The sequence below is a fragment of the Panthera tigris genome, chromosome D4, assembly GCF_018350195.1.
Source record: "Panthera tigris isolate Pti1 chromosome D4, P.tigris_Pti1_mat1.1, whole genome shotgun sequence".
NCBI lineage: Eukaryota > Metazoa > Chordata > Mammalia > Carnivora > Felidae > Panthera > Panthera tigris.
In genome coordinates this window covers 5,405,547-5,477,635 of record NC_056672.1, presented here as the reverse complement: position 1 = coordinate 5,477,635, position 72,089 = coordinate 5,405,547, and the positions used below count along the sequence as shown (strand labels likewise).

Here is a 72,089-nt window from a genome sequence, read left to right as displayed (position 1 = left end):
TTTTTAAGCGTTACATCTCTCCTGGGCTTTTTTCTTCCTCTGACCCGGGTGCCATCTTGGTTAAGTATCCATGTCAGTCAACTGCCCCCCGGTATCGTCCGTCTGGGCGTCTGTGTGTCTCCTAGAATGTTACCCGCATTTATTATTTTCTTCTCCTTTTCCCTTCCACACAGTTCTTCCACACGGTGTTTCCCAACACCGCGTCTTTAAGCTCTCCCCTATTGCTGCATTTCTAATTACGTCTTTCACTGCTACATAGAATGTCGTAGCATCCATCCATCCATCACGTTTCATTTACCCAACCTTCTCATGATACCGAGACGTGACTTCAGTTCCCCACTGCCACACACACCACCCCTGCGACACCATTCCTGCATGGGTCCCCTTACAGACCTGCTCAGAAAACCGTTTTCTAGAAGAGACTCCCAGGAATGGCATTGCCGGAATTCACTCTTACTCAGCTTTCCTCACCCCTACAAATGTAAGGACCGCTTAAATGCAAAAAATTTACGATGCGTGAAAAACGTTAGACCCCGGACATCTGCCAAAATATACGACACATTGTCAAGCTTGCCTGTAAAAGGTTTGACTCACGGTCAGCCTGTAACTAGGTCCGATCTGCCCTGGATCCTCATCAGTTTATGCGTCAACTCACTCTGGCATCACCCTCTGCTCGAGGCCCAGTCTTACCATCCCTAAAACAAGGATTATATTCCTAATGTCGGGAGTGGCTCTCAAGACAAGTGAGATAATTAACGTAAAGCTCAGTTCTTAGCCCTGACAGCAGGCTGACTAACACCCCCATTGCCGGGCGGGGTCCTTCCCAGGACCCGGGAATTTTAGTGTCAGGTCCGGGGCAGTCCTGGCCAGACCAGAACCATTGATCACCAAGGAGGCAGATGCAGATGTCCCGCTGAGAACCCGCCCCTCCCCCCTACAGAAATGACTCCCCCAGAGAGCGTGGTGGCTTCTTGAGGGTCCACCTCAGCTTTGAGCTGGAGTCACTCTTCTTTGAGAATTTTCTTTTAAGTTTTTATTTATTTATTTTGAGAGGGAGACAGAGAGTGCGCGCGCGTGAGCGAACATGAACACGGGAGGGGCAGAGACAGAGGGAGACAGAGAATCCGAAGCGGGCTCCAGGCTCTGAGCTGTCAGCACAGAGCCTGCCGCGGAGCTCGGACCCACGGACCACGAGATCGTGACCTGAGCCAAAGTCGGGTGCTTAACCGACTGAGCCACCCAGACGCCCCTCCCTGTGTCTTGTCTTGTGCGATGTGGCTGCAACTCATTCCCCTGTGATGTCCACAGGTGGCATCATTCTGGGCTTCTCATTGCTCGTACTGCCTTATGATGTGGAAACGTTTAAGACGTGATACCCAGATCAGGACAGAGTGCTTGCCGTGGGCCCACGAATGCAGCCTAGAATTGTAGTCTAGGCTACATTCTACAGTCTAGGCTAAAAACATGAGCCAGGATAAACAAGCAATGGGATTGTCCGTACAACACTCTCGTACAATAAAAATTATAACCCTGCGAATCTCAAAATAATTTTACCGAGTGAAACAGACCAGGAAAAAAGGGGTATATATTATATATTTCCATTTCTGCAAAATTCGAGACAATTCAAACCGATCTTGGAGTTACAGAAAACATCTGTGATTGCCTGGGGATGGGGGGAGTGGCAGGAGACAACAATGACAAAAAGAAACAGGGAAGCTCTGGGGGTTGATGGATATGTTTACTATTTTGACTCTGGTGGTGGTTTCACAGGTGCATACCCGTGTCAAAACGCATCAGACAGTACGCTTAAAAGAGGTCCTATACTGGATGTCAGTTATACTTCAATAAAGCTGTTTTGCAAAAGCATTAGGGTGCAAAGTGATACATGAGTAATAGTCATTTTAAAATAAGGAAGACAGACAACAGGTGCAATAGGTGTGTCTCGGGGGAACCGATGACGACGTGTGGGCGAGGAGGGTTTGCAGTGAATCGTGTCCAGGAGGAAGGATGAGGCCAGGCGGACAGGGCATTTCAGCCGAGGACATGGCCCTTTGGAAGGAGAAGGAGGAGACCGGAGCAGGTTGGGAAAGGTGGTAGCTTTGAATGATATGGTTTTTCAGATGTCAGGTTAGGAAGTCTCTTATTTGTGACAAAGAGGAGAGCAGAGAAAGAACACCGGGGCCACATCTTGCTGGGAGATCAGGCACTTCGGCTGGAGTCAGTAAATTGGAAGTCACAGTTGTTGCTGGAAAATAAAATTCTTTATTTTTTAATTTTTTATTTAAAAAATTTTTTTAATGTTTATTTTTGAGAAAGAGAGACACACATTGTGAGCAGGAGAGGGACAGACACGGAAAGAGGCAGACACGGAATTGGAAGCAGGCTCCAGGCTCCGAGCTGTCAGCACAGAGCCTGACGCGGGGCTTGAACTCACGAACCGTGAGATCGTGACCTGAGCTGAAGTCGGACGCTTAACCGACTGAGCCACCCAGGCGCCCCAAGTTCTTTATTTTTTTAAGTTTATTTATTTATTTTGAGGAGGGGAGGGGCAGAGAGAGAGGGAGAGAGAATCCCAAGCAGGCTCTGCACTGTCATCACAGAATCCGATGCAGAGCTCGATCCTGCACTATGAGATCAGGACCTGAGCCAAAATCAAGAGTCAGATGCTCAACTGACTGAGCCACCCAAGGCACCCCTGGGAAATAAAAGTCTAAACAACGTTTTGGAATTTTATCCTATTACGGAGCTTAGAGAACACATAATCTGTACTCTTCTGAACTATCTCTATTAAGTTAAACAAGAGGTGCCTGAAACCATGGGAGTTTTAGAGCTGAGTATACATTTATTTAATCAGTCCCTTTCCTGTGTGGGGGCCCATGATGACCATGGTCGAAGTGGTCAGTACCTGGTGATGCGCGTGGGGCAGTGACTGAGCCATTGGCATTTTTTAAAAAGTTGTACAACTTAATATTTGACTAAGTGTGATCATCCTTTATTTACAAGCCAAAGTAAGAAAACACAAAAATTTTGTCTTTGCCAGGAGAGGTGCCCCTTGCGGGGATTTTCCTGCCACATTGTTTCTGATACCATTGTTTCCAAATGGTTGAATAATTCTGATTTAAATAGAGAAAATATTGGATAGGGTCAAAGATGCAAAGAAGGTTTTGGAAGAAAAGCAACAGAAAATCTGGAAACAAAGACCATCGTGGAAGCTTCTTGGCGAGTTTGAATCAATAGATGTTCCGCTTACCAAGAACTGACGACTTTTCAATCACACAGAAATGCTGGTCCAAAATGTTGACGAATGAAACATGCTTTTCTTTTTGGTCAGTTAAGAGCAGTTAGTGGGAAAGTGACTCATACCTGTATCTTTCTTTCCTTCCCAGGCAATGCTACTGTGATTTCCCTTATTCTGTTCCACGCAAAAATCCCAAATAATTTCCCACAAAACTCTTTAACCGATTGTTTTTGTAGTCTTGAGAACGTATTTTACTGACGTCGATTGCAAAACTAAGAACGAAGAAAGAGCAGAGACTAATAAATGGAAACGTAAGTCAGTCTCAGGAGTTCAGGTGACCTCACAGACCTCGGAGAGACTGAGATCCCGGGCTGAATTACAACTACCCAATTAATCTCTCTGAACCTATTACCCACTGACTGTTCAATACCTCCACATTCACTTTGCTGATTACAAAAGAGAAAAGAAATATGACTGTTTCTGATAAAAGAGATTTTTGTCTGCATCTCAATAAAGCAATTTTGTTTGTGGATTTGCATTGTATATAGAGCTAAAGAGAGTACTGAATGTTGCTCTTTATTACTTCACGTGCTGGTGGCACTTTATTTTGTCCACTTGGCCCCTCTTTCATACCACTTTAACAGCCGTGTCTCACTGTGGTCCAGTCGGGGCTTACGTGGTTTTCTCCCATTCCACAAGAGCATAGAATTCACATGAGTGTAAAATCGTTTTTAGGTGTTTTGACCAAAAAGGCTGAAAAATTGTGTGCTTTTTTTTTTCTAAATAGCTTAAAGGAAACAAAAATGTTGAGACTCTGGCAACTACCTGAAACCACCCTGATATGATGGATGATCTTGGATTGTCTTCATGGGAAGGTGTCCAGACCAATCACTGACACGTAGCAGCTTGGCAAATGTGGGCTCTCCCCAGGGACTACCATCCCCCTCCCCTCTGACTTTTTTCTAGAATGGCTGCTCTGGATTGTGTTTTCTGTGCCAACAATAATGAAGACATTTGAATTTGATACTGGAGAGATCCTCCATGATTTGCAGATTTTGATTCTATTAAATACTTATCTGAGGGTATTTGTTAATTAGCTCCCAGAGGTGTATTTAAAAAAATTTTTTTCCTAAATTTTACACATTCATATTTACTTGGAAAAAACATATTTCTTTTTTTTAAATTTTTTTTAACGTTTTTATTTATTTTCGGGACAGAGAGAGACAGAGCATGAACGGGGGAGGGTCAGAGAGAGAGGGAGACACAGAATCGGAAGCAGCCTCCAGGCTCTGAGCCGCCAGCCCCGAGCCCGACGCGGGGCTCGAACTCACGGACCGCGAGATCGTGACCTGAGCCGAAGTCGGACGCTTAACCGACTGAGCCACCCAGGCGCCCCAGGAAAAAGCATATTTCTTTACTATGTTTTTAAAATATCTTTGACTTTATTTCTTGTTTTGGTTTGTTCATTAAAAAACAAAACAAAACTGGTATTATTTTCTCTCTTTCCATTGGCCTCAGGGGAAAGGCAGTGGGGAACAGCTATCCCGAAAAGTTGTTACCTTGCTAATGGTTGACTGAGGTCACTGACACTTCTTCAAGTAAGACCATTTGGTTTCTGGTGAAAACAAAAAAGAAATCTAATGGTAACACTGTAAGCTGAAGGAAGAGGTCTCCTGATGCTCTTTTTAAAAAAATCCACCCAAAAGGAGATCTTCCTCCTAAATCTGCCCAACATCTCCTGGCCCTGTGGTCACTGCATAGACATCTGCTGGGGACTTACTTGCTCTGCAGATCTGTTTCTTCTGCAACCATTATCACAACCCCCAAGTCAGGTCCTATCATCCTTCTCTTTAGAGATGAGGACCCCTTACCTCAAAATGTCAGGTCAATGCTCAGGATCACTTGGAAATGGGTAGGCAGAGCCCACGTTCTTGCTCATGGACTCCTGGGACCTTGGAGCCCATAACAGAAAGATCTGGAATCTAACTCACTCACATAAAGAAAGACATGGCTTGACTGAACAAAAAGAAGGGTGTCAGATGGGATTAAAGAGGGTTTCCTGGAGCGGGAAACCCAGGCGTAGCATGGGACATGGCTGGTGGAGACTCATAACCATTAGTTGGAGGCAGAACATGTGCTGTCTTCCCAGGGGGAGTCTCCTCGGACTGTTCCAGATGCCCTGTTTGAAAAACTAAGGTAAGATTTCCAGTGAGTTAGCCCATTTTGAGAGGCAATTTGGAAAGTCGTTCCTGAACATTCCTGAGAGGGAAAATACACCCATACACAGAAAGATCTTTAATAGAAGGCCAAAAACAAAAACAAAAACAAAACAAAACAAAAACAAACAAAACGCCTAAATGTAAAAACCTTGTTCTGTTCTTTATTATTTACACTTCGGGGAATAATAAAGAGAAGCCATGATATTTAAAAATGGTTTGGAGTCTTCCGTGTCACATGTTCTGCCTACATATTACCTATGCTTTGGGATAAACGCTTTAAAAACCTTCGGCTCTATTTCTCACTCCGTATTTTCCGGGTTGAGTGGGTCGATGCGTGAGTTGTCCCTTTCTCATTTTGCCACGTCGTCGGTTGTGGAAAAGAAGATCACCGTCCCCACTCTTGCTGCCGCGGATGTAGCTGAGGATGCTTGAAGACTAATGAAAAGACACACACCCACATGGCCAGTGGGACACATCGGATCCAACGCAAATTACCGCGAGTGCCCATTGACGTCATAATCAAGTGGAGACCTGGGTTACGTTGAGATTCCCGCATGCTTCCTCACGTGTGAGGGTCAGCAGCCCATTATGGAGTGGACACAAAACTCTGGCACAGGGCCAGATCCAGCCCATGGACTTAACGGAATTGACTGTATTGCGTTGAATGGTATGGATCGGTCATCAACGTTTTTAGGGGCTCTTCTGGCTGTTTTAGGCCAGCTTCTCTCATTTGTTAACTGCTGTGCCCTGCTGCTTAAGACCTAAAGGACTCCCTCCTATGCGCGTGGCTGCAGAAGGAGAGGCGTTGGTGATGGCATTCTGCTCCAAGAGTCTAAGCTCCTTGCAGGCTGCCCCAAAGTCTATAGAGGACAGGCCGCAATGGAAGCCAATACAGCACCATGGCTACGGTCGACATTGCTGCACAGTACATTAAAAGTTGCAGAGAGTAATTTCTTAAAGTTCTCCTCATGAGGAAAAAAACCCATATTGTTTGCTTTTTTGTGTGTTTATGAGGCGACGGATGTTAATAAAACGTACGTGGTCATCGTTTCATAATGTATGTAAATCGAATCATTATGTTGTGTACCTAAACCTTATACAATACTGTATGTCAGCTATATCTCAATAAAACCGAAAAAGAAAAGTGTCGGTGTTGTCGGGGCACCTGGGTGGCTCAGTCGGTTGAGTGTCTGCCTTTTAATTTTGGCTCAGGACATGATCTTATGGTCGTGAGATTGAGCGTCATGTTGGGCTCCGTGCTGGGCCTGGAACTTACTTAAGATTCTCTCTCTCCTTCTCTCTGTCTGCCCCTCCCCTATTCTTTCCCTCTCTCTCTCTCAAAACAAAATTTGTGAATGTCTTAAAGAGCAAAACCCATGTGCTACGCCTCTCCAGCTGAGGCCCCTCGGGCCCCTCCACACAAACAAGTTGTTCGTTCATCTGACACAAAAACTATTGTTCCACTGCCTCTGCCATCTAGAGTCAAGGTACCATCCCTTTGATCACCATCCAGAGCCCTTCCCACTCGCCCACCCAGTCACACCTGTGGTGAGTCCGTTCCTCACATGTCTCCCCACGGGGTGTCTGCACCAATCGTGGTCAGCAAGCAGGGCTCAGTTGCTAAAGAAGTGATCTTGGAGTTCTGAGTTCTGAAAAGACTCACAGGACTCGCAATGAACACGATTACCAATTCGTAGCTCATTGCAGGGGCAGGATGGGCCATGGCAACAGCATTTGGTGAGGGCGTCTGTCACTTGCGAGGCGTCTGTCACCTGGGATCTTGTTGTCAGCCTACTAACCTGGGCGCAGAGCCCTCAGAACCAGAGTCCAAAATGGAGTCTCGGCCTGGGTTTCTCGTCTCTGCTGATCGCATATACATATTCTTTCTACATAACCAGCCCTAAGACAGAGTCGTCTGGGCATCTCACCAAGACCGGGTGCAAATTACCAGTGTCACCCTTGTCGATAAACCACATTGACCACCACTTCTTGGGCATCTGGTCACAAAGCAACATTACCTGTCATGCTCCCCCCACCTGCCTTGGTCAGAACTCGGGTCTTCCAGAAGCTTTAGCAAAAGCACTTAGGCCGAGCCCGGGCCCGCAGGTCTGGACCCTCATGGCGCACATCTGCTCACGATGTGTCTTCCGACCTCAGTGATCTGCTTCCTGGGCCTGCATTTACCTGGTCCAGGCCTCTGTCCTCTGCACCCAGAGTAACTCACGCTCAGAAGAGTCTGCACCTGGTTTAATATTCTGCCGTTGCCATTTTGAAACCCTTAATGATTTTTATAAAAGAGTGTTGCATTTTTGTCACGTGTCATCGAAGCAGCCTTCCTCATAACTTAGTGCCTCTTCTGATGGAACCTGAGGTTTGCTCCAGGAGCCTTTGTGGACTGTTGAAGCTGGCCTCCATCTTGTGAATTCAGATGACAGAATGGAACACCTGAGGTTCTATTGTCCCCGGGCGCGGCTGGACCGCCCAGGGACACGCACACCCAGGCCCAAGACCTAGGAATGCTCGCTTACCATTCGAAGGAACCGGAAGGAAGGCAGTCCCACTAGCTCATGCACCCGTAAGTAGTTAGAGTACATCCGGGCAGCCTACCAGCACTATCCTGAACACAGAAGCACCAGAGATATCTCGTGAAATATCTAACATAAAGAGCAAAGACGCTTTTCAGATTTTAAGTTTTGGGGGATGCAACAGACCTCCGCGGGACCAGTTGAAACAGCACAGGAAGCAACTAAATAATTCTGTCAACGTGACCTCATGGGTCTCTAATTAGCAGCAAGGACTTTCTCAGAAGTCCGCTGCCCCAAATCTTGCCCTTAGAAACCCTCACTCGTAAGCCATCGGAGAGTTCCAGACTTTTGAGCATTGGTCGCTACTTCTCCGGGGTCGTGCCACACCAGCGAACAGTCTGTCTTCCTTCCCTGCGTCAAGTTTTACTGGCTTGTGGCACATCGGATGGATGAACTCTTGTGTGGTCTGGTTACATCATCTCACCCACCAGACACGTACGAGACCGTTTACCACGTGTAGTCAGACCCATTTTCGTTAGTTGTTCCTGCATCATCAATGTCTTGCCAGTGCTTGGTCTGTTATCAGTCTGCACAAATGATGTATTAATAGGACAAATAAATAACTTTCGCCCCGTCTAGCTCAAGAGGCACAAGCAACTCTGAAAGTGCTTTAAAGATTGTAAAATGCCCAGAGATTTTAGAATATTCATCCTCTCGGTGGAAATCTTTGATAAATATAAAACAGAAGCATAAATATCAACCAGTTCTTGTTTAACTAGCTGTAGATATTGAGTAGAATTTAAAGGAATATGGAAATTGGAAAGTCATTAGGTCCGTTACTCAGTGAACTAGTGGTTTTCTATCCACTTCCTTGAATCTTGTTTGTCTCTTGCTTAAGTAGAGATAATTCACATTGATTTTCCCAGGTTTGTATTAAGCCCCTCCTGACACTTGTGTGTAGCCCAGAAACGTTAAGGAGTTACACCGTCAAAAATAATTCTGAGAGTGTACAGGACGCCTGGGTGGCTCAGTCTGTTAAGTGTCTGACTCTTGGTTTTGGCTCAGGTCGTGATCTCATGGTTAGTGGCTTCTAGCCCTACGTTGGACTCTGCGATGACAGTGGGGAGCCTTTCTTTCTCTCTGCCCCTCCCTGGCTCTCTGTCTCTCCCTGTCTCTGAACAAATACATAAACTTAAAAAAAAAAAAATGATTCTGAGCCTGCGTTTCTTCAGCTGCCTCTGTCCTCGTGGACATCCCGGGCCATTTGCTCTGCCAACCTGGGGGGAGGTCACCGTCACGGGAGGGTGGCCTTTGCTGGCCTCGCAGCTGACCCTCTTCAGCAGCCGGTAAAGCCCTGCCTCGGAGGGTGGTGGCAGCAGGAGTAAGGACTAATGGTGTGGTGGAGACATGTCACAGCAGCAGCAAGAGGAGGAAATGATGATTCAACAGTGAGAGATGTCACTGGGGGCAAAGAAAGGGGGTGTCCCGCAAATGTGTTTTGTTGGGCTGAATAGTGTTAAAAAAAGTGAGCCAATATATTTTTTTAATTTTTATTTTTTATTTATTTTTGACAGAGAGAGAGAGAGAGATAGAGCATGAGCAGGGGAGGGGCAGAGAGAGAGGGAAACACAGAATCTGAAACAGGTTCCAGGCTCTGAGCTGTCAGCACAGAGCCCGACGCGGGGCTCGAATTCACAGACCGCGAGATCATGACCTGAGCCGAAGTCAGACGCTCAACCGACTGAGCCACCCAGGCGCCCCAAAATTGAGCCAATATTAAAAATCAGATGATTTTTGCAGAAAAGCTAAGATGTTCAAGTTCTTTAAAGAAGAAAGGCTGGGGGAGCACCTGGGTGGCTCAGCGGGTTGAGTGTCCGACTCTTGATTTTGGCTCAGGTCAGGTCCTGATCTCATGGATTGTGAGCTCGAGCCTTGAGTCGGGATTCTCTCTCCCTCTCTCTCTGCCCCACCCCCGCCCCCTGCTTTCTCAAAATAAATCAATAAACTTAAGAAAAACAAAAAAAAATGAAAAAAGAAAGTCTGATCTGACACCATATCTGGGCCTACAGCAGCAGAGTCTTGTGACAGGTACACGTTTGTTGGTTTGCAGAGCTTTGTGGCCCCTCTTCCCCTTAGTGCCTGTTACCACTGATGGTCGCCCTTGCATTACCCCGAGAAGAAATACGGTAAAACCTTGGTGTGCGAGCATAATTCATTTTGGAAACATGCTTGTAATCCAAAGCACTCATATATCAAAGCAAATTTCAAGAACTAGGGGCTCAGTTGTGATCATGTGACGATTGGTGTCACATACTACTCCTATTGCAAGACATCGCTCGTTTATCAAGTTAAAATTCATTAGAAACGTTTGCTTGTCTTGCGGAACAGATGCAGAACAAGTTACTCGCAATCCAAGGTTTTACTGTACTTCTCAGTTCCAATTCCTCAGAAGAGAATAACAGAGATGAGAGCACTGTGACTGCAGATTGAAATGCCGGGAACCCGCTGGCAGGTAAAATGTGCTGTCGCTGATTCTGAGCTGTCTTCTGTCTCTCGCATCAGTTTGACCGAGGGCTTGCTTTAGCATGAATTCTTGAAACAAAACAAAATGAAGCAAAATTTTCTCTGTAAGCTCCCTTGGCATTCATCCTATAACCAGGATAAAGGAATAAACATCCCATGAAATTTTGAGACAAGTAATAAGGTAGTTCTTCAGAAATAATCGTTACATTGGCCATAATTGAAGGATGTGGTGAACTTATTTTGTTCCTCAGTTTATGATGGTCATGCAAGAACTGGTTTAGAATATATAATAACCTGTCAAAAAATAATTTGCTGGAGTTGTGTGTGTGTGTGTGTGAGAGAGAGAGAGAGAGAGAGAGAGAGGAAGCCTTAAAAAATAATTGACTAAAACATAACATTATAATTAATTCTAGCTTCATCTACAGAGCACTTCAGATAGGGCCTAATGGAGCAGCTTCTTTTCTTCCTTGTTCACGCTGAATCCCAAATCCTTGGGCTAATCAAAAAAGGCAGCATGTTAGTGAAGAGTCGACTTTGGTCCTTTTAAACTCTTAATCATTAGAAAGGAAGTTGCAGACGAATAATCAAAGCATAAGAACTTCATTGTCCAACAGGCTGCATGTGCCTGGGCTGCGGTGTGACTTCGAAAGTTCTGGGAGGCTTGAGGGAGGATGGACATTCTCATCCAGCCTGGATCTCTAGTCAGCAGGGTGAACTTGGGAGAGTAGCTTGTCCGTCTTCAGCTCATGTTTCCATGTGAGAATGAGACAATATGAGACAAAAAAGCCTTACAGAAATTGAGGTGTAGAATCCAATGTGCAAGAAGGACCCATCTTTGACCGTCTGTAGAATGGTGTTCTCCATTTGTAATGTATAAAAATATTGAACCACTATGTTGTGCACCTGAGACTACTACAATATTATATGTCAATAATTCTCCAATAATTAAAAAAAAAAAAGAATGGAGTTACTCAAAGCTCATCACACTGGCACTTTGTCCAGACCCTGGTCATCAGCAGTCCTTGCCAAACCTAGGATGACATCGACATGGTCAAGAGGCCTGTCCTCGCTTCCTTTACTGACACTCAGGGCCACGAACTAATGAATTAGTTTCAATTTGGTCCAATATGACTGATTTAATTCCTAAATTAAGTAAGCCCTCTGAGAACTGATATTGAGCCAAGCCCAGGGATACGCACACAAGAGGTGTTCGTTCAGACACCTGCAATTGACTGACTGCTTCTGGTTCTAGGACCACAAAAGGGCATTGAACTGGCCTACTGAGGTAACCTTGTTTCTTTCTTTTCATGAAAGAGAATGGACCCTCATCTGCCATCAGCTGCCTTTGTAGGGAAGGGTCATGAGATACTGATGAACATCTGGGAAAGTGAAAACTTGTAAAGATAGTGGCTGGAGCCCAGCTTACTAGCGAGGATCTGGTGTTTTTGTTGGCAGAGAAATTCCGAGATGGATCTTGTCCTTGGCCAGGGTGGACTCTGTCTTGTAAGCCAGGGTAGTTGATGTTTAGATGGACCAATACTGCAGTGCCCTGGAAAGTGTGCTCGCCTGAGATCAGGTGTAATGGGCACCACAGAAAATATTCCCTTTAAATACTGACATGCCACGCATAACCAATGAGGTTTCCTTACCTTCTCTTAGCAATGCCAAGATTTCTTTGGAAGTGGGGGACATTTTCCTGATATTTTATTTGTTCCTGAGAATCCATGGTAGGGAAATGTGGATGATCCCTCCCTTTCTTCTTGAGAATGTTGGGGATTCTCCATCAACCAGGATGGTCATTACCCAATCAGTGACACCAAAGGATGAAAAATACTGATGTCTGGGTCACGCGCCACTCCCCTGCCTCTGGGGTGGGTTCACAGTGGGGGAGAGGCTTTTCTCTAAAAGAATATTAGGGCACTGTAGCCACAAGAATCAGCAGTGGCTGCTCTAACCCACTAACAGTGCTAGTAAGACCCTCCCTCCAGCACGGTCACTGGCTCCTTTTGATCTTGTGCCCTGCTGGAAGGCTTACATATGCAAATACCACCAGCTATCTTAAAAATATCTCGAAGAGTTTACTTGTGGAGTGTGTAGAACACTAAGACCAAGAGAAAGGGGCTTTGCCACGAGGAACAAAATGATTTCCCATTCCAGCGGTGGGGATGAAAGGAAAATGGGAGAAGGTAGGCAGGCAGTTTCCATGGAAGTAGTAAGAGGTCATCAAAGACAGAGTCACAGAGTTGATTACACAGACTGTCCTCCATTTACATTTCAGTACTTTCAAAAGCCACACTCTTTGGCCTGTCTTGAAATCTCCTCCCTGGGTGTAGTTTTGAAATCCCCTGTTCATTCACCTGTGGCGACTAGTAGTTGAACTGCTAAGACGGAAAACTCTGGTTGGCTTGTTTAGGGAACCAGCTAGAAAGAGGGAGGATAAAGAGGCAGAACTTTATTCTGACTTCATTTTTTGCAAGGCCGTGTGGTAGAGGTGACAGGCCAAAAGGGAGATCGTAGCAAGTCTTTAGCCTTCCAGAGGAGGCTGATGACCAGGGCTCCGGAGGGTTACCTGATGGCCCCGCCTGTTACTTGGAGTGAGACGATTTGCACCAATTGTTTATGCGTTAAGAGAGTTGATTGATGTATTCATGTTTCCATAATCTTATCTGAAATGACAGACAACTGAAGCATCTCAGAAAACTTGGCGTTTCATCAATGTTTCACAGACATTCTAAATGAGAACCGTGTGTTTTTCTAGGCAAACGCAATTTCCAGAAACATTGCACAACTGTCCCCACCAGGCTGCCATTACGCAGGATCTCCGTATAGCGGTTCCTAAATTGCTATAGGATTCACGAGTTCTCTTCATTTTATCGAAATACAATTCTACCTCAAGGTTTGATTGCTGATGCAGACAACCTATTCCTTCTGGCTCTCAACGTTTATGATTTTATTGATTTCTTATTAGAAAATAGCACCTCTAGCATGGGAAGCATGGAGGTATAAACCTGCTTCTTTTCAGTTTTTTTATTGTAATAAAAATTATATGTAATAAAATTTAGCATTTTAACCACTTTAAAGTGTACAATTTCAGTGGAAATTGTATTCACAATGTTGCTCAACCATCACCGGTATTCATTACCAGAAATTTTCCATAACCCCCAGGAGAAACTCTGCAATCACTCCACAAGTTTCCATCTGCCCCTCCCCTCATCCCCATGAACCTCTTTTCTGTGTCCTGTCTCTAAGAACTTGCCTATATAGGTAACTCCTATAAATGGACTCAGAAAATATTTTTTCTTTTGCATCTGGCTTATTCCACATAGCACAATGTTTTCAAGGACCATCCATGTTGTAGCATGTAGCAGAATTTTATTTATTTTTAAGAATGGATAATATTCCTTTGTATGGCTATGCCACATGTGCTTATCCAGCTTACCCATTCATCTGTTGAGGAACATCCGGCTTGTTTCCACCCTTTGGCTGTTGTGAATACTGCTGCTATGAACATTGGTGCAAACATCTGAGTTCCTCTTTCGGTTCCTTTGAATATATGCCCAGAAGTGAAATTGTTGGGTCATATGAAATTCTATGGTTAACTTTTTGAAGAATCACCAAACTATTTTCCACAGTGGCTGCATCGTTTTACATTATGACCAACAATGTACAAGGGTTCCAGTTTACCTAGATCCTCGCCAATACTTGTTGGGGTGTTTGTTGGTTGGTTGGTTGGTTGGTTTTTGGATAATAGCCATCCCAATGAATGTGAAGTGATATTTCATTGTGGTTTTGATTTGCATTTTCCTAACGACTAGTAATGTTGGACATCTTTTCATGTACTTATTGGCTATTTGTTTATCTTCTTTAGAGAAACACCTGTTTAAGCACTTTGTCCATTTTTCAATTGGGTTGCCTGAGTTTTTGGTGTTAAGATGTAGGAGGTTCTTTGTATATTACGGCTTAACTCCTTATTTAATATATGATTTGCAAGCATTTTCTTCCTTTCTGTGGGCTGTCTTTTCACACTCTCGATAGCATCCTTTGACATACACATTTTTCTTTTAAATTTGGATGCGATCCAGTGTGTCCATTTTCTCTTTGTTGTCCGAGCTTTTTGTGTTCTATCCAAGAAATCATTGTCAGATTCAATGTCATGGAGATTTCTCCTATGTTTTTCTGCTACAAGTTTTAGTTTCAGCTCTTCCATTTATGGCTTTGATCCATTTTTATCCAATATAATTTCTATATATGGTGTTAGGTAAAGGTTCAACTTAATTATTTTGCATGTGGATATCCAATTTTCAGACCACCACTGTGGAAAAGACTGTTCTTTCTCCCGTTGAATTCATATGGAACCTCAGGGGACCCCAAATAGCCAAAAACATCTTGAAAAGAAAGACCAAAGTTGGAAGCCACACTTCCTGATTCCAAAACTTACTACAAAACTACAGAAATCGACACAGTATGGTACCAGCACAAAAACAGACGTATCGACCATTGGAACAGAATAGAGTGCCCAGAAGTCCACCCTCACATATAGGGTCACGTGATTTTCAAAAGGGTGCCAGTTTTGTTTTTTTTTTAATGTTCACTTCTGTAATAGTCCTTGTGCCTCTGACAGAGCTTGAAACTTTCCTGCAGACACACTCAGGACAGTTAAAATTCCATCTCTGCCCAAACCTGTACCTGCCAAACAGGTGCTTTGTGCTTACGCCCTGTGACTGGGCCATGCTCTTCTTCCCATGTGAGACAGTGGAAACAGTCAAGGCAGGGACACAGGGGCACAGGTTTAGATCAGGGATCAACGAACTATAGCTCGTGGGCCCAGTGTGGCCTACAGTCTATTTTGCAAAGAAAATGATACGGGTCATACTCATTTATTGTACCCATTGTCTGTGGCTGCTTTTATATAACTGCAGGGACCAAAGAGTCATCCTGATGGGGACTGTATGGCCCATAAAGCTTACAGTGTTTATTCTTTGCCTCGTCGCAGAAAATGTGTGTTGACCCCTAGTCTACAGGTAGAAAAATGCATGCTCTTAGGAACATTTTTTTCAAACATAGAGGATGTCAGCGTATTGAAGAAAGACTGCACATTACCTTTTGATTTCTCTACCTCGATCCTGCCAGTATTAATATTTGAACATGACTAAGATTAATCTACAAAGAAAATATTCTTTTCATTTAATATATATTCCAAGTGATATTTGACAGTCCATTTCTGTAGCCATGCGAAATGGATTATAAAACAATCCAATTTTGCTCAGAAACCCAACCCAAGTTTTTTTTTTTGTTTGTTTAACTACATTTTATTTCCTTAATTTCTCATCTCAAATAGGCATCTAATTTGTACCTTCGCTGTCACTGCTCTGCTTCAGAGAATATAATAAATAGATTCAAAGAATAAACTCAAAGATCCCCATCCACACAAGGAACTCTCGAGTATTGCATGAGTGGAATATGCTTGTGACTGTCCTAATTTAAGTCTTTCATTTTTCGCTGGAGATTCATACTCCTGGAAGGCAGGAGTCTGAAATTCAGTAGATCTCAGTAGTCTAGCACTAATGAAAAGATTTTTTTTTTAAGTGTGTTCCCTTTTTTTTACCTGGTCATTTTTTTTTTTTCCTACTAAACTGGCGGCATGTACCAATTGAACTAGCCTCAGATTCTGATGAGGAAAGAGATCTGGAGAGGAATTCTGCTCGATTAGTAAGAAACAGACAAAAACCCAGGTATCCACCTAGCTTCTGCCCGGGATCAAAGGCTCCTCCTGGAAAATACATGGCCGTAGTGGGTAAAGATTTTAATTCCGACACGTGCCATCCTGGCGCTTCGGGCTCCCTGTGCTTTGGTTCCAGGCCATCTCCCATCCAGCTACGCTGCACAGGTCCGCTCTCCCTCCTCACCAGACTGCCATGCCCTTCCCAGCGCAGGTCCGGTGAGCCTCGGAAGGTGTCGAGGAGCAGGGAAGGCGAACATTTACCTCCAAACTATGATAAGTCACTCGTTATAAACGAAGGAAGACAACTAAAGCTTTGCAATCAGTGAGCTGGAGAACAGCATCTTCTCCAAAAGAATTTCCTGGCACTGTGGCCAGGAACCACATAAGGACCTCAGGTCTTAGTCAGTGGGTGTCCTTGTCTCCCTATCACTGAAGGCCACCTGCGATTTTTGTTTGCATGCTTTTATTTATTTATGTTTAATTTAAAAAATGTTTATTGATTTGAGAGAGAAAAAGAGGGAGGGCGTGCACGAGTGGGGGAAGGCCAGAGAGAGAGAGAGGGAGAGAGAGTCCCAAGCAAGCTCTGTCTGCACTGTGAGCACAGAGCCCGACGCAGGGCCTGAACTCACAAACCATGAAATCGTGACCTGAGCCAAAACCGAGAGCTGGACGCTCAACTGGCTGAGCCACTCAGGCACCCACGCAAACCGTTTTTTAAAGTGATTGTACTGTTTCATGTTTCTACCTGTAGCGTATGGGAGTTCCTCCACATCCACACCAGAACGCGGTCAGTCTTTACGCTTTTAGACATTTTTTTTTTTTTTGGTTTATTTATTGATGTATTTATTTTGAGAGAGGGGAGGGGAGAAGCAGACAGAGAGGAGAGAGAGAGAATCCCAAGCAGGCTCCGCACTGTCAGCTCAGAGCCCATGTGGGGCTTGATCTCACGAACTGCGAGTGAGCTGAATGGAAATCAAGAGTTGGATGCTTCACTGACAGAGCCTGATGCGGGGCTCGAACTCGGGAACCATGAGATTGTGAGCTGAGCCGAAGTTGGACGTTTAACCGACGGAGCCCCCCGTATTTTCTCTTAAGTCTGTGCCTTCTCTTTAATAGTCCTAGTAGTGTCTGTTGAAGAACAGAAGTGTTTCATTTCGATGAATTCCAATTTACGGAGTTTTTTACGTAGTCCACACATTTTGATCCATCGCTAAGCAATCTCTGCCCGACTTCAAACCGCAGGGACTTCTCTTTTAGAAAATTGGTGGTTTCTGGTTTTTCATTCAGGTCTATGATAATTTTGAGTTAGATTTTGTGTTTCATTCAAGGGATACATCAGAGATTACTTTTTGTGTGTGGATAGCTAAGTGTCCTAGAACAACTTGTTAAGGACAGTTTCTCTCTACTCGATTGTCTCTGCATTTATGTCAAAAATCAATTTCCATGTATGTGTGGGTCTCTTACCGGACTCTAGCCAGTTACATTGGTCTGTTGGTCTATCTTGATGACGATACCACAGTCTCTGAATTACTAAACTTTCGTAATTGATCTTGACATCAAAACACGTTACCCTTTCAATTTTGTTTTGTTTTTTTTTTTTTTGTTTCTGAAAAATAAAAATAAAACAGTCTTAGATGGGGGCCTGCACATTTTCACTTAAATTTTAAAGATTTTTTTAAGGTTTATTTATTTTTGAGACAGAGACAGAGTGTGAGCTGGGGAGGGGCAGACAGAGAGAGGGAGACACAGAATCTGAAGCAGGCTCCAGGCTCTGGGCTGTCAGCACAGAGCCCGACGCGGGGCTCAAACTCACCAGCCGTGAGATCATGACTTGAGCAGAAGTCGGACGCTTAACCGACTGAGACACCCAGGGGCCCCTGCATTTTCATATGAATTGTAGAATTCATTTTTCAACTTCTACAGAAAACAAAAAATCTACTACAATTTTGATTGGGATTATTTTGAATCTGTAGATCAGTTTGAGAATAAGTGACAACTTCTTAATACTGAATCTTTTAACTTCCAAACAAGCTTTTTCTTTCCTTTTATTTAGGTCTTCCTTGATTTTTCCCAGCCATGCTTTTCTTAGTTTTCCATGTATAAGAGATCCACATCTTGTCTCAGATTTATCCCTAAACATTTCTCTTTTTTTGACATTGCTGTAAATGATCTTTTTATCTCAATTTCTGAATGTTAGTTTTGTTTATACAGAAAGTGGTTGCTGGGGTTTTTTTGAGGGAACACAGGCTAGAAGTTAATACAGTAGGCTTTGTGGACGTCATGTTGTAATTGTTTCATATTCTCTGTTTTTAAAAATTTATTTAATGTTTATTTGTTTTTGAGAGAGACAGAGACAGGATGCGAGTGGGTAGAGAGAGAGGGAGACCCAGAATCCGAAGCAGGCTCCAGGCTCCAAGCTGTCAGCACAGAGCCCGATGCGGGGCTTGAACCCATGACCTGTGAGATCATGACCTGAGCCGAAGTCGGACGCTCAACCCAGTCGCCCCAATAGTCTCTTAAAATGCAGAGAGAAAAAATTGTTTGGACCACTTTCATGAAAACTGGCCTTACTATTGACAGATCCGATGGTTTGATTGCAAACAAAACTGTAGGAACAATTCCTAGGTCACGTGCTGTACAAGGGCAGGCTGGAGGCTGGGTTTGGTCTGTGAGCTATAGTTTGCTGACTCTTAGAGTATAATTGATTTTTGTACACAAATCTTGTGTCCAGAAAACTTTCTAAGCTTGCTTACTAGTTCTTGTAGCTTTGGGCGTGTGTGTATGTGTGTGCATGTGTGTGTTTCAGTGGGCATAGACGTGACTCTGTCCTTTACTAAACTCTAATCAGACTCCCAGGAGCCCTCCAGGTCTCAGCCTTGGCATCTGTCCTGGTCAGGGCTGTATCCCCCCTTGTAGCAAGAATCTTGCTGCATGGGTTTAGAGAGAAGCCCTCACCCTGGATATCTGATCAAATTCCTCACACCCCAGGGGATGTCTGATCCCTCTGGCTGGCCCTCAGCCAGAATCCTTTCCTGTTGATTTAGCCAGAATCCCCCCCTCACCCCTGAGGCTTCCTCTTAGTGGATTTCCACCCTGCTCCGTGGCAATAAATCCCCACTGTCCACACTCTATTAAGGATTAAGCCCAGTTCTATACCAAGATCTCTTCCCTTATTACAAGAATTCCTGAATAAACTCTGCTTTCATTGCCTTAACTTCTGCCCAGTAATGGTTTTACCATCAATTTCCTACAAAGGAACACCATACTGTCTACAAACCAAAAAAAGTTTTATTTTTGATTTCCAAACTGGGTCGACCTTTATTGCTTTTTCTTGTCTGCCAGCAATAGTTTTGAATTAGAAGTGAGGAAACGGAACATCCATAGGTTGTTCCTGATCTTGAATCTTGGAGGAAACACAATTATCCTTTTTCTACTTAGTATTGCACTAATTGTAGGTTTTTCATAGATGCTCTTATTCAGGTTCAGAAAGTTCCCTTCTATTCCAAGTTTGCTAAGAATTTTCATTAGGAGTGGATGTCGGATTTTTTTTTTCGAATATATTTTGCTACTATTTCTTTTTTTGCATACTAATACTGGTGAATTTCACTGATTTCCAAATAGGCAAACCATCTTGTGTTCCTGGTATAAACTCCATTTGGTTGTGAGGTATTGTCTTCTTTATATATGTTGTTGGATTTGGTATCCCAAAATTTTGTTCAGAATCTTTGAATATATGTTCATTAGGGATATTGATACATAGTTTTATTTCGTTTCTTTTCTTGTAATGTTTTTGTGTTTGGCGTCAGTCTCATACTGGTTTTATAGAATGATGTGGCACACATTTCTTCCTCTGGAATTTTCTGAGCTTGTGTACATGGAGTATTACTTCTTTCTTAAATTCTTGGTACCAGTAAAGTCATGGCACCTAGAGTTTTCTCTGCGGGAAGTTTTTAAACTGTGGCATCTTTGGGGCGCCTGGGTGGCTCAGTCGGTTAAGCGTCCGACTTTGGCTCAGGTCATGATGTCGCAGTTCGTGAGTTCAAGCCCTGCGTCCGGCTCTGTGCTGACAGCTCAGAGCCTGGAGCCTGTTTCATATTCTGTGTCTCCCTCTCTCTCTCTGACCCACCCCTGTTCATGCTCTGTCTCTCTCTGTCTCAAAAATCAATAAACGTTAAAAAAAATTAAAAAATAAATAAACTGCGGCATCTTTTATAAATTTAGAGTGACTTGAGTTATCTATTCTCTTCAGTGAGCTGTGGTTGTTTGTATCTTTTCAGGAGTGTGTCCATTTCATTTATGTGGCCAAATTTATGGACATAGAATTGTTTGTATCATCCATTTTTTATCTTTCTCCAATTTGTAGCCTCTGTGGTGATGTTACCTCTTTCGTTCCTGATATGATTAATTTTTGGTTTCCCTCTTTTTTTCCTGAGGTTTATCAATATAATCGATCTCGTTGACAAACCAGCACTTAGTTTCACAGATTTTTCTGGATTGTTTTTTGCACGGTGTTTATTTGACTGGTTTCTGCTCTGATCTTTACTATGTCTATTTTTTATGTATCGTGGGTTTCATTTGCTTTTTTTAATTTTTAAGGGAGAATCTAAGGTCATTGACTGAGACTTTCTTTTAACACAAATGATTAATGTTGTTAAACTCTCCTGTAAATACAGCTTTTGCAACGTGCCGCATTTTATTTTCACTTGTTTCATTTCAATTCAAGTATTTTCTACTTTTGAGGCTCCTGGGTGGCTCACTCTGTTACACGCCTGACTGTTGATACTGGCTCAGGTCGTGATCTCAAAGCCATGGGACTGAGGCCCACGTTGTGCCCTGTGATGAGCAGAGCCTGTTTGTGATTCTCTCTCTCTCTCTCTCTCTCTCTCTGCACCTCCCCCACTTGTGCACATGTGCGTGCTCTCTCTCTTTCTCAAAGTGAGTAAATAAACTTTCAAAAACAAAACAAAACAAAACACTTCCTACTTTCTGTTTGGGTTTACTCCGTAAATACACCTGTTGGTAGGTATTTTCCAATCACATATCCCTTGGGGTTGACAATTTCAAACACAGTATTTTCTCCAAATGGCACCCTGGCACCTGCTTTAATCTGAGTTTTCCTTCATGTGGGGTCATGACTACACTTGTGTGTACTCACCTAAAATTACTTGGGCTTCGAGCTGCCTGTGCTATGAAGGCAGAGATGGCTACCACAGAGGGGCCTTTATTCTTCCTTAGTGGGGCTGACCTGATACGCAAGCATTTTACTTGGTGATGAGAGATGCTGTTTGGCACAGCCATTGACTCTATACGATTTAGTGCGTCTAGTCCCCTACTGTTTCCAGACCACTGTACCCAGGGGCAATTTAGGAATGAAAAAAGCTCTAAAGACTTTTTTTTCCCCCTGAAAACGTACATGTCTTCTAAGCTATAAAACATGATTTACCAATTTTCGTACTTAGCATTTCTTAAATCTACCCCGTAGTGATAGGGGATAGGTTCACATTACGTATTCCCTTTCCATCCCATAGCAGCATGCTGCCTTCCAGAATCTGTTTGATGCTCAGGATGCCTGAGGATGCTTTCTGTTGGGTAGGGACAGGTTCATTTAATCTTCAACTTGCCAGAAGAGAGCCTTACTTTCCCAAAGATCAAAGGCTTCTTAGCATGCTGTGCAAGGTCCTCAGGTCAACATCATCACTGCACTTAGGACTCGTTGACTTTGCAGAAGAGTCCTCCCGCCTCTTGGACTTTAGCCTTGAAGGTAGGGGTGGAAGGATCCTTCCAGTATGAGCTTATAAGGTGGGAACAAGACTGGAGAATGGAAGAACAAGGAGGCTCTGAAGACCAGCCTGGGAGATGACTCCGGGAACAGAGGGACTTCCTGATGCAGGAATCGCCACCCGGGCAACCCCAGTTCTGGTGTCAAGGGCAGCCTTCCGGAATCTTGTTCTCGCCAACAATGGGCTTTCAACAGCAGTTCTTTGGCTCCCAGGGAAACCTCCTGCTTTCAGCCTCTTTTCTCCTTCTTCCCATTCCTTCTGCGGGTGCCCAGGCCCAGGCCACCCGGCCAGGCTGACTCCACGGTTTTCACTTCCAGAACCATCTGGGCAGTAGCTTCCGGGTGATGGATTTACCCGACAGGCGCTGAACAGCCAACCCCCACATCTCCACTCCCAGTTGTCACAAAACCCATCAGCAACCTGAAGACTGTGCTGTCTTTGTGCACTCTTAAGGCTTGTTTTGTATTCACAGACCTTCATGGCTTCCCCTGTTTAGTTTTCAGCCCGGGAAACGTTTTCCAAGTGAGAGGACAAACTCTCTCACGTCAAGGACAAGAACTTGTGCGACGAGGACATACTTTGTCTTAATTTTTGGAGCGTGTTTCCTAATATGACGATAAGGTTGTGGTTTGCCAATAGGAAGGGGGTTTTCAGCTACAGCATCTTTATTCGTCACCCAGGTATCACTCCTGCGAGATGTCATCGCTGTCTATGGAGCAGCTGCTCAGACCCAGATACCACGGGTATTTTCTTCAACACGTGGAACACTTCAGTGTTTTGCGTTCATGCAAAATGCTAGAGCGCGTGGGGGAAAACTCCTGGGGCAAGGAGACTCTTCAGAGATCACACAGCCGTCGGACAGAGATGGGACTCAGCACCAGGTCACCAGATACTAATGCCCCCGGCATTGTTTCCAGGTCATGGTGTCCTTTTCTGCTGGGGCATGTTTTCTATCACATTTTATAGAGATACGTTATCACACGGGTGTACTAACATGCATGTCATAATGTTGGCATCAGCAGTGACACCAGCACAACGCGGGGGGGTCGGGGGAGGGTGGTAACACCAAGCGAGGGCGTAGCCATTTCAGCCCAGCGAGTGTCCCTGCCTGTTTGGGAGTCTTTGGAGGGGTTTCCTTGGGGACCTGGGACTCTCTCGTTCCTGTGAGTGCCATCTGGAGAGAGGAGCTGGCACAGGGAGTTGGGGGGTGGGGGGAGTGGAAGGCAGGTGCTGACTGGGTGAGCCAGTGGGGGAGCCTGCAGTCAGAGAGGACACTGAACTCAGGATTATTCTAGGGCAAAACAGCCGTGGCTGACCTCAAGGCCAGCAGCTCCGTCTTTTGTCCCTGCCCACCTGTGCCAATCTGCCAGGACTGCAGACGCAGCCGGGGGCAGCCGGGACGCCCTGCCCCTCCTGCCCCTGTCCCACCAACCCTCCCTTGTCTTGAGGTCTCAGTCCAATGTCACCCTCTCTGGGGAGCTTATCCTATTGTCTCGGCCATCTCTCGCTTCCCCTAATCCTGTCCTTTTTTTTTCTTTTTTTTTTTCTTACTTCCTAACACTATTTGCTTATGTAGCTCTTGACCATTTTACTGCGGGTGATGTGTTTATGAATCCCGGTGGTCCTCTGCCAGGTGGGAGCCCCTGAAACCAGGAGCTGAGCCTCCCAGCAGATCCGGGACCAGCGGACTGTGCCCTGTGGAGAGATCGGGGTTTGGTGTGGGACCCAGGATGCTGGGTTGCACGCACAGGTGACCCAGAAAGCTAGGCCAGTGCCCTGCACGCTCAGGGGGTGTGCGCAGTGGAACCCAAGAGAACGGAGGGGCACTAGAGACAGGGAGTCCTGGGGAGGAGCAGCGGTCCCCGGGGAGTATGAGCCCCACGGACAAGACAGGGAGGTCTGGAACTTTTTTTTTTTTTTTTTTTTTTTTTTTGCTAAACCCAAGCGTGCCTCCTGTGTTTTGTATCCTGGGGACTTAACCTGGGGAACTTATCCTGGGGAACTTAACCTGAGGACTTAACCTGGGAACTTAACCTGGAAAGGGGGGGGACAGAGCAGGCTGGGCAGCTTCCTGGAAAAGCAGGTATTGTTAGTAGGATGGAGACAAGGGTTAAAACCTGAGGTAGTTGTGTTTGCTATGAAACAAACCAAAGAAACTCCAGCACGCGCTGCTCCCAAGGCATCTGCTTGCTGGATTTCTTTGGCTGGTTTTGGCCACAGCGCCCCTGAGGAGGGCAAGAAGACGGGTCCTTCCTAGGAAGGAGCTCGAAGCCCACGCCTACCGTAGTGGCTGCCCTTTACCCTACGTTGGATAAGGCCTTTTGCTGTTCATTCAGATTAATGGTCTAAACAAAAGAAAGCCCCTCAGGACAAGAACTTGCAGGAATCCAGCTTTTATGGAAACAGTCTATTGTCTGGGGCCATCTTTGCATTTAGTGGAGATTTTCTTGTCAAGATTTCCTGGGGGAAATCTGGGAGGAGAAGGGCCAGAAGGAGCTGAAGGGGGAGCCTGGATCAGCGAGGAGAGGAACAAAGACTGAGACGCACAGAAGGGGGTCTAGACTGTGGGAAAGAAAGAGCAGTGAGGATGTTGACCCAGGACCTTGTCCAGCAAACTAAGGACCCTTGCAGCACCCCTCTTGCTAAAGAATGGCCCTGCCTCCCAGCTGAGAGGGCACTCCAAGCAGTCTGTGACAAGAACAATTCCCTGGGGCTGGTGGCCGTCCTTTTGGTGACAGACCCACTTTTGTGGGTGCGTGCTTTATTTACTGTCTGAAAGGAAATGATTACCACCTGAAGCCTGAGTCTTTCCTTTCTGGAGGCAATTTTATGCCCCCTGGCTTGGGAGGAAAGTGGATGCTTCCTCAGAGGGAAATTATCCGTGCTGCACAAAAGATGACTTTGTGAGGTCAACAACACGACACCACAACAGCCGCAGGAAGTGCCGCTGGACAAAGATGGCTTCCACTTGTCTCCTCCCCGCTGTCTCCTTCACCCCCGTGTATGTAGGAGTCATCACAAGCCATGGATCTTCTTCTAGTTTGATCTGCCACTTAATATAATTGGTACCACCAAGTCTGACTTAATTTCCCTTTCTTTGAAGAACATTTTTCAGGTAGCAGATCCCCCGTGGGCCTTTTACATTTGCCAGCTCCCTGACCGTCTTGACTTTCCTACAGGCTGGGTCCCACTGCTACCCAACTCTACCTTTTCCAGATCCCACAGCAGGAGGAGGGGAAGGGTTTTGTTTTTAATTTTTATTATTTGTATTTATTTTTGAGAGAGGGCAAGTGGGGGAGGGGCAGAGAGAGAGGGAGACAGAGGATCCGAAGCAGGCTCTGCACAGACAGAAGAGAGCCTGATGTGGGGCTTGAACTCATGAACTCACAAACTCATGACCTGAGCACAAGCTGGGCACTCAACCGATTGGGCCACCCAGGCGCCCCTGTTTTATTCTCGACAAAGGCAGGAAAGTATCTATGATCCAGATTCCCCTCGGTACCCACAGCTCTGCAGTGGGGGACGCAGGCTTCCGCATGGGCATCAGGAGCCCTGCCGGGAGCATCCTGCACATGTCTGGCTCCCGGGATTGGGGGGGGGGGGAAGGTGGCTTGACGACACCCTGGTCCCGGCAGCGCTGGGACCATTACCGCGGGTAAACTTCTTGCCCACTTTCCCTGTCATTCCAGAACTTTCCTTCTGTGGAAGACACTCTGTGACTGTTGGAAACACAGTCCATGATAAGGGAGACTTGTTTCCTGATGTCTGCCCAAACATCATAACTTGTGTCAGACTTCTGAGGAAAACTGATGATCGGCAGAGAAACTGGAAATGGAATGTCACTGAAGAAAGATGGCTCTTGTGTGGCAAATTCAATATAAACCCATCTACGGCTCTGCACACCTGGGACCGGAGAATCTGGTTACAAAGACAGGCGCTAAGGTTTCATTAGGATTGAGACGCCCATCCCTTTGTGTGTATTGAGGGTTTCCCAGCAGGGTCCTGTTTCTCATTTCTGCTTTCACTGTGACATTCCTTCTGGAGGTACCAGAAAATAAAAGCAACGCTGAGGAAATTAGGCTCTAATTACTTGCAGGAAAGCTATTCTTGGCTAATATTCACCTTCTGATTGATTAAAAAAAAAGGGATTTGGGGGTGCGAGGGTAAAAATATATCCTTGATCAAAGACGGGAGGAGAGACACTACATTTCAATGACAAAGGGGCACGTATTGTACAGGAGGCTCGAATTCTTGAGAATCCTGCATCGGTACACAAGCAGTTGATAGAGCAGGGAAAAATCTTTCCAAGCTGGTAATGAAGCCTGGTCTCCTCAGGACCTTTTCTTCCAGTAATTGGTCACCTGCTCCTTCATTACTGCATGTCCTCGCAAGTAGTAAGGCTGAACTTGTTCAGAAAGAGTCTGTGGCTTTTTCATGCCTCCCAATTATTCTGAGTCTGTGACTGTATAGAGCAGAGAGCGGTGCAAGCAAGGATCTCGCTCTTTGGATCTCGGCAGGCAGGGGCCTGAAGCACTTTAAGCCACAGTAGGCTCGACGTGCCTGCATTTGCCATCCCCCCACCCCGGCGTCTCTCTGCTTTTTAAATTGCCCCTGCAGGCCCCACCACCATCGCCCCCCCCACACGCCTACACCGGTTTTGGATTCCCTATGCGCCCAAGGTCTGTGAGCCACGACCGCAGAGCTCCTTCACTTCTCTGCTGCTGCTACTTCCTGGATTACGGGCTGCGCCTCGTGTCTGGCGGCCAAGCGAGGCCCAGGCATCTGCCTCCGTTCACCTTGCTCTGTCCCCGGGGACAATGGCTGGTCTAACCCTCGTGGGCCGAAGCTGGTGGCAGGCAGGATGTGGTCAGCCTCCCTGGAGATGGTGCTCCGATTCCATCATCCATCTCCATTCGCCGCCCTTCCTTTAGAGACTTCGCTCTGGTCACATGAGCCAAAGTTAATCGCGCTCTAAAGAGCCCTTTTTCTAGCAGGCAAGGGCTAGGCTGCAAAAATGCGTAGCACCTTCAAAGCATCCTTCATGGATCCTTCATGCATCCTTCATGCATCCTTCATGCAATGCTTTCCAACTATCCCGTGTTTTCCAACTATCCCGTGCTTCGGGAGAATGTTCGACATGATTAGTTAACAAGAGTCGATCTCCCTTGCCGTCAACGTAATGTGTCCGAACTAAAACCAAAATGACTCAGAACTGTGTCAAACTCTTGAGCAAATATTTCCCAATAGTCATTAGTATTTGTAGATTTCCTGAATTAAAAAAAAAAAATGCCTAAGTCACTTTTGTTAAGAAGAGTAAATTGTTAAAATGTATGCGCTGCCGTGATTGATGTAGCACGCGGCTATCAAGAAGGGACGGCTCCCCTCAGCTGAAAACTTAAGTCACCCCAGAACTACTCACAGAAACTGATGAAAATGTTTCCTAGGAAGGAAGTAAAATCTGTCTTCGGCTCCTCAAGGTCTAACTGGCCTAAGGAAATGAACAAGCTCCAGCCACATTGTGAGTTGCAGATGGGGGGGGGGGTGCCCTGAGGATGGTTCTGGCTCTGGACACTCACTCCGGTGAGTGGGGCTGTCCCCATTGTTCAAAAGCGGAGGTGACTTTATTCGACCTTTTGCTCCCCTTTTGTGTGCAGATTTAGCCCACCCAGGATTTCTTGGAAAAATTCTGTGATCCAAATCCCCCATAGTAGGATGCGTAATTGAGCAGACTGCTGAACTGGTCGCAGTTAGAACTGAGAGCTTGTCCGCAGCGTGTTCGTGTTAGATCAGCAGGGAGGGCTTGTCACTCGTCTTACTGATTCCCCCTCCTAGGAGGTCCCCACCCAGGGTACTTGTCAACAGCTCACCGCGCCGCTTTCCGGATCTAATGCTGGCCGATAACTGGTCCTCACGTGTCACAAGGATGTGGGGAGATTCATGAAGGAATAGGTGGGAAATGACTTCAGAACTCTGGGTACAGGCACTTTATAAACTCCCATTCGCTGAGGAGGCCTCCGACCTCTCTTTGGCAGTCAATCCTTTGGTTCCATTTCGGCTGGAGGCGTGTGTCTTTTATGTACTCAGGTAACTTTCACAAACCTTGCCCGGGACATGTAGTGGTCGTGCCCCAAAAAGTGTTAGTTGCGAACCTGACGTGCAAGCGGAGAACCAATTAAATCAGGGGCTGGAGATAAGCCCCGCATGTCTAACTTTTGCAGCCCCTTGGCATTTCCCCGCCCAATCTGGAAATGTTACACATCGCACAGCACTAAAATCTAATCAAGTTTTGGGAAAGTGGGAAGAGTTTCTACATTTTAGAAAGACGTAAAATACTTTGGCTTTTTCTCTCATCCTAAGTAGGTTTGCAAGGTAACCAGAGGGATTTCCCTAGCACCGCCGGGTCATCTCAGTTTTCCTCGATCGTGGATTGCACTATTGAACGATTATTGAACTTTCTAACCACAAAGTATATATGGTTGGCCAAACTGGCAATTGTTTAGACACATTCACATAAAGTTGTATGATTCTGGAGAATTGCCTAAATACTAACATGCATACCTAGGCTTCTATTGACTTTCAAATAACTTTACGGGAAACCATGTTAAATCAGATAGTATATAATAACAGTTTATGCTGGAGTTTCATTTGCAAGGCTTGGTCTTATTCTAATCGTGGAGGGCGACAGGATATGTTTGTGCGCAATGATGTGTCGGTGAGCAGTGCACTAGCAGTGAGGGATTGTACTTTCCTAGCTTCCAAAGGTCCCTGAATTTGGAATTATTTCCACCGTTAGTTTCATTCTATTAGTAGCATTCTGCATGGGAAATGAGGACGTCAGAAAGTAGATACAATTCTTGGAGAAGACGGAAAATTCTTCTCAACTTCTTTAAGTTTGTGAGAGTTGCTAAAGGCATTCATCAAGGTCACTCCTTTCCAACTTTAATTTCACAGCATCGATGGTGCTATTATCGGATAATCACGCTGACTCATGTGTCATGAGTCATGATTCACCATAGACTTCAAAAGTCAAGAAGACCTCATACCTAGGGTGGTGAGTTGTTGCTGTTCACAGGGCACACCAGTGAATTAAATCCTTCCCCGGGTGTAGATGAATAAGGCAGATACGGCACTGTTACTCTGCTTGATGGGGAGTAAGAGTCCTGGCCTCCCCTCCCCTCCGCGCCCCTCCTCACTGAGTCAGAGGCCCTTGGTGACAGCTGCCTTATCACAGGGCTTCATCTCAATGTCCCCCCACCCCCACCCCCCAGGTCTGGTCCACTGCACTGTCCTACTGTAACCGAGAGCTCATTCTGCAGCTGGATAATTATTCTTATTGAGAAAGAAACAATTATTCTTAGCAAGTGAAAATACAGCTTCTAATAGTTCTGTAGTGAAATAACCAATCTCCCGATCCGGCATCCAGTGAAAGGCATTGCGTATTGATGAGGCTAATTGCAAAGCTCGGAGATCAACATAGCTATAGTTTGGCCACATTTTATCCGAGTGTGGAGTATCCCCTGCGTACAGATGTGCTCATAGACAAGATGGCACATTTCCCACGAATCAGATCTGAACTGCTAATTGACAGAAGGTCACGCCTCACCTGTCTACACTCTCGGTCCTAATCAGATCACTGCTGATTCCAGAGTCAGAATAGGAAGACAGAGCCAATGCCTCCTTTAACAAGAAGAAAAGAGTGACACATTGATAGAAATGTCTCACTTTAAAGTCATATTGTGATCACTGCTGTTATTAGAGTTCTTGATATCATCGTTGCATTTGTTTCTCAAAATTGTCAGTCACCCTGAAGACTCCCCTCCAAGTTAGACCCTGGTCCATTCCTGCAGTGGCGTCGTACCCATGGGAACTGAGGTGTCATCAGCTGCGATCCCAGGTAGCCCTGGAGAGAGCAAGAGGCCACGCTCCCCTCCACGGGAGAAGCTTCTCTAAAGATCTTTCTTCCCCCCCTGAAGGACAGCGTGGGATGTGGTCAACCTTTCCACAAAAACTCTCGTGATAAGGTGCTACGCACATCCTTGGCCAGTGCCCCTAAGAGGCATCTCATCTACACAGAGTCCAAGTACAAGCCCTGACCCCAGGATGGATTGCAGCTGGACACTGGGACTGGCATGAACCCTGGGCACAGCCTGGACACTTAGCAGAGCCTGGACATTGGACACAGCGATGCCACTGAATCAAGTAATGAAAGTGAATGTCCTTCCCTTGTTCCTGATTTTTTGGGGAAAACAGTCAATATCTCACCATTAGGCATGATATTGACTGCAAGTTTTTTGCAGATTCCCTTTGTTCGGTTAAGGTTCCCTTTATAAGGCTAGGTTTGCTGAGGGTTCTTTTTTACGTGTGTGTGTGTGTGTGTGTGTGTGTGTATAATGAATAGATGTTCAGTCTTTTTTCTGCATCTGATAAACTGATCACGTTCTCTCTCTCCTTTTTTTTTCCATTTTTTCTCCACTTAAAACTTAATCATATTTGCTCAATATTGGGAGCAGTAGTATATGTGTGGACTGCATCACAATAAATATTTCTGTGATTAGGAAACTCATTATAATCCAACTAGTTTGCTCAAGCCTTATTTTTCATAATCTGTAAATAATGTTGGCATTACTTTGGCACCACGATAAACATTAAGGCTGTTTGGAAGTGAATGTACTAGTTTAGGAGCCCGCCTAACAAAGCAAGCTTATTTACGTTATCGATACATAGGATATGGAAACAAACACAATCTTTTGCATTTCACAAACTAGGCTGACATAGTCCATATTATCATTACACTTGTTTGGGGAGCAAAAGTTATATAATTGTTACACCAATAATCTGTTCTGTAGAGCTTGTTCTAAGAAACACATTACCAAATGCTTGCTTGCTTTCCGATGTAGTTGTCACACAACAATGTATTGGTTTCAGGTGTACAACATAATGATTTGTTATTTGTCTATACTGCAAAACGGTCAACAGAAACCGTCTAGTTGGTATATGTCACCGTGCATAGTTGCAAAAAAAATGTTTCCCCATAGGGACAACTTTTAAAATGTAGTCCCTCAGTAACTTTCAAATATGCAGTAGAGTATTATTAACTATCGTCACCATACTGTACGTTATAGGAACACGACTGATTCATTTTATACTATTTGTATATACTGTTTGTACTATTTGACCCCTTTTGCCCATTTTATCCACCTGCCTCCCCATGCTTCTGCCTTTGGCAACTGCATATCTGTTCTCTGTACCCTTGAGCTTGATTGCTTCAGTCTGTTTTAGATTGCACAGGTAAGTGAGGTCATATGGTATTTGTCTTTCTCTTTCTGACTGATTTCACCTAGCATAAGGCCATCAAGGCCCATCCATGTTGTCATAAATGGCAAGATTTCCTTCTTTTGATGGTAGAATAATACTCCATTGTGTCTGTGTATCATCTTTTTCTCATCTATTCATCAATGAACATCTAGATCCTTCCTTGAATATCCTTGAATATTATAAATAACAACGCAATCACCATGGGAGTGGATATATCTTTTTGAGTTAGTGTTTTCATTTGAATAAATACCCAGAAGTAAAATTGCAGAAAGATACGTTAGCTCTACTTTTAAGTTTTTTGAGGACCCTCCGTGCTGTTTTCCATGACGGCTACACCAATTAACATTCGCACCAGCAGTACACTAGGGTCTCCTTTACTCCACATACTCACCAACACTTGTCATTTCTTATTTTTTGATGATAGCCATTTTAGCAGGTGTGAGGTGATTTTTCATGTGGTTTTCATTTGCATTTCCCTGATGATCAGTGATGTCAAGCACCTTTTCGTCTTGCTGTCGGCCATCTGTATGTCTTCTCTGGATACATTTCTATTCAGATCCTCTGCCCATTTTTTAATTGGATTTTTGTTTTGTCCTATTGAGTTGTATGAGTTATCTCCCAACACGTTTATTTGAAGAGACTGTTTTTTCCCCAGTATGTATTTTGGCTCCTTTGTTGTAAATTGACCATATATGCACGGACTGATTTCTGGGCTCACTCCTTTATTTTATCTATGTGTTTGTTTTTATGCCAATACCATACTGTTTTAATCATTGTACCTTCATAATATGGTTTGCAGTCAAGAAGCACAATACCTTCAGCTTTGTTCTCCTTTCTCAAGATTGCTTTGGCTAATTGAGGTCTTTGGTGGTCCCATACAAATGTTAGGATTGTTCTATTCATGTGAAAAAAATGACATTGCAATTTTAATAAGGATTACTTGGAATCGGTATCTTGCTTTGGATAGGATGGACATTTTAACAATGTTAATTCTTCTGGTCCATAAACATGGAATAGCTTCCATTTATTTGTGTCTCTTCAATTTCTTGGATTGATTCCTTTTAATTTTCAGGGTACAAGTCTTTCACCTTCTTGGTTAAATCTATTCTAAGGTATTTTATTATTTTTTAATGCAATTACAAATGGGATTGTTTTCTTAATTTCTCTTTCTGAAAGTTGATTATTGGTGTATAGAAATGCAATTCTGTATATTGAGTTTGTATCCTGCAATTTCAGTGAAATTTTTTTTACCAGTTCTAAAGATTTTTTGGGAGGAGACTTTAGAATTTTTTATATATAATGTCAAACACCTGAAGACAGTGACAGTTTTACTTCTTCCTTTCCAATTTGGATGCATTTTATTTCTTTTTCTTGCCTAAGTGCTCTGGCTAGGCCTTCCAATAATACCATGCTGAATAAAGGTGGTGAGATGGACATTCTCCTTGTCTCGTTCGTGATCTTAGAGAAAAAGCTTGTAGCTTTCACCATATGCTGCTAGCTGTGGGCTTATCATATATGGTCTTTATTATGTTGAAGTATGTTCCCTGTATACCTACTTTGTTGAGAGTCTTTATCACAAATGGATGTTGAATTTTGTTAAATGATTTTTCTGCATCTATTGAAATGATCGTGTGATTGTTATCTTTCATTTTGCTAATGTGGTGTATCACTTGAAGAGATTTGTGGACTTGAATCATCCTTACATCCCTAGAATATATCCCACTTGATCGTGGTGCATGGTCCTTTTAATGCATTTTTGAATTTGATTTGCTGATATTTTGTTGGTTTTTGCATTTATGTTCATTAGGGATATTGGCCTATATTTTGTTTTCTTGTTACATTCTAACCTCATTTTGGTATCAGGGCACTGCTGACCTTCTACAATGAGTTTGAACACGTTTGTCTTCTACGTTTTGGAAGACTTTGAGAAGGACGGGTATTAATTTTCTGAATGTTTGGTAGAATTCACCAGTGAGACTGTTCTGGTCCAGGACTCTTGTTTGTTGGGAAGTTTTTGATTACTGATCCAATCTCCTTACTAGTAATCTGCCTGTTTAGATTTCCCATTTCTTCATAAGTCTGTTTGGTAGGTTGTATGTTTTTAAGAATTGATCTATTTCTTTTAGGTTGTCCAATTCATTGGCATGTAATTGTTCATAGTATTCTCATATGATCCTTTATATGCCTGTGGTATTAGTAATAATGTCTCCTCTTACATTTCTGATTTTATTTGTGTCCTCTTTGTTTTTTGGTTTTTGTTTTTGTTTTTTTTTTGGAGAGTATAAGCTGAAAGCTTGTCAATTTCCTTTATCCTTTCAAAACGTCAGCTCCTAGTGTTACTGATATTTTCGATTATCCTGTTGCTAGATGTTTTGCTTTTCCTGTTTGTTCTTTTTTTTTTCCTTTTTCCATTTTCTCAGGGTTCAATTGAACATTTTTATTATTTTCTTTGTATTTGCATCGACTTAGCCCCATGGGGGGCTCCAGCTCCAGAACTACAAGATCATGACCTGAGCAGAGGTTGGATGCTTAACTGACTGAGCCACCCAGACGCCCCTAGATTGTCTTATATTTCTCACAGCTCTTGGATGCTTTTTCTTTGGGATTCTTTCCTATTTTTTGTACAACCATTGGATAATTTCTAATGACCTGTCTGCAAGTTTATTATTCTTTCTTTGAAATGCTGATTGAAGGAACTCTTCATGCTGTTACTGTGTTTTTTATTTCTAACATTTCCATTGGAGCCTTATGGTCTCTATCACTCCACCGAAATCTACCTAATCGTGCTTCTTCTCTACATCCATTAGAACTGGCTCATGTGGCATCCCATGATGTCTTTACTAGGTAAGCAAATGCTCAGATGCTGTTTCTTCCTGCAGGCAATATGGTGTCTCTCCGGATTTTGGGTCAGTTTGTCCTTCAACGTCAGTTCTCTGATGGGTTCAGTTACAGCCGTCAGTCTGCATCTTTTTCCTATAGTAAAGATGGGAGCAATGCTCTTTCTACTTCTCTACATCCTTGGGTTAAAACCTGAGGTTTCCCTAACTTTCTCTTAAATAGTAAGAAAAAATTTCACCTAGGAAACTGTAAACTTGGACTTGCAAGTCGTGCTAGGTGGAGGTTCTTTGTCTTGTTGGGAGTGCTCACGCTGGCTAATGGCTCTGTTACCATTTTAAAAACGCTCAGAGTTCGTAAGTATATGCTCAAGTGAACATTGACAAGCGGCCTAATCTTCTTAAGATATTTGTCCTCACCAAAGCTATAGCTCTTCTTAGTGAAAATCATTCCTGGTAACTTATGAGTATTCTAACATTTTCTCTGGAGTCCGAACCGAGGGCATTGTGTGTCTCTTCTTTGAAAAGATGTGCATGTGTCATCGAGATACCTATTGTCTCTGGTTTTCTATGACATAAGCATGCCTTAACTAGGGATAATATTCTGAAAATAATATATCTGGAGTGCAAAAGAAATGGTAAATAATAAAAACGATGCTTCGTGCCGGCAGGCTCATAAAGACATGGAGATATAAAGCAAGAAAACAATGTAAAGTTGCTCCTTTATTAAATATGTCAGCTTCTTAGTCGTGGGAAATATGAATCATGAGTCAACAGCATGGTCTATTCCACTTTTATAAATCCTTCAGGAGTACTAATTTTGCTTTGCAATTTTTTTTATGCTTTCTGTCTATGTGAATCATTAATCCTACTACAGAGTCACAACTCAGTAAAAATGCATCATAATTGGTCCTATTCAATCAAAACCAAAACTGAACAGCCACATTTATCCAAGTTCCATGTGGACACCTTAGTTCCATTTAATTAAATAAAATGTTCAAGACCCCAACCTCTTCCATGGTTGGAACACCAGTCTCTTCAACTTGCGCAAGTTTATTCCCCAATTCTTTTTTTTTTTAATTTATTTTTAATGTTTATTTTTGAGAGAGAGAGAGAGAGAGAGAGAGAGCTGGTGAGGGTCAGAGAGAGAGGGAGACACAGAATCCGAAGCAGGCTGCAGGCTCTGAGCCGTCAGCACAGAGCCCGACGCGGGGCTCAAACTCGTGAACCCAGAGATCATGACCTGAGCCGAAGTCAGACACTTAACTGACTGAGCCAGCCAGGTGTCCCTATTCCCCAATTCTTATACTCAGGTTGTGTTTTCAACACACCAGTACATTTAGCAACCTGGCTTCCCTTTAGTATTCACAGCAGCAACCAAATAAGAAAATAAGTAGACAGGAAATAACAAGAAAATAAATAGAAAAAAACCACAGGGTGCAGAATCAAGGCACATAGCTCTCCGCCCCCCGCCCCCCCCCCCCCCCCCCCGCCAACCCCGGGCAAAACACCATTCAGAAAAATAAATAAATAAAGTAAATATCATTTAATCTGAGGGTTAAGTATAATTTACCTTAATTTTATATTTGGAGTGGTGGGAAAATGACAAAAGTAAACAAGTTTCTATCGAGCGTAGTATTCTTCCTCAGAAGAAAGGGAAGGACAATGAACTAGAATATTATTTGTATTTGGGGAACTGCATTCAAGTTCCAAAACCAGCGGTTAAAAATTTCTTTACTTCTCTGAACTTTAGTTGCTCACGTCCTTACCCGGGTCATTGTGAGTTGTCAAACAACTGCATCACAAACATAAAGTGCAATTAAATTGTTAGTTATTTCATTTTTACATTTCCTTGTTTAAATCATTTGAGCAGCTATGACAGTAGGCGGGTCCTGAAACCACATAACTTGAAGTCCAAAAATTCAGTCACTCTTAAAATATTAGCAACTACATCAATGTGGTAGGAAGGTAAATGCATCCAACTTCAACTCAGGACACGATCCCGGGTTTGTGAGTTCGAGTCCCGCATCGGACTCTGCCCTGACAGTGTAGAGCCCGCTTGGGATTCTCTCTCTCTCCCTCTCTCTTTCTGCTCCTCCCCCACTTGCACTTCCTCTCCCTCTGTCAAAATAAGTAAATAAAAACTTAAAGAATTCTTTACAAAAAAGAAAATTATTCCGTCTCTATTCCAGAAATAGAGCAGGGGTAATCCAGGGAGTCAGAGAAGTAGAGACCCAAATTCTCCGTAACAGTGGTTTTCAAATCTCTGATTAATTACTAAATTATGCATAAATGGAACAGAATTTAAGCACCTGAACTAGGCTCAAAAGAAATAAGCAGGGGGCGCCTAGGTGGCTCAGTCGGTTGAGTGTCCCACATCGGCTCAGGTCATGATCTTACGGCTTGTGAGTTTGAGCCCCGTGTCGGGCTCTCTGCTGACAGCTCAGAGCCCAGAGCCTGCTTCGGATTCTGTGTCTTTCTCTCTCTCTCTGCCCCTCCCCTGCTCACACTGTCTCTCTCTGTCTTTCAAAAATAAATAAACATTAAAAAAAATTTGAAAAGAAAAAAAAAGAAGCAGGATATGAGCCTGTACTGAAGAGAAGGATTTAGCTTTTTGTGTTCAATCAAGTCAATTTCCTGGTAAAACAAATGAACCAGACCCCCAACAGTCTTTGGAGAACAATAACAGAGTCCCTGCAATATCACTTTACCCTGTCTAGGATCTGATCCCAAATCACTTGATATATGAGGGGAAAAGAAGTTTCCTATTATTTTTTTTTTTTATTAATTTTTTTTTCCAACGTTTTTTATTTATTTTTGGGACAGAGAGAGAGACAGAGCATGAACGGGGGAGGGGCAGAGAGAGAGGGAGACACAGAATCGGAAACAGGCTCCAGGCTCCAAGCCATCAGCCCAGAGCCTGACGCGGGGCTCGAACTCACGGACCGCGAGATCGTGACCTGGCTGAAGTCGGACGCTTAACCGACTGCGCCACCCAGGCGCCCCATGAAGTTTCCTATTATTAAGAGAGAAACCAACTGAGAGACTGACTGTGAGTTTACAGATGTGGGAATTTGGAGGCAATGGTTTCACAGCTGCTATTAGAACTATGCTCAATAAGATAAAGGAACTATGTTCATAACAAATTTAAAAAGGAAATGTCTTCAGAGCAAACAAAAAAAAAAACCATGAAAAAGAGTAAATAAAAATTCTGCAAGTGAAAAATTCACTATCTTAAGGAAACATACAATATCTTAAAAAGTTGTCAGCCGATGGCCTTCACACTGGAACAGAGACGATACAGGAAGCAGTGACTTTGAAAATAGGTCGGTAGAAGTTATGTGATCTGGAAAACAGAGAGAGAAAAAGATTTCTAAGGAAAGGTGCAGATCCTTGGTGTTTGTGGAACGGTATCAGAAGGTGTAACAGGACAGCTGAAAAAAATAGCAGTAGACCATGTTCCTGTCTCTCCTATTTTCTCCAAACGTAGCGCGGAACAAGAAGGCGAAATAAACCTACACGAAAACCATGTCCTCAGAATCACTTGCCCAAACTTCAAAATATCTTTAAGGAAACAGGGGGAAAAAACAATAAATTTCAGTCTGTGAACTCTCACATTTTCATCTTACCCCTGAATTTAACAAAGCCACGTAACCAGGCTTTTTGACAAAGACAGAATAAAAACAATAACAACAACGACATCCATGACAAAACACTCTATACAAGATCGAAAAAGAAAGCCCTCAGAAAATGAAGTGTGGTCTGAAACTCCTGGCAGAAAGACTAAGTTCGTATTAGGTACCAAAGGGACGAAAAATGTACCTGGGTAGTTCAGCCAGTGGGCCTCAGAGAAAAGACATACCAGTACACCCTGTTTGAAGAGACATTCCTCAAAACACAGAGCCACTTTGGGGCGAAGAAGGGCAAGTAGAAAGAAGCTTGCCTTGGCAGTTGAATGGAAAAGGGGACCCAGTAAAAGGGGTATATATTCCATTTTTTTCATGTCTATGTATTTATTTTGAGTGAGAGAGAGAGAGAGACAACAATTGGGGAAGGGCAGAGAGAGAGGGAGAAAGAGAATCCCAAGCAGGATCCACACTGTCAAGGCAGAGCCCTACTCAGGGCTTGATCTCTCAAACCGTGAGATCCTGACCTGAGCTGAAATCAAGAGTCAGATGCTTAACCCAACGAGCCACCCAGGTGCCTCAGTAAAAGGGAATATTTAGAGTTCTGAAAAACAAAAGAGAGTCAAAGAAATAAAGGACACACGATATTTTTCCCCACTAAAAACAACAAAAAATAACCCACTAAAGTATCTCCCAGCTTGGCTAGACTGACAGATAAGGAAGATGTTAAACTAGGAATCTTGTAAAATAGCCCAAAGTTACAGAATTAACAAGGAAGAGATTAACCAATCCACATGGTGTTATTGTCAAGTCTTAGAAAACAAAATTCAATGCAAGTCAACTGAAGAAAACTCCCATCACAGAAATATTAATGGACAGAATAAAAGTCTAAGGCAACATCCCACATGGAAATAAACATATGTGAACAAGCATCTGAGTGCATTGAAAAAAAAACAAACAACGTTGAATTAGAAATTGAAAAACAAAGAATAGAAGTGGACAAAAAAGGAGGAAGTAATGAAAAGAGAGGTGATTGAAATCAGAAAAAAATGAAAGTAAAAGACAAAATTACATTAGATAGAGTAAGAACATGGAAAATATAAAAAGATACACAAAATGATAACATTTTATGACAAAGTTAAGACTAAATATGTCAGCCATGTCAGTAAAGGTGAATGGACTTAACTCACCTATCAAAAGGAAAAGGGCTATTTTCAATCTGGCTCATATATACTCCATATAGGAGAAACTAAAAGAAATGATTTAAAGAGGCTGAAAACAAAGGAGTGGACAAAGTCAGACAAAACAAATGGAAACTCAAAGGCAGTTACCCTGACATCGGACAAAGTAAATTCAAGTCAAAAATCACGAAATGTAAGCAAGACGCATACTTTTTCATACAAAAGCCGCAATTCGCTAAGTATAATATGTATGAATATTTATGAGCCAAGAAACATAGCAAACCACATTATAAGGCGGCAAATTCAGGAGTTGGAAGGAAACATGGCAGAAATACACTAATAATAGAAAATGCCATTATATTCGCAGGCCAAAGCAGATCACGTGAACAAAGAGCTTGAAGGACGAAAGAAAGCTAGCCAACATCGATATGCTAGATCTTGAGGACGTGTGGAGAACACTATACCAGACAATAAAGCAGCTCTTATTTCTTATTTTACGCCATGAGACGTGTGTGTGTGGCTGTATGGTCATAGAGAAAACATCCGCATGTTCTGGTCTGCAATAAAACTGGAAATTAAAGCACAAAGGCCTTTCCACTCGGTAGTTAATAAACCCCTTCTGTTGAACCACCCTTGAGCGAAAGAGGACATTAAAGCTGAAATTACAGAATTTTCTAAAAATAAGATGATGAGAACACCACACACCAGAAAGCAACGATCAGGGGGAAATTAATAGCACTGAACACCATCAGCATGCACATTTACATAATTAAAGTTACTGAGTTAAATTCCCAGCTCAGAAAAAAAAAAAAAATTAGACAAAGACAACAACATAAACTAGAAGAAGGCATGGGGAAAGAAATAAAAATAAGAGCATAAATTACTGATGTGGAGAATATACAGCAGCAGACTTAATTAGTGAAAAATGCTGGGCTTTGGAAATATCTATAAATAGACAAATTACTAGCCAACCTGATTAAGAATATAAGGAGAAGGCCAAACACACAAAATAAGAAGTGGTAAGGACATACCATTGAAATATGTATTTTTCATTATTTGTTTATTTATTTATAAATATATGTATTTTATTTTTTAGTTTTTAAGTTTATTTATTTACTTTTGAGAGAGAGAGAGAGAGAGAATCCCAAGCATGCTCCATGCTATCAGCACAGAGCCTGATGCGGGGCTTGATCTCATGAACCGTGGGATCACAACCTGAGCCACAATCGAGAGTTGGATGCTTAACCAACTGAGCCACTCAGGCACCCCTAGAAAATATATAGATATAGATATAGATATAGATATAGATATAGATATAGATATAGATATAGATATAGGTATAGGTATAGGTATAGATATAGATAGATAGATATAGATGATATAGATATAGATATAGATATAGATATAGATATAGATATAGATATAGATATTTTTTTTAAACCCCCGAAGAGTACTTTGACCTCCATGAAATAAAATGTGTGAAAGTCTAGGTAAAGTGTGAAGCTCCCTCGTCATTGATGACCCTACCAATCCTCTTTAATCCAACTCCGCCCAAGTAAAGCTTTGGTATTCAAGGTAGAGATAGCTTCCAAAGCATCTCTCTGTGTCTAAGGGGCTTCCTTGGAGCAAGGAAAGATCTTGAATATTTGGGATCCATTAAAATGAAATGATAATAATGCTACATATGTCTGGTTTGTCCAAACTTCTGATTCATTGGAAATGTGCTTGAATCCTCTGTGGGAAAGGGAAAGACAGAACTGCAGTGAGCCACTGTAGCACACGGCTGCATTTTTAAAAGGCTGGTTAATTTTTTATGTAGACCAGCTAAAGCGAATGCCAAGGTTGTGGGGGCTGGCAGGACTCCATGTACTGTTCTTCCAGGAGTTTTGAATATCAACGAAGGAATATGTATTAAACTATCTGATGGACTGTTTTATACCTTTGGGCAGGGGGGTAGAGCCAGAACAATTTAAGTAACTGTATTAATAGTTAAAGGGAACATAAGAGATACAGCTACTAGGGAAGGAGCCCCTTGTGGTTTGCTAACACTGACTTCAGCTTTGAGGGTCACCCGGGACCACATACCTGAGATGATCAGGCTGTCACCGCTTGCACCCACCATTAATAAACATCCTGTTAATAAAAGCCCGTTATTAACCTTGTTCTGCATTGAAGTGTGCCTTGTCAAAAATAAAAAAAATGTCATTAAAAACCGATCAGAATTCAAACTGCGATGGGTCACCGGCCAGAGTAGCTTGGCCCTACCCTCTGCCCATGAATGTCAGCATCAGGAGGCATCAGAAGGACCACAGATGGAAGGTTGGCGTCTGTTGCCGTGGCACACTTCTTTCCCACAGTTCATCCGTAAATGGAACTGACTTGAAAAACCAAAAGAAAAACAAACACGAAGGGAGAGATTCTTGAACAGACACAGAAGCTTTTGGAAGATGGTCCTCGCGGTTCATGAATGAGACCCTGATCACAGCTGGAATGAGAGACCGAGCCACACCTGTAACAGGGTGTCCCCCAGGAAAGAATGCCCAGCCCAAAGAGTAGCGTTAGCAAATAGGACATAACCAGAATGGGGCGGTAGCTTCAGCGGGACTGAAGGCCATTGCCACGTGGGACATCCACCTCCTGTGAGCTCGGAAGCAGAAGTCTGCACAATGATTGATGAACATTTCCAAAACTCAAGTCCAAGGTACACGGCTAGGTTAAATCCTCTGGAGGAAAGCTTTCAGTTAAAACAGCATATCCCTCATTAGGTTTTAAACGCAATAAATAACCTCAATTTAGGCTTCATCTCAAACTCAGGATTAATCTCATCAGCCCTCGCAGTGGTTCGTGTAGGCAGAGACTTCCTGTCCCTTCCAGTTTTTCCTGAGAAACCTGCCTCCAGCCACTTCTGCCCTGTGCCGTTGGGGGGTCTCTCTGTTTCCCTGGGCTTTGCACCCACTGTGATCGTGGCCAGCTGGGACCACGGTAGCCATGCCTGTCTTATCCAGAGTTGCACATTTGTTGACTTCCGGCTATTTCTATCACGACAGTCCCCGATCCTGGATGAACCCCATGTCTCTCCTCTCTACGCTTCCGGCAAAAATGACAAAATAATACAAACACACCGCAGCAAACTCGGTCCTCTGCAAATTTATAACTTCTAGTATCATTGGTCCCCACGGTTTTGCCCAGCATATAAAAGTCTATGTTGTGTGTGTGTGTTTTCATGCCCTAGGAAGTCCAGCGACATAGTCTTCATATCGCCTAGTTCATGACCACCTTCCTTGCTCCCGGCTCTCCTCTAAGAGAGCACGGATCTGGATATGTTTCCTCAAATTCCACTCTCCCAACCTCAAGAAGTCTCCTTTTTCAACAGCTCCTCTTTCTGAGCAAGATCTCCAGTGATGCCTGCTCTCTCCCACACGCAGTCGTCTTTACCCTGCTTCCTCCTGTCAGCTCTGAAAATTTGCTCCATCCATTATGCCAAATATCACCTATGTCTCATCCCTCTTTCTTCACTGACTCCTTTTCCTCAGCCTAGAAACAAATCACCCCCTTGCACCACACAGATCTCCGTATTTTATGTCCGCCTCAAAAAATCGAGCGCTCTGGGTAGCATTGCCTTCAATAAGATGTTTAGACAGAATTTTAATATTATTATGTGAACCTGAAAGTTGATAATCCATGTATGATTAATATAACTCTCAATCATAAAATGCCCTTCCTTATTCTGGGAACAGATAAATTTCCAGCAGACATTCAATTTTAATACAAAATTTATAGGGTAGATTTTATTTGGACTGTGAAGTTGTTTATGGCTGAGTGCTACATAATATTCATTCACTTGTCATTTCAAAAATATTGCTTGCTGTTTCTGAAGTACGTATTTGAAAAGTGCAAGAAAGTTATATGTTCTGTTGGCTAATTTAGTAAGAAATTCTTTGGTTTAAAGTGGCACTAGTCATATAATGATAAACAACAAAAACTGGATTTTCCCAAGAGAATTTATCACTTAGAAAAAAAACCTACAAGGAGATGAACCACTTGACCTACAAGACAATGAATCTTTACTCAATTAATATATATTCGTGTCTTTTTAAAACTTTTTTTAAATGTTTATTTATTTTGGAGAGAGAGAGAGAGACAGAGTGTGAGCAGGGGAGGGGCAGAGAGAGAGGGAGACACAGAATCGGAAGCAGGCTCCAGGCTCTGAGCCATCAGCACAGAGCCCGATGCGGGGCTCGAGCTCACAGACCGTGAGATCATGACCCGAGCTGAAGTCGGACACTTAATCAACTGAGCTACCCAGGTGCCCCTATATTCGTGTTTTTAAAAGTTAAATTTGAAAGTGAAGAGGTGAATTTCTCATTCTTAGCAAAGAACATATGCATTGACATTTCCGTTCATATAATGCTGAACTTTTATAAACTCGTAAATGTGCCATTTTCAAACAACCAAATGTGAAGGCATTGACTAGAATGTACACAGATGAGTGATATTCCTGTTAAAATAAGCTTGTTTTTAATTAGCAATTCTAATTTTTTCCTTCTCATTTGTCATCAAATTGTCTTTAGGTTATTATTCAAATTGTCTTAGGTTAATGGAAAGTTTTGGGGAATGTTGTTTCTGCATTTTCTTTTTAAATATAGGAGAACCACTCTGTTATTTCAGTAAGGAGTTTTGTTCGTTTGTTTTATTTTTGAAATTTTACTATAGAATGAAAAGTCAACTAAAGAAGCTTGTAGGGTTTGCCTAAAAATCTTCTTAGGCCCTTAAAAATAAGAGTGCGGGTGATCATTGATCAACAGAAATCTAAACGCTGTGTTAAAAAACAAAATTCAACTAAGTAAATGTAAACCATCTAATTGGCTTTATGAAATGATTCATGAGCAAGCCGGCATCCTACCAGCAAGTAGAGGGCGCTCCAAAGAGCTGTACAAAAAGGAGGCAATGAGAGGGTGGGAAAAAGGAATTTATTAGCAAGGAATGCATTGTTTTAGGCAAACCTCCCCTCCTGAGGAATAGAAGGGATCTATCAGGGGATTACCTCCTAGTGTTGCCCAAGAAATTCCAGTTTGGTTGGCTAAAGGTTACGTTGCATTGGGACTGGATTGGGACAGCAGGGTGGGAGTGAAACTGTGGTTAGGTTAGGTAGGTAGTAATTCCTGATTTACTGACGTGGGTCCTTCACGTAAGTGACATCATTTTGGGCCTGTGGTTTTCTTTTTAACAACCGGAGCATATACATTTTTTGACGGTGAAAACTTTAGCACTTCAACGAAAGTGGAAAATTGAGGCAAATCGTCAAATCAGGAAATTTGTTTCCTTCTTGAGAATAACTTGAATATTTCCTACCTTAAGATTTCTCTCAATAAGAAGGAAGTAAGATCCTTCAACTATACTTATCAGTGTAAGGAAATGGAGATGGCAATGATGTATTTACTCATTTTACTTCTGTGCACCCAGTTTTAATAGATTTTATTAGTTTTATCCCACAAATACGGCAATTATAGCTTTTAAAAAATATAACGGAACATGAAATAGAATGTTGATAATAAGACCCCACCGTAGAGAAAAAGATCAATCTGAAGGGTCTCTTTATCAGCAGGAAACGCACAATCCCACCCCAGAGGTAAGCCAGACACCTAGCATTTCGCCACCTGTATACAAACCTGCACACCTACCCACACACCACCAGGACCATACTGATACCGTGTTCCTTATCTTGCTAGCTATCTAGCCAGCTAGCCAGCTTGCTTAAAAAAGGAAGCAAACAAGAACAAAATGTATTTATTTTCTTAGAGCTCTGGAGGCTGTCAGTCCAAGACGAAGATACCAGCAGGTCTGGTTCTGAGTCTGCGAGGGGAAGTCTGTTTCAAGTTTCTCTCCTAGATCCTGGTGGCTTGCCAACAATCTTTGGTGTCCTTTGGTTTGTTGACGTGTCACCGGATCTCTGTCTTCATGTTCGCCTGACATTCTCCCCGTGTGCGTGTCTGTCCCTGTGTCCAAATTCCTCCTTTTTATCAGGACACCAGTCATATTGGATTAGGGACCCAATCTACTGCCCCATGACCTTGCCTTAACTATACAATAAGGTCACTTTCTGAGATACTGGGAGTCAGGTCAACGAAGGTTGAGCAGAATCACAACTCAACGTATAACACTCACCATATGTTGCTTTTATGGAGAAACAGAGCCGTCGCACAACTCATCACTGAGCTGGGTCAGCCACCCATATGTACCAGTCCTGAGTAAGCGAGGGTCGGAGCAAGGGTGACACATCAGTAAACCAGTAAGTTGCAGATCTGGGGTGCCGGGGGGTGGGGCTCAGTCGGTTAAGCTTCTGACTTCGGCTCAGATAGTTCTCATAGTTCATGGGTTCGAGCCCGGGATTGGGCTCTGTGCTGACAGCTCAGAGCCTGGAGCCTGTTTCGGATTCCGTGTCTCCATCTCTCTTTGCCCCTCCCTCTCTCATGCACACACGCAAGCTCTTTCTCTCTCAAAAATAAATAAACATTAAAAAAAAAGATTTCCTGCACATATAGCTTGTCCCCATCAGAAAATGGTCACACGTGGTAGCCAAAGAGGGCAGGTATGGTCATGTATGTTGATGATGGGGCTTGGGGACGAGAAGCCTTGACTATAAAATCTAAAGTCAAATCACAGACATAATAATACTTAAGAAAGTGAATAAAAATTATACTTGTATTCGATCTCTTGAACTCTTGCTGGAAGAAGCCATTGGCTGTGATCAACTCTCTTTATTCAAGGATGTGTATTACTTAAGTATAAATGTGCGTGCATGTGTAGACACCTATGTATACACAGAGAGATAGAAGAAGGTGTGTATACAGACACGTGTATTTTTACATATGACTTTTTTCACGCTTCTTGAACGTTTGCTGATCTGTAATTGCTATACTCTTACTCGTGATGACGTTTGGTCCACGTGCTCCTTTAATTTGCTGCGGAACGATCACCTGTCTGGCGGTGCGATGTGAAAATGTTCGACCTACTGGCGATATTTTCAGTTATCAACAAGGTTTTGGCTCCAGAAAAATGTATGAGTTAAGAGTAAGAGGCCTCTGAATTATAGAGAATTTGGAGTGTACTTCTAACAGCAGCCTTATAGAATTTATATGAATTTGGGCTGGGCGTCAGGAGGATTGGTTGCCCAGGGCCAGAATTTTTCAGTTTGGTTTGGGTGATCTCAAAGCTTCCTTTTGGGCTTGTACAGTATGGAGTTGATTCATGAAGCAGCATCTTCTCTCGCGACTACCATAGTGTAAAGAGGCTTTTTTCTTTTAGCTAATGAACTTGACTTTTTAGAGTAGGTCCATAGCAAAATTAAACTGTAAGTACAGAGATTTCCCAAATACCCCCAACCACAAGCCCCTCTTCCCCCCACGCAACAGTCCCTACCAGAGTGGTGCCTTTGTTAAAATTAATGAACCTACCTTTACATGTCATAATCACCGCAAATCTGTAGTTTACAACAGGGTTCACTCCTGGTGTTGTATATTCTATGGGTTTGGACGGATGTATGCTGACATATCCATTATTGTAATATTATACAGAATAGTTTCTCTGCCCTAAAGACCTTCTATGTTCTGTGTTTGGATCCCTCCGTCTCCCCTTTTTCCACCTTCTCCCACAACTAACCCACATCTAATCCCACCTTGGAGGTAACCCAGCCATCTCCTACCCGTTTACAAACTGACACGCTCACTCATATACTATTGGGACCATAGTTGACGTGACGTTCTTTATCTTGCTTTTTCTAGTCAGTAATATATAATGGAAAAAATTCCACATGCATATAATCTTTAAAAATATGAATCTTAAATCCAGCAGACTGTTAGTGAACCTTCTTCTCAGCGGCTTCAGAACCTGCCCAGAGAAGCTGTGGTTGGCGAATTCTATGGGATTCCTAGCGCTCTGTGCCAAGGGCATTTCGGAGGCTTGCGCTTGGACCCCATTCTCCTTCTTTCTCTTCGTCTGCAATGCTGCCAGAATGACGGAGCAGAGGCTTTGGATTGGGGGCCGGGGTCAGGAACTCCTCCCTCTCGTGGCCCTGTGGTGACTTTGAGGGTTCTAGGCATTTCTGCCTCGGTGGACTCCTTCCTTCAAAAATAATATTAAAAATTATGCTTTGCAACTGCATTGGTATACCGGCTGGCTGGATTATAGTCTAGGATCATGATGATTTTTTTTCTAAATTGTAAAAGGAATTAAAACACTTCACGGCCCTTAACATTATCGTGTGTCCCAGGACCTGTGCCCGCTTCGTCCGTGAGATGTCGGCCCTGACTCCTCGCTCTGAGAAAATGCCAGCAAAGCTGAAAAACCGCGTCCTCACCTTGAGCAGGCAATGTGCACTGCGTAGATAATTACTGAGTGATCCCATATTGCAGGACATTTAGGTTTCTCCCAATTTTTTATTGATACAAGTGTCACGGAGGGGGAAAAAATACTGGTTTAGTAAGTTTCCCCCATTTTTAAATTAATTTCCTCAAGGTGTATTTTTTTAATGAAATTACTCTTTAGAAGAGTGTGCTGATTTTAAGACGTTGGGATGTTGCCAAAAGCACGTTTTTTTTTAACCAGAAATTATGAAATTGGCTCTTTCTCGCATCAATATTAATTTTTAATCTTTTAAAGTTGGACAGGCAAGACATATATTTCTCTTGAATTAATTTGCATTTCTTTCATTTCTGCCGGCTCACGTATGTGCCCCGTCGTTGTTAACCAGTCGTGTTAACTCTTTTGTGAATTTTTCATTTGTATTCTTTCCTCACTGATTCAATGGCCTCTGCGTCCCTCACTGCTCTGTTCACAGCATCTAGTCCCCTCTCTGCTTCATAGAATGTGACTTTCATTTCTGTGCAAAGTATTTTTCTCTTCCATTTTTTTCCTTCGGTACCTTTCATCTCTTTCTGTGCCTTTTTTTTGTTTTTAAATCTGTTCTGATCCTTTATTTCAAAGGGAGCTTTTATTTTTTAATTTCTTCACGTGCCGGGAAAGTCTCTGTTTATAGCTTTTGCCTCCTTCAGACCATAGACTTTTGTGGCGGGTGATCTGGTCCTCATCTGCCTTATTCTTGCATTTCTTCATTTTTCTGTTGCCTCTTTGCCTGAGACACTTGCTGTCTCTTCTCCATGACCACTTATGGGTTCACGGTAAGGAGCCGTCCTGCAAAAGGAGGAGAAATATCCTAGGGACAGCAGCTCAGAGCCATGTGATAGAGGAACAGGGACCGCAACACCCAGGCGTGGCCACACCGGCCTTGACCTGCAAATGCCCAGACAAAAACTGAAACCGTATTTGATAAGCTTGGTGCCATTCTGGTATCTGTCACACCAGTGGGTCCTACGTCCCAGCACTATCACCCTGGCAGTCTGGGCCACGTGATCACTCGTCTGCCTTATTAGGATGGTCTCTCGATTGGCCTTCACTTCTTCCGCTTTTCCCCTTTCAATCTGTCTTCCCAAAGATTTCACAAACCTCTATCTGACCACATCATTGCTGCTCTGTTACCGAAAAGGTGGTGTTCAATCTCCACAGTGTCGCGACAGACCCCTGCCCGGAGCCCCTTCTGCCACTGCCTGCCCGACCCAAACCTGATGCCATGGAGATGCCAACTGGCCATAAACCCAGGTTCGCAATGCACAAGGTGAATTTGTGTGAACCGGGGAGTTCTGCCCAAACTGTCTTCTCCTGCCTCCAGCCTTCACCTCCTCAGTCTGGAAGATGCCCCTTCAGGCGTCCACATTCTGCGTAGGTGCCACATTCTCTGTGAAGAAGCCCTTGTTGGGGGCACCCGGGTGGTTCGGTCGGTTGAGCATCCAACTCTTGATCTCGGCTCAGATCGTGATCTCATGGCCCGTGGGTTCGAGCCCTGCCTCGGGCTCTGCGCTGACAGTGTGGAGCCTGCTTGGGATTCTTTCATTCCTTCTTCCTCTCCCCCTTTCCCCACTCACATTCAGTCTCTGTCTCTCTCTCGCTCTCTTTCAAAATAAATAAACAAGAAGAAGCCCTTCTCTCTGCAGTCGTCACCACGCATGCCCCTATAGAGTATACCGTGCCTCCTAATAGTCTTCCAAACACACTATATTGTATCTGTTGACATTTCTGTCTCTTCATCCAGACTGTAAGCTCCTTGAAGACAGGAACATCATCATGGCTGTTTGTCACATTCCTCAGCATCGGCCACAGAGCCAGCTTTCCACTGGCGGCCAGTGTGTGAAGAACTGAACCAACTCCAACTCAGTGGCATAGAAAGAGTAGGTGATGCTTTGTTTTATTTATTTTGATCGTTACTTTCTTCTTTTTTTTTTTTTTTTTTGAGTTTACTTTATTTTGAGAGAGAGAGAGAGAGAGAGAGAAATCCCAAGCAGGCTCTACACTCTCAACACCGAGCCCGATGTGGGGCTTGAACTCACGAACTGTGAGATCATGACCCCAGCTGAAACCAAGAGTTGGACACTTAACTGACTGAGCCACCCAGGCTCCCCAGTCATTACATTCTTTTAGCTATTTAATGAAAATTAACTTTATGGGAACAGGAAATTGCACATTTCTTCCATCACGACGTGATTTATATATATTCAAAGAAGGACAGATTTAATTGTTCTGAACTTTTTTCACTCAGACTATGTAGAAATGTACCAATATGTGGAAAGTGTGCATTGTGGAAGCATGGGTGATTGCCTTTTATATTTTCCTTTTCTGTTTTATCCCAAGATCCACCACTATAAAAAATATGACTTTAACGACTGAAGAGAACAAAAATCAATTCTATGTACTAGGATGTTGTATGGAGCTTCTTTTTTAACTCCTGAATGAGCACTCGGGCACCATGGCTAACGCAAGAAGGTTCTAAGCATCAGGTATTCTAAAGAGGTCCGTCCACGTGTGGACGGACCTTCCTCCCACGGACGGGTAGTCGTAAGAGTCTCACTGCAGTCAATGACTCCTCACCACATCCCTCCCTTTATTCTATGCCCAGAGATCACTGAGAGGGTTGTCCCACTTTAGAGTGAAGAAAAGATCTCAACGGTTCCAGCGTCCCACCCAAAGTCACATGGTGGAAAGAGCTGTGCGCTGCTGAAGGGAGGCTGCCTCTCTCTAGAAACATCTGCAGTGACAGAGGGGCCAAGATAGAGCTGCATATTACCTGGAGAATCGATACCATCACGTGGTCTCATTAGAGAGAAGACCAAGCAGCAGTATCCCAAGAAGTTACCAGTTCTATAAGGAAGTCTTCCTCTCCCTATTCCTTTGATTGCACCCCCACATCGGAAATGGAGGGGGTGGGAGTGTATCAGACGTGGACTGAGACCCTCACACTCTGCAGGGTTTGGGTAGGAGGCTTTCTGCTGATATCTGTAAGGGGTGAGAAGGGCAGATCTGCTGGCAGTAAAGGAGTAAAAAGACGGCAAGATGAGATAAAGCTGGATTCTGGTAACACCCCCTACTCCACAAGTCGGATTCAGTTCTCCTAAGGTGAGCTCTTCTATCCATATGCCAGTTCAAATCAATTTCGCCCTCAAGGAATACCCAAGGAACAAACACCATCTTCTCCAGGATGAGTTTCTTCTACCTCTGCTTTCAGATGATAAGGAAACTCTCCTTGACGCCCCCGGAGTTAGAGAAATTCCCTTAGAAGAAAGCGCTAGAGTAAAAAGATCTTTTGTATCAACTGAGAGTGATATTCTGTTTGATATCTTAGTCTACCGAAGGCTCAGTAACACAGATAAAAGCAGTACAAATGCCCTTTCCAAGGAGCAACATTTCATTTCTAGACAAATAGAAATAGATCAAGGGCCAATGCCGCTCCTTTGTTCTACTAAATCCATGTTTCGAATAAACGGAAGAATACGAAGGTGAATTGCTGTAGGAAACCCTGAAATTATTTATTGTGTTTAAGTACAGAGCCAGAACATGGTAGACAAAACGAGGGGTAAACGTACGTGCGTGGCTGGTCTAGATCCTTTTAGATGACTTCTGTAAAAAGGAACCCTTAGGGGTGACTTCTACAGATTACCCCAGGTCCCATTATTAGTAATTCGAAGAAAGGATTATTAAATTAACTGATGAAAGATAAGAGAAATAAGAGATTCTATTTTACGTATATTCCTTCTCTAGGATCCTTCCTTTATTTATGTAGATCCAAGTTTCCGACCAATACTATTTTCTTTCTTTCTAAAGAATTTCTTTTACTATTTCATGCAAGGCAGGTCCGCTGGCAACACATTCCCTTGATTTTTGTTTGTTGGAGAGAGTATTTTTTCCTTTACCTTTGAGTAAATAAAGGTAAAAATTTGCTGGATACAGAATTCCAGGCTGGTGGCGTTTTATGGGTCTGTTTTTGTTTTCAATACTTGTAAGTATTTCACTTGGTTTTCTTCTTGCTCGCACAGTTTCTAAAGAAAAGGCCAATGCAACGGTTTTCCTTGCTCCTCTATACGTAATTAGTTTTTTTCCCTCCTCTTCCTTCTTTAAAGATTTTTCTTTCTCTTTGATTGTCTGCCGTTCAAATCTGATACGGCGAGGTATGGGATTTGGGGTGCTCCTCCTGGTTGGTGTTCTCTGAGCTTCTCGGACGTGTGGCTTCATGTTTATCGTGAACTTGGAGAAATTCTCACAAATGATTGATTCCGCTGTGTCCTTGGTGCCTTTCTCTCTTCTCTGTCAGTTATTCTCAGTAACTGTATGTTACACCTTTGTTTATTTATCTTTTCATTGAAATGTAAGTGACAGACTGCATTATCCACTGAAGACTCTACTGGTTGCATCTGCAAAAATCAGGGCACCAGACAAGGGTTTCAACTCTTTTCTAGAAAGTTCCAGAGAGCTGGAGCAAAGCAGGGGGAGGCTGCAAAGACGGTGTCTCCTGGCCTCCATTCCCTGAAAGCACCTCCTTAGACTCCTATAAGTATGACGGACCGGAAGTCTGTCCCTGAGGCCAAAGCTCCTGGACAAGCAAATAAGCCTCTTTGTCAGAAAGACTGGGCAGTGCACTGGGTGTCTACCCAGAACTATCTCTTTCGCTGTCACAACGAATCCCAAGCAAGCTCTGTACTGTCAGCACGGAGCCTCATGCTGGGCTCAATCCGGGTCTCGAACTCAGGAACTGTGAGATCATGACCTGACCTGAAATCAAGAGTCTGATGCTTGACTGAGCCACCCAGGCACCCCTGATTTCTACTATTTTTAATACAAAGTTACCTGTTTGGAGAGTCTGGGTAGTTCAGTCGGTTAAGCATCCGACTTCAGCTCAGGTCATGATCTCACGGTCTGTGGGTTCGAGCCCCGGGTCGGGCTCTGTGCTGATGGCTCAGAGCCTGGAGCCTGCTTCGGTTTCTGTGTCTCCCTCTCTCTCTGCCGCTCCCCACTTGTGCTCTGTCTCTCTCTCTCTCTCTCTCTCTCTTTGTCATTCAAAAATGAATAAACATTAAACACTTTTTTAAAAACAGGAGTTACCTGTTAACTTTATTCAGTTCTCTTGTATGTAATGAGTCATTTTCCTCTTGCTGTTTTCAAGATATTCTCTGTGCCTGGTTTTCAACATGTTGAGTATGATGTGTCCGAGTGTATGGTCCCCCAAATTGTCAGGAAACCTACTTTGGGTCACTTCTATTTCGAGTCATGACAACTATTCCAAGGCAGGAGTTTTAGCTTCAGGGATCTGTGCCTTTGCCTTCTTCATCTTGTTCCTACTTCAGACTTGTTGGGTTTTAAAAATATATGTACCCATTAATCCTAATTCTAGGAATCACATCTATCATTCTGAGCAAGCCACTCAACTTCTGTCACCTATAAAAATAAGAACAAGACAATTGAACCTTCTTCGGTGGATCTTTAAGTTACATTTCAGTGACTCCAGTGGATTAATTGTTGGTATAAGAAACAATTTTAATACGCGTTCATATAACTGTGAGTGGGATAAACGATTTGAAAGTACTGTAAAAATGTTGTTCTAGGGCACCTGGGTGGCTCAGCCGGTTGAACATCTGACTTTGGCTCAGGTCACGATCTTGGGGCTCTGAGTTCAAGCCCCACGTCGGGCTCTCTGCTGTCAGCGTGGAGCCCAGTTTGGATCCTCTGTCCCCCCTCCCCATCTCTGCCCCTCTCCCACTTGTGGTCTCTCAAAAATAAATGAAAACATTAAAAAAATGTTTTCCCTTTGCAGATTTCGAACTTCAGAAGCATTTCACATGTATGCCGTTTTGATCACTGTAGATTTTCGGGGAGCCATCTCAAATGTTACAATTAGAGATTCCAATCTGCCTTTCGAAAACCATGTGAACCCAGTTCCAGTTAAAGCAATTTGTATCCGAAGTTTTAATTCAAGATTTGGTATATGGAAATATAAGAAGACCCTAGGGTTTTCTCGGATACCTTAACTGAAATAATTCTGGCTTATTTAAAGAGCCAAGTGGTAAGATTTTATGAAAAAGATTATTTTTGGCATAATCTTATCTTCCCAACAAGGTAATCATCTTCTTTCTTATGGGAAAACAATAAATCCTTGATAGAAGCTCCGTGTTTTAGCCGATATCACAGAGTGCCCCAGTATTATCTCCCTGAAAATAGTTTTATTTTGCTTTTTCCCTCAGGAAGCCTGTGCTAGAGATGATGCGTGGGTCACCCAAGGCAAATATTCAAGCAAAGTACCAATGGCAATTTTTAAAAAATTAAAGTAAGTCTATGAAATATTATAATGTCAAGTGTAATATAAATAATTGCAACTCTAATGAAAAGTTGATTGTCCCATTTAGCAATAAATTTAAGGACAATTATTTGAAAGTATTATTGGGGTTAAACAAATTGCCACCATACTGAGGCTAGGAATAAAACAACAATAAAGTTTGCAAAATAGCACCAGAAAAATCTGGATACGTACTCAGTTGGGTATGGAACCCCACAGTCACATAAGTGTTAGTAAATGAAGTAAGACTATGGCCCAATTACTCTATATGAAGTGGTGCATAAAAATCATTATATTGAGTCGAATCCATGCTTAAAATTATTTAGAATCAACATAAGGTATTTTAAAAATTACTTTCTGTTGGCTTTTCATTCCACCGCAGATAATTTAAGATTTTATCTTAGATTATTGGTGTTTAATTTAATAGATGCTAAATTCGTGTACTGGAATAATGTAAATCTAAGTAATTTCATCTGCATATACATTGATTTAAAAAAAAACAAAACAAGTTCCAAGAAACCCTTTTTTCCAAAAACTTTTATTTTCACAAAAATAGTATCTGGCAACTTCTGCCACCTGCATGACATCAGGTTTTTTAAACAATACCTACTACTTGTTGAAAACAATACCACTGTTTGTTGAAAACTCACCGAATTCCAGGCATATTACCACAGAACAGGAATCATAGTTCATACTGCAAAATTGATGGCCTCAAATTTTTGTTAGATGATTCCGGGCACCACTCCGAGCGTTTTTCATGTATTAATTTCCTTAGTCTTCGCGTTATTATCACGGTCGCCTAAGTAAAACCGAGATGCGGAGAAGTTAGCAACGTGTCCAAGGTCACATAGTAGAGCTGACATGCAAAACCAAGGCTGAGCAGAACCCGACCACGGTGCAGTCCTGCCCATCCTGGGGTTATGGGAACTTGAATTTGGCCTCTTGTTTCTGCTGTTCCCCAGGTCTGTAAAATCGGGCAAGTCACTTAGATGCTTCAAGCTCCACTTATTTCCTGTGTAAAATGGGTGCTAAGCCAATGATGACATCCATCTGAGAAGGCCTCCTAAGAGAAGGGAATAAGAACTGCAGGTCAGATACAGACCACATTGCCTAGCCTCTGGTTCATGGCCAGCATGCGCCCGCCCCGCCGTTCACTATCCGTGATTGTGTTTATTATCTTCCCAAAGTCCTCACGTTGGTATCTTATCTGCTGTTCTCCATCTTGCCATTCATATTTTTTAGATATCCAAAAACCCTACCGCTACCCCAGGGCTTTCAAGTTCCTTGATTTTGAAGACATCATTTACGACCAGAACAGTGCAAAATTCATAATAGTTGTAAAGAAACAGAGACAAGGGAGCAAATGAGAAATAATCCCTTTATAAATATACTTATCGACCGTGAAACGCATCTCTGTTTCAAGAAAGGCATTTATTGATTGCCTCGAATTTTTTCCTAGATGTATGAATTATTTGTGTAAGTTAGAATGTTACATTTTTCTTTTTTTTTTTTTCCCCTTGCCGTATAGCTGATACACGACATACATTAATTTCAGGTGTACAACATAGTGATCTGGCAATTCTATTTTTTTTTAATTTTTTTTAAAATTTTTTTAACGTTTATTTTTGAGACAGAGAGAGACAGAGCATGAACGGGGGAGGGTGAGAAAGAGGGAGACACAGAATCCAAAACAGGCTCCAGGCTCTGAGCTGTCAGCACAGAGCCCGACGCGGGGCTCGAACTCACGGACCGCGAGATCATGACCTGAGCCGAAGTCGGCCGTTTAACCTACTGAGCCACCCAGGCGCCCCAGTGATCTGGCAATTCTAAACGTTGTGCTGTGCTCACCACAAGTGTAGGTACCACCCGTCACCATACAATGTTACTTCATCACCATTGACTGTGCTCCCTACTCCGTACCTTTCGTCCCCATGACCTGTTCATTCCATAACTGGGGTCCTGTATCTACCTCTCCCCTTCACCCATTTTGTCCATCACCCGCCTGCTTCCCTCTGGCAACCATCAGCTGTTCTCTTTATTTATGGGTCTGTTTCTGTTTGTTTACTTGTTTTGTTTTGTTTCGTTTTGTTTTGTTTTAGATTCCACATATCAGCGAAATCATACGGTATCCACTGTTCTCTGTTTGACTTATTTCACTTAGCATAGACAATGTTATATTTTCTTTGGCTATAAATCTTTGTTGTTTCCTATGTCATTCTATTATATTCAATCAGCGTTACATAATCATAGCTTTTACAAATGACCTGGCCTTCTTGGCAAATCTTACGGAAGTGTGTGATGTTCGCTATTTAATATTGTTATTTTTTCTACATTAAAACAAACATAGCCAAGATGCATTATAGAAATGTAAGCATACTACATAAAATTCCACTGACAGAAGTTCAGCGTTCTAAATGTATGCCTATCGTATACAAGGTCAGAAAATTCACAGATAGGTTATTTTTATGTCAGAACTTTAAATGACAGCAACAGAAATGAAATTCAAGTGAGTTTATGAGCAAAAAGGAATTTATGTTTACTTAATTTAGAAGTCCAAGAGGGATAGATTTGGCTTCAGAAACATTGATAGTCAAGGGTTCAGCAATCAGGTGTCCTCACTCTTTGGAGCTCTTGGTTTCGTCTTCCTAGGCAGTAAAACCTTGGATTGTGAGCGAATTGTTCTGAGAGTGTTCTGCAAGATGAACAAGGCTTTCTCATAAATTTTAACTTGACACACAGGCGATATCTTAAGAGTAGTACGTGATGCCCAACGTCCCGTGATCACCACTGAGCCACTGGTTCTTGAAATTCGCCTCGATATACAAGTGCTTTGGACTGCAAGCATGTTTCTGGAATGAATTATGTTCGCAAGCCAAGGTTTCACTGTATCTGGTTTCAGGAGGGTCCCTGCAACTCCAGGCTAAAGCCCTTGATAGTTAACATTTTGGTCTATCCTCAATGTTACGTGACATAGGTGTTTTATATTTGTGGTCTGTTTTTTATTAGAGTTATTTGTATTCGACATTTTTGCTTACTCCATTTTAGTAAAGTTAACTCTTACGATTTTTCCAATTTTAGAACTAATTACTTAACACGGTGTGAGGATGTTGGCCGCGTTGTTTTGTCAGGAGAGGTTGTGATATATTTATGACATTGTTTGAGAAAGTGTACAAGGGTTGAAATATGAAAAATTGGCCTATATCTGGAATCTAATCGGTTCAAAAAAGAACTTCAACCACTGTAAAACTCCATGCATCTACATAAGTGAAAATCAATTCAATTGATTTTGACGGACTTGCTCCAATGCCTTCAATTCAAAACTCAATTACATGTCGTGTTCCAGAATACGATAATTATAGTGACCAACAGAACCAGGGTTTTACTTAATTATGCAAAGGCCTTGCATTGTTTGAGTTTTCAGCGGAATGAAATGTTTTCATTCAATCACAGAGAGTATAAATCTATCATATGCTTCTACTCTGCAAGTGCTGAGAAATCTATTCTTCCATTGATGTGAGGATAATTTAAATGGACAATTACCACCACTAACGGCTTTGCACTTTTCTCCGTGCCTTCACAGCGTGTGCGCTTACTGTCCAAAGGGCTTTGATGAGCGTTTTATGAGCAACCTTAAGAATTTGACAGCAACGTTCCAGCAAATCTGAAGAGTAAGTGCCCGAGAAGCAGGTCTACCAAGCATTTTCTCCTGTTTTCGAGAAAGAAAGGAGGCAGGTGAAGCAATCGTATCAACTTCTAAACGTGCTGCTGAGAAACAGAACACTCCTTTCCTGTGAGATGCTTTCAGCACGATAGTCGTTGTTGTTTAAAATTGCTAACGGTTTACAAAACCCCTGAAGTCTCTGGACTTACTGAGCCTGGTTCCCTGAGAAATGTGATATAAGTTGTGCGACTAAGTCTAAAATGGGGATAATTCGCAACCCACAAGGCCTTTCTCGTATAAGTGAGGTGACCACACACGTCAGTTAAGACCTAATGTGTCAAGGGTCGCCTGGGTGGCTCAGTCAGTTAAGCATCTGACTCTCGATTTCAGCTCAGGTCATGATATCATGATTCATGAGATCTCGCCCCGTGTCAGGCTCTGTGCTGACATCACAGAGCCTGCTTGGGATTCTCTCTCTCCTTCGCTCTCCGCCCCTCCTTCACCTAGGCTCACTCTCTCTCTCTCGAAATAAATAAACTTAAAAAAAGAACACCTATTATGTTAACGTAAGCCACAGCATGTTCAATGAAGGAAGAATCAACCTGGAAAGCCTCACCAAAGATCCTTGATTATCTAGGAATGTTTAACTCCCCTTCAGTTTTGCAAGTTTTCATAGACAGAGAATTCTTGGTTGATGGGGTTTTCTCTCTTAGCACTTTTGTGATGTCATTGCAAAGTCTTCTGACCTTCATTACTTCTGATCAACTGTTAATCTTACCCAGATTGCCTCTTACATTAGAAATTACTTTCCTCTTGCTACTTTCAACACTTTGCCTCTCTACAATTTGACTATGACGCGTGTACATGGAGATCTCTTTATGTTGGAGAGTACTTGAGTTGTGTTGAACTTCTTGGAGTTGTAGATTAATGTTTTCCATCAAATTTGGGAAGTATCCAACTACTTTTTTCTTCAAATAATTTTTCAGCTTCTTTTTCTCTCTCTTTCCTTCTGGGACTCCCGCTACCTCTGTGTTTGTACACGTACTGCTGTCCCACACTTCTCTGAGTCTCTTTATTTTTCTTCTTTTTTTCTTCCCATTATTCACATTGGATGTTCTCTATTGACTTATCTGCAACCTTGATGATTTTTTCTTCTGTCAGCTCTTTTGTTCTGTCATCATCTTTTGTTGGGCCCCGATAGTGATGTTTGTCACTTACACTGTTGCGTTTCCCGAGTAGACCGCATAATACTGTGGGTCTACAAAGAGCCATCGGTCTCAGACTCGCCCCTTCAGAACATCGAAGTCATTGAAACTCAAAATCCAAAAGAACCTGAGAGATAATTCGTGACAATATTCTCATTTTACAGAAATAAGGATAGTGATAAGATCCAGTAATTTATTTATCTAAGAGTTGACATCTGGAAAATTGCAAAGATTGAATTTGTGTCCATCAGTCCTACATAAGGTGGCAGGGCCATTCCAACATGCACGACACTAGGAGCTGTGACACGGGCACAAATCATCAGTGCAAAAATATCAAGTCATTCATGGAATGAGAAAGGGGTAAAGTGATAATACACCTCACGTTACACTTAATTTATCTCCATACTTGTTCACTGCAAACTTTCAGAACACCTCCTGTGTATTACCAACTTCTAGAATCATAACAGCTAATCCATGAGCATTTACAAATCTGTGGAATACTCTGTCCTGAGCGCTCGGAATGCACCCACAGATGACAGATTGTGGGTGTAATCCCGTGTTAGGTGTGAGAACAAAACCACCAGAGGTTAATCATGACAGCATTATGCAGCACTGAGTTAGAAGCGGGTACGGAGTGTTCACTGAATCCTCATAATATCCTTCTAAAGTAGGTATTCTGACTTATGGCTACTTTTTGCATGTAACAGATAATAAACTAAATCACAGGAAAGTTAAATAACCTGCATAAGATGAGACAGGCCGAGAGTGGCCGAGTTGCCCTCTGAACTCCAGAATCCCAGAATTCCTAACTGCACCCCTTAACTGCCATGTGGGACATTCTTGTGCGTGGAACAGCTCTGGCGTGCCTTCCTTATGCGACAGTCAGTTGCCTACGTGCTACACCAGCCGCTAAAGCTACAAAATTAGTTTCCTAAGGCTCCTATAACAAAATCCCAAAAACTAGGTAGTTTAAGATAACAGCAATTCATTGTCTCAAAGTTCTGGAGGTGAGAAGTCTGAAATTAAGGTGCTGGCAGGGCCGTACTCCCTCCAAGACCTCTACAGCAGGGTTCTTCCATTGCCTTCTGGCATCTGTTAGTCCCAAGCATTCCCTGGTTTGTAGGGACACACCTCCAGTCTCTGCCTCCGTATTCACATGGCCACATTTCCTGTCCTCTTCTTACAAGGACACAAATCATACTGGGGTAGGAGCCCCCCCTCCTCCCGTGTGACCTCTCCTTAACTATTACATCGGCAACCACCCACCTCCAAATAAAATCACATTCTGTGGTACTGGAGATTAGAACTCTCACGTTATCTCCGAGGGTACAGTTCAACCTAGAATAGCTATTGAATCAGAATCTCCCTGTGGTGAGGTGCACGACACACACACACACACACACACACTCATACTTGTATATCGTACACTTACAACATTTGAAAAATATGCTAGGGTTTTGTTTTTCCTACTTTCCATAATTTTACTTTTTTTAAACTTTTGGTAAGTACACTTAACATGAGATCTACTCTATAAAATTTTAAGTGCACAGCACGACATGGTTGATCACAAACACTGTGCTGTCCAGCAGGTGTCTAGAACTTGTTCATCTTGCATAAGTGAAACCTGATACACAGAAAACCAAGGCATTAATACATTTTCTAAAAGGCTGAAAAATAACTGATAAATTTATGACCCTAACAAAACCCCTGTTTCTAATTTGGCTTGATCCGTGTATACATATCTAACGATAGTAGAACCATAATTTATATGCTAGTTTTTACATATTTCTCATTTTCATGCTTCTAAAGAATCTTCATAGATAACAAATGTATGACTTTCTAAGTTTACTGCTCCCTATTTCATTGTTTGGGTTTTATTTTCATTCCCTCATTATTCGATATTTGGTATCTTTTTATTATTTCCGCAAAATAGGTAACGCTACCATTGACGTTTTCAAAACCGTATTTATTGCTTTTAAGTTATCACTTAGGATAAATTCTTAGGAGTAAGATTTGATACACAGGCACATTGTTACAAACTATAATGAAACACTGTTTCATACCTGATTTATAGTGCTATTTTGGATTACCAGGGGCAGGGCATGAGTCATTTCACCCCTTAAGCCTTATATCGCTTGGGTGTAAGCTTCCCCAAAGAAATGAAAACGTATGTCTGCACAAGAACCGGTACACAAATGTATTATTCATAACAGCCCAGAGTGGAAAGACTCCAAATGACCATCCACTGAGGAACAGATTTAAAAAACTGTAGCATATTCACAGAAGGGAATGGGTCCTGAATGTCATGAAGGAGGGAGTAAGTACACGCTATGACACGGGTAAACTTTTGAAACTGTTATGTGAAGGGAAAGAAACCCCGCACACAAAGCCACAACTGTATGATTTCTTTCCTATGAAATGTCCAGAATATGTAGATCTGTAGAGACGCAAAGTAGGTTCGTGGTTAGCTAAGGTGAGCCCAAGGGTGGAGGGAAGAATGGAAAGTGTCTGCTGATGAGGGATGGGGAAAAGGCTTTCAATTTAGATCGTGGTGAGGCTACGCTCCTCTGTAATACACTAAAAGCCACTGAGTTGTACAATTCATTTTTTAAGGTTATTTATTTATTTTGAGAGAGACAGAGACAGCGTGAGTAGGGGAGGAGCAGAGAGAGAGGGAGAGAGAGAGAGAATCTCAAGCAGGCTTAGCATTGCCAGCGCAGAGCCCAAGGCGGCGCTCAAACCCAAGAAGCCACAAGATCATGACCCAAGCCAAAGCCAAGAGTTGGATACTTAACCCACTGAGCCATGCAGTTGCCCCAAGTTGTACAATTTAAATGTCAATGGTATAGGGGCATCTGGGTGGCTCAGTCGGTTGAGCTTCTGACTCTTGATTTTGGCTCGGGTCATGATCCCAGGGTCATGGGATTGAGCCCCATGTCGGGCTCTGCACTGAGCATGGAGTATGCTTTAAATTCTCTCTCTTTCTCCCTCTGTTCCTGCCCCCCCCACCCCCTCTCTCTCTCTAAAAAGTAATTAAAAATAAAAATAAGAATTTAAATGTAAATGGTGTAATATGTGAATTTATTCCAAAAAGCTGTGAAGGGAAAAGGCTGGGCCACAAGATACGCGAGGGCAGACGGCACCATTTGTGCCAAAGCCCCCAAGCAGTAGGAAGGAACTTGACTCAAGTTGAGAAGGGATTCTAATGGGTACCTTCTCCCCTGTTTGGAAAGTCCTTACATCCAGAAGGTGGGAGTAGGGATGTTTGTGATAAGGAAGAGTAGGAACACTTATTCCGCATTGACTGAGTGCTGAATCCTCTCCTCCAAAAAAACCCTTGTGAGGCACACGAAAGCAGGCAAAGACTATGCTCTTAAAAAAAATTAACGTTTATTTATTTTTGAGAGAGAGAGAGAGAGAGAGAGAGAGAGAATGGGGGAGGGACAGAGAGAGAGGGAGACACAGAATCCAAAGGAGCTCCAGGCTCTGAGCTGTCTGCACAGAACTCTACATGGGGCTCAAACCCATGAATCGTGAGATCATGACCTGAGCCAAAGTCGGAGCTTAACCAACTGAGCCACTCACGCGTCCAAGATACACTCTTGGGGGCAAAGACCATGTTCTCCTCCCTGCGGGATCCAAGGACCTTCTTCAGCATCTGCTACATAATAGGTGCTTAATATTTTTTTAACCCAACCGACCTAAGTTTAGTATTGTTTCCCTAATTTTATAGGTGCCACCAAGTACTAAAAAACAATGACAAATTTAATTCCTTTCCCTTATTATTGATAGGGAAGCCTGAAACCTGGGTTTAAGGTTTTTCAAACCAACTAATTTCTGGAACAGTTTGTAAAACAAAGTGTGTGTTTATAGATAGCAAAAGGCTCAGAAATTAGAATAGAGTGGTTGGTTCATGGTTGTTCATTAAACATCCAGGCTCTCACCAAGAGTACAGAAAGGAAGAATTACGATGATCAAATAAATAGAGTTTCTATCACGTCTCAAACGTTTGGCTTTGAAGAATGCAATAATCCTGCCTGCATGTGTTGAGCAAATGAGCTTGATTGTCCTTCGACTAATGCGTTCTTTATTAGGAAGATGGTCTCCTGTAAGAAGTCGACTCTTTCTACAGAATTCACAAGATACTTAAGGAGAATTCTCCTTTGGTGCCCCAAAGATACAAAGTGTTTAAATTATGTCCCCACAGGCCTTATACCAATCAATCTCCCTCTCTGGCTGGGCCACTCATGGGGCCTCACTGAGGGACAGAAGAGGTAACCAAAAAAGAGGTAACTACTCTTCCTCAGCCTTACAAGTTGAGGAAAAAAGCCAGATAAGAAATCCGTGTTTGAGGTCCAGCTCGCTTTCTAAATGATGACAAGTATCTGATGCGTTGTTCCAGCAGCAATGGCTGACCCTAGATGCTGCCTTAACATATTGTTAGTAGTTTCTGGGGTTTGCCCATTAATAAAGACACTCTTTGGAGAAATTCTCCACCGCACCTTATCTGGTTTCAAGGATATTCATGTGACCTGGAAACACATATTTAAGAAGCACTTAGGGGAGGGGAGAGAGAGCTAGCAGTGAAAGAGTCTCCCGTGAGGCAGATATTAGGAAAAGTAAATGGAGGGACCCACTGAGGACGTTGAGGATACACAGAGAGACCTAAATACAAAGAAAGTGACAAGGAGACAGAACGATGGGGCAAAGACGAGAGAGAGAGGAGGACAGGAGGAGAGGCTGAGTAGAGATGATGTTTGATTTATTTTGTTCAGTTGGGGCTCTTTATTCTTCTTCCAGACGTGTTAGCGTTAGTTTCCCAACACCGAGGAGTTAGGCTGGCAGGTGCACAGAAAGAGAGGAACCCTGCCTTTCAACTTGGGGGACAGTTTCCATGGGGAAAGTGGGGCTGCCATTCAGGAGAAACATCTCCTCACAAAGAGGACACGTCTTCAGAGCTGACCTCAGACTGGAACTGTCTGAAGAAATGATTGTGGGAAATTATTTGAGGGCAATAGAAAATAAAGACCATTAAAAAAAATCCATCAAAAATTGTTTGAGTTGAGGGGCACCTGGATGGCTCAGTCAGTTAACCAACTGACTCTTGGTTTCGGCTCAGGTCACGATCTCGCGGTTCGTGGGTTCGTGCCCTGGGTCGGGCTCCACACTGACAGCGCAGAACCTGCTTGGGATTCTCTCTCTCCCTCTCTCCTGCCCTTCTCTCTCTCTTAAAATAAATAAATCGACACTAAAATAAAATAATTTAAAAAAATAAAAATAAATTGAGTTGAATAGGTAAAAAGGAGGAGGGTGGGGCTTAGGAGAGGCTAACACAAGAAGGAAGGGAATCGACATGAAATAATCATCGTGAAGAAACAGGTCACGTGGACTGAAAGGCATGAGTTAGGGAGTAAAATGCTACACTTGGATAAATTGTGGAGGCATCTTGGCATGAATTTGTGCCATCGGTGCATTCAATTATTTCACTTGTAAATAGAATAACTTAGGAAAAATACTTTGTGCCAGATATATAATATATGTTTAACAAAGATCGTGGCAATTTTTTTCATATATAAATTTAGATAAGCCAAGATAAAATATTCAGAGAAATGAATACTGTATTTTAACAAGTAAAAATAATATCAAAATACATTCACAAGAAAATGTTTCACTTGTCATGTAGAGTTTACATTAAGAGATACTCTCTCCAAAGCTTTGGGACTTCCCTTGCACTCAGACTAAATACATTAACACAGTAATTCTTAAATTTGTACATTGTTTAACACTTTCCAAATCTGGTGTTATTTCCCTTGGTTGATATAAACCTTTTGGAAGAAAATGGGACAGGAATCAGGGGGTCATTTGAATAATTAAAGAAAGTAACTTACAGAGAAATTGTTCTTATTTGAGGGGATAACTTTAATAAGCGACTAAAGGGGATCAGACTGAGGTGGTTGCATTAATCTTTGTTCGTTCAGATTTAATATTCTCATTTTCCTCTTTTATACAGAGCTCTTTCCATTAAATCCTGCTACAACTTGTTTCTTTTTTTATCTATTTAAAAAAAATTTTTTTAAGTTTATTTATTTTTGAGAAAGAGTGTGAGCAGGGGAAGGGCAGAGAGAGAGGGAGACACAGAATCCGAAGCAGGCTTCAGGTTCTGAGCCGTCAGCACAGAGCCCGACACGGGGCTCGAACCCATGAACTGCGAGATCATGACCAGAGCCGAAGTTGGACACTTAACCGACTAAGCCATCCAGCCACCTCTGCTACAACTTGTTTCTAAAGAGAAAAATGGTAAAATACTTCTCTGCATGTGAGTGAAAGATGTTAGAACTTGAGTCTCCCGTGCACAAGGAATGCCAGTTTGAATAAAGGAACATTACTTGTTCTGGCAAATTCCCCAACATGATTGTGGGTGATTGCATTTACCTTAAATACAGTGACAGAAGCTTAAAGGCAGGCCGCCTTCTTAGTTTGTTGTAAAACTGCTGACATTAAAATGAAAACAAAAGCTAGGGTGTTATTCATGGTCAAGACCAGAAAAAAATTTAAGCGAAAAAAATTTTAAACTAGAGATTCTGTTGGCACCCAGGACGTATGGATTCTCATTTAAAATTAATAGTTCCCACTTACTAAGCTATTACTTACGGTATAAACAACAGAAGGAAATAAATAGGTTTTTTCCGATATATATGCATCTTCCTTTTGTGTCATGTGCAGTGTGCCAGCAATGTGGAATTATTTGATTGTTTTTAAATCCTCATTTTCGCGTTTTTCAACATTGTAAAACGTTGCTACAAACACAACCTAATTAAGAACAGACAAAAAGAGCGAGAAAGAGGAAAAAATGCTATTTTGTTTGTTCTCCCTGCTGAAGCATTTAGAAATGACAAATGCGTGCTTGGATTTTCTTTATGTGTGGTGGTTTTGGGTTCATAAAAAAGATAAACTATTTTGTCAGATCACTGGTTAGGCGCGCATTTCAGTGATGTGTTCGCTGAATAGATATCACATTTTTCTGCTCCCCATAAAAACACTTGTATCTTCAAGAGGGAATTACACCATAGAAATTGGTTTAAATGATGTTGAGCATCACAGTGCTTCCACGGACAATTCTTACAGACCTGAATGAAAGAACAAAAAAGGGATAAAAATACAGATTTTTTTTTTTAGTGGTGTAGAGAAATTAAAATATTAAAAAGGACGGATTCTCCACCAGTCGTGATGGTGTATTGTCACCCACGCGTGTATTAGCTATTTTTGCATAACAAATCACCCCAAAACGTATGCAGCAGCTTAAAAACAACAAATCCAAGATGGCTCCCACGGTTCCGGAGGATTGGGAATCTGGGGGGCGGCTTCGCCAACTGGTTCTGGCTCAGGATCTCTCATGAGGTGGTCGTCAAGGTGTTGGCCAGGCCTTTGAGAATTTGGAAAGTTGCTCGAGGGCTGCGGTTCCTCACCTCTCCACAGGCAGTCCAGCATGGTGGCTAGCTTCCCCAAAGACAGCACTGTGGGGACCCAAGAAAGAGAGAGGGGCAGAGCCATGCTACCTGTTATGACCTACTGTCTACGCCACACCACCCCTTCTCCTTAGTCTCTGTGTTAGAAGTGAGTCACTAAGCCCAGCGAATACTCAACAGAGTTAATCAGGTAAGGATATGGGCAAGAGGTGGGCCAATTTTCTTAACGGCGTAGAGGAATGAAAATACAAACCATGATCCCTGAACACAAGAAATAGCTCAGCCATATGTAATTAACTTCCTGGTTAAAAAAAATGTTCTCATCAGGTCTTGTATGTTTCATTTTTTTCCAGATGTGAATTATGTTGTACCAGTGGTCACTCCTGAACTGGAACATTGGCCTTTGAAATAAATCTTAGAGTTTCCAGCTTCCACGAACATCCACTCTAAGTGAGCATCTAGTGAGGCTGTTGGAATTCTCATCAAACTTCCCCTGGTTATAAAGACACTTGATTTTAAGATAAACGTTCTGTGAAGGAATACATGACAGAAAGCACAGACTGTGAGAGGGAATAAGCTCCCAGACCACTGGCATTGAGTTTTCCCGAAGACGAGCGAGGCCCGGAAGGCTACTGGAAACACTTCATTTCTGTAAATAAAGATCAAGTCTCACTATTTAGATTTGAGCTAAATTTCCATGCATTCCTGTTAAACTGGTGGCGTGTCAGGTACAGATTACAATTTTCCACTCTCTAGTTTCCTCTGTAAAATAGAAGTTAGTGACTTTGGTTCAAATAGATAATGAACATAAGGGGTTGAAAGTATCCTACGACAAGCAACAGCAAAATGTAACTGAACCCACGCTTCTGGGTTTTGGTGTTTTTTTGTTTTTTTTTTTTAATGTTAATTTATTTTTGAGAGAGAGAGAGAGAGCCTGCATATCAGGGGGGGGACGGGCAGAGAAAGAGAGGGGGACAGATGCTCTAAAGTGGGCTCTGCCCTGTCAGCACAGAGCACGATGGAGGGTTCGAACTCCCGAACCATGGGATCGTGACCTGAGCTGAAGTGGGATGCTCGACTCACTAAGCCACCCAGGCACCCCCCTCCATGCTTTTGTTTAAAAATTTTTTTATATACATTTATATATTTTTGACAGACAGAGATCGAGCACAAGTGGGGGAGGGGCAGAGAGAGAGGGAGACACCGAATCCGAAGCAGGCTCCAGGCTCCGAGCTGTCAGCACAGAGCCCGACGCGGGGCTCGAACCCACAAACCACGAGATCATGACCTGAGCCGAAGTCAGACGGTCAACCGACTGAGCCACCCAGGCGCCCCATGCTTTTGTTTTAAACGAAGAGTCATTTTATCGTAAAGCAGTGGTACTCAGGATTTTTGTTTTGTTTTGTTTTTACTCCCTCGGTTCCTTCACATTCTTGATGCCTTTTAAGGATCCCAAGGAGCTTTTATTTGTGTGAATTCTAACTATCCATCTTTACCATATTGGAAACTGAAATTGAGAATTTAAAATCTTTTTTATCGATTGACTGATCTGAAAATAGCAACAGGGAGCACATTTTACGTTCGTAACATGTTGGCATTACCACGAAACGAATTCTGATTTCACAGGCGCTCTGGTGTCAGACATAAACTATCAGTTACTTTTGGAACATAAAATAACATAATGAAAGCCACAACTTGAAAAGGAATTTGCTTGCCTTGGCTTATTTACCATAGTTCAAAAAGCTGTGAAAGGTGTTAACATCTTAGCAAAGTTTTTTCAGTTATGATGAACTTGTTTTCTTGGTTTGCTGATTATTACCTTTGCCTACAATATGAATGGTGCACTATTTTCTTTCTTTTTTTAATTATTTTTTTTCATGTCTATTTACTTTTGAGAGAGAGAGAGAGAGAGAATGAACAGGGGAGGGTCAGAGAGAGAAGGAGACACAGAATCTGAAGCAGGCTCCAGGCTCTGAGCTATCAGCACAGAGCCTGATGCAGGGCTTGAATCCACGCACAGTGAGACCATGACCCGAGCTGAAGTCAGATACTTAACTGACTGAGCCACCCAGGTGACCCCTGTCTTTATTTTTATTTATTTTTGGGAGAGAGAGCGAGTGAGGAAAGGGCAAGAGAGAGGGAGACAGAATCCCAAGCAGGCTCCACACTGTCAGTGCAGAGCCTGATGCAGGGCTTGAACCCAGGAACTGTGAGATCATGACCTGGGCTGAAACCAAGAGTTAAGCATCTGCTTAACTGACTGAGCTACCCGGGTGCCCCAGTGCACGGTTTTCTGTTGCCACCGTGGCATATTACCACAAACTTAGAGATCTGCGGTAACAAACATCCATTTCTTATCTCATAGTTCTGTAGGCCAGAAGTGGAGGACCCCATGGCTTATCCAGTTCTCCACTCACATGCTCACAGGCTGAAGTCAAGGTGTTGACAGGACTTCATCCACTTCCGGAGAGCCTGAGCAAGAAAGGAGCTTTTAAGCTTATTATTAATTCAATGTTGGCCCAAATCATTCCTTGCGGCTGTAGGATTGAACTCTGTTTCCTTTCTGGAAGGCAACTGGAGGTCATTCTCAACACCAAGAGTTTTTTAGACAAGAAAAATCATATAGGTTAGAAACTCAGATCCGCACAAAGAAAGAAAGAGCATGGGAGAATGAACAATAGTAGGTAAAATATAAAAGTTTTATTTTTCTTATCCTTAAATGATTTAACAGAGAACAGTCTGCTTAAAATAGTACTAGCAAGTGTATTTAATTATGTATGTCTTTGTATACACAAAACATATGGAGATATATGCCTATGTATAAATGAAATAACGGCAATAATACAAGCTATGGGAGGGAGAAATTCGGCATTTTTTTGTTACTATATGGTACTGGCACCAATGGTGAAGTAGGGTAGTGTTCTTTGACATTGGAATGGAATTTGTCGTAAATGTCTATTGCAAACACCAGAACAACAACTAAAAACTGTTTCTAAAAAGAAGGGTAATGGATATGCTAAGAAAGGGGAACAAGTGAAATCCTATCATGCTCAGTCAAAACCACAAAAGGCAGAAAAAGAGTGGAGGACAAAAATAGGAACGAGAATTAACACCAATCTTCAAATGCTTCCAAAAATTAAGGGGGAGGGAACATAGTCTAACTTATTCTATGAGATGAGCTTCACCCTAATACCAAACCCAAGACATGTTGAGAAAAGCGTAGCCCGGTATCCTTTGTCAATAAAAATGCGAAAAATCCTCAGTAAAATCATAGCAAAACAAAGTTAGAAAATATTTTTTTAAAAAAATAAATGGCACCTGGGTGGTTCAGTCAGTTAAGCAACCAACTCTTGGTTTCAGCTCAGGTCATGAGGTCTCACAGTCATGAGATTGAGCCCCGCATCCAGCTCCACACTGAGTGCGGAACCTGAATGGTATTCTCTCTCTTCCTCTTTCTCTGCGCCCCCCCCCACCCCCATCAAAATAAATAGACAAACTTTATCTATTTTTTCAAGTTTACTTGAGAGAGAGAGAGTAAACAGGGGAGGGCAGAGAGAGAGGGAGAGAGAGAGAGAGAATCCCAAGCAGGGTCCCAACATGGGGCTCTAACCCACAAACTGTGAGATCATAACCTGACCTGAAATCAAGAGTCAGACACTTAACTGACTGAACCACTCATGTGCCCCTAAATAAACTTAAAAAAAATGATACACTATGGCCAGATGGCCAGGAAAGCAACAATGTCTCAACATAGGACAATCAATAAATAAAATATACTACATTAATAGAATAAAGGCAAAAAGGAACACATGGTCATTTTACTCTATGAAGAAAAACATTTTCGATAAAATCTAACATTAATGATAAAAACACTTAACAAAGTAGAAATAGAAAAAAATTACATTAACAGAATAAAGTTCAGGTGTGAAAAACCCACTGCTAACATTATACTCAGTGGTGAAAGACTAAAAGGTTTTTCTCTAAGCTCAGGAACAAGACAAGAATGTCTACTTTGGCTACTTGTATTCAACATGGTATTGGAAGTTCTAGCCAGAGCAATTAGGCAAGAAAAAAGAAATAAAGGACATTCAAATTGTAAAGGCAGAAATGGACTATCTCTACTTATAGATGACATTATCCTACATATACAAAATCCTAATATCTATTAGATCGGATCCTTTGACACCAGCAAAATTGCAGGGTACAAGGTGAACACAAAAACTCAGTTGTATTTCTGTAGGCCAGCAAAGAACAATCCCAAAAGGAAATTTTCAATTTATAACAGCATTCAGAGGAATAAAATACTTAGGGGAAAATATAATCAAGGAGATGTAAGTTTGTACACTTAAAACTCCAGGTGATGGTTGAAATAAATGGAACTGTATCCCATTTTCATGGATTGGAAGACTAAATATTGTTAAGATGGCAATACTACCCAAAGGGCCCTAAAGCTTCAGTACCATTTCTGTTAGAGAGAGAGAGAATTTGGAAGGCTCACATTTGTCCTTTCAACTTACTCTACAGATGCAATAATCAATATGGGGTATCAGCATAAGGATAGATATATAAGCCAATGGAGTAGAATTGAAAGTCCAGAAGGAAACCCATACGTCTTTGGCTTATTGATTTTCAACAAGGGTATCAAGACCATTCAGTGTTGAAAAAAAAATGTTTAATACCTGGTAGTAGAATAAATAGATATTTACATGCAAAAGAATGAAGTTAGAGCCCTACTTCATACCCTATCCAAAAATTAACTCCAAATGGATAAGCAATCTAAAATATGCAAACCAGAAGTATGAAACTACTAGAAGAAAGCAGAGAGATGAATATTTGCAAACTTACATTTGGCAGTGGTTTTTTTTTGTTTGTTTGTTTGTTTTCAGGTCTGCCACCTAAAAGAAGCAACAAAAGAATGAAGAGATAAATTGGACTCCAGTAAAATCCAGACCTTTCATGCATCTAAGGGTGTTATCAAGAAAGGGAAAAGAAACTCCAGAGAATAACAGAAAATATTTGCAAATAATATGTGTGGTGAAAGTTTGCCATCCCGAACACATAAAGAACCCTGACAATTAGCAAAAAATAGACAAACCCCCCGGTTAAAAAATGAGCAAAGTACTTGAATATACATTTCTCCAAAGAACATGTACGTATAGCCCACAAGCACATGAGAAGATGCTCAACATCATTAGTCGCTAGAGAAATGCAAATCAAAACCAAAATGAGACACCATGTCATACATATTAGGACTGCCTTTTTTTTATTTTTATTTTTTTTTTTGAGAGAGAGAGAGAAAAAGACAGCGTGAGTGGGGGAGGGGCAGAGAGAGAGACCCACACACAGACTCTGAAGCAGGCTCCAAACTGAGGGCAGAGAGACCCATGTGGGGCTCCAACTCACGAACCGCGAGATCACGACCTGAGTCGAAGTCAGACATTTAACCAACTGAGCCACCCAGCTGCCCCACGAATATAGTTTTTGGATGCAAATAAGTATTGGCGAGGATGTGGACAAATTGGAACCCTTGTACATTTCTGATAGGAATGTAGAAGACGCAGCCACCGTGCAAAAGCGTTTGACTCTTTCTCAGAAAGTTAGAATTGTCAACACAGCAATTCCTCTCCTAGTTCTATTTCCCCCCCAAATGGAAAATAAGTACTCAAACAAATCTTGTTCACCAATATTTACGGCAGCACAATCCACAATAGCAAAAACGTGGAAACAAGCCAAATGTTTGGCAGGAGTTGACTAAGTAAACAAAATGTGCCATCTACACACGACGGAGTACTATTCTGTCATAGAGAAGAAGGAAGTATGGATACCTGCAAATATATGCTGTAAGATAAACCTTGAAAACATTATGCTAAGTAAAGACGCTGGCCACAAAAGGCTATATCTTGTATGATTCTATTCATATGAAACATCCAAGATGGTTAAATCCATGAGGACAGAAAGCATATTGGTTATAGCTAGGGTCTAAGAACCAATTGGGGTGTGACTATTTAATGGGTATGGGATTTTAATGAAGTGATGAAAACGTTTCAGAAATTGATATAGCTGTGGGTTATACAACATTGGGAA

General features: G+C 42.6%; 1 long non-coding RNA gene across 2 annotated transcripts; it reads left to right on the top strand.

Moving 5' to 3' along the window:
* Positions 1-22,234: 22,234 nt before the first annotated feature.
* LOC122233232 lies at positions 22,235-66,627 on the top strand. 2 transcript variants are annotated; one of them, XR_006210751.1, is made up of 5 exons: positions 22,235-22,924; positions 53,582-53,664; positions 54,636-54,762; positions 57,254-57,341; positions 66,359-66,627. It is a non-coding gene; the product is annotated as an uncharacterized LOC122233232 (long non-coding RNA). The 2 variants fall into 2 exon arrangements; XR_006210750.1 differs by lacking the exon at positions 54,636-54,762.
* The last annotated feature ends 5,462 nt before the right edge of the window (positions 66,628-72,089 follow it).